We start from the raw sequence: 72089 nt of genomic DNA on the forward strand, positions 1-72089 counted from the left end.
CAACCTACGCCAAGGAGGACGCACCGTAGGCCAGTATGTGGAGGAATTCAGTAAGTTAGCACGTTATGCACCAGATGACGTTGCTACAGATGCAGCCAAGCAGGAGAAGTTTTTGGAAGGACTGAATGATGAACTGAGTATGCAGTTGATGGTAGCAACCTTCAACAACTACCAGGAGCTGGTAGATAGAGCTCTCATGATTGAAGGGAAGCAACAGCAGATTGAAAACCGTAAGAGGAAGTATGAACAAGGGAAGTATAACTCAGGAGCTCAGCAGAAGCCTCGATTTACCCCGAAGCCGGGAGGACAGTTTCAGCATACCCATGGAGGAGGTAGTTCGCACAACCATAATGCCACCAAAAATGGTAATGGGAATGGAGGAGGCAATGGACAGAACCGCACCAACCCATCTACCCCAGCCAAGAGGGACCTGAGCCAAGTCACTTGTTTCAAGTGCCAGAAGAAGGGACATTATGCCAATGAATGTCCTGAAGCCCAAAATGGAAATGGCAATGGAAGCTCTAGGAAGAAGCTGAACCCGTTCAACAAAGGACACGTGAACCACGTGAGCGTGGAGGAGGTTGAAGCTCAACCTGATGCAGTAATAGGTAAGTTCTTGGTTAAGTCATTTACTGCAACCGTTCTTTTCGATACTGGTGCATCGCATTCATACATATCAAGGGGATTTGTGAATAAGTTTAAGATGTCCACCAAAGTTCTCAGAAACCCTATGTTAGTAACCTCGCCAGGAGCAGAGTATATGGCCACCCAAGGATGTTTTCAGATACCATTGGCCATTGGTAGGCATGTTTTCCCCTCAGACCTCATAGTTTTGGAATCGCAAGGTTTGGATGTGATTTTGGGAATGGATTGGCTATCGTTGTATGGAGGAAACATCGATTGTGCTAGCAAGACAATTATGCTTACCACCCCGGAAGGGAAAAGGAACAAGTATGTATCCCGGCATATGCCGAAGAGGACTCAAGTAAATTCCTTATCAGGAGTTGTACAGGAGGAAGTACCAGTGGTGAAGGATTATCCGGATGTATTTCCAGAAGAGTTGCCAGGCATGCCACCAGATAGAGACATTGAGTTCTTGATTGAACTTTTGCCAGGCACAGGGCCAATATCTAAGAGACCGTACAGGATGCCCGCAAAGGATTTGGAGGAAATTAAGAAGCAGATCAAGGAGTTACTGGATAAAGGCTATATTCGCCCAAGTTCATCACCTTGGGGATCACCAGTACTTCTAGTGGAGAAGAAAGATGGATCGCTGAGGATGGTTGTTGATTACCGAGGATTGAATGAAGTGACCATCAAAAACAAGTACCCACTGCCGATGATCAATGATTTGTTTGACCGTTTACAAGGAGCTAAGTATTTTCCAAGATCGATCTACGATCAGGATACCATCAGTTAAAGATTCGAGAGCAGGATATACCCAAGACGGCATTTACCACCAGATATGGATTGTATGAGTATACCGTTATGTCATTTGGTCTGACTAACGCACCTGCCTATTTCATGAACCTGATGAACAAAGTGTTTATGGAGTTTTTGGATAAGTTCGTCGTGGTGTTCATTGATGATATTTTAATCTTTTCCAAGGATGAGGAAGAGCATGAGGAGCATTTACGATTGGTACTTGAGAAGCTCAGAGAACACCAGTTATATGCCAAGTTCAGCAAGTGTGAATTTTGGCTGAAGGAAGTTGGATTCCTTGGACATGTTATTTCTGGAGAAGGAATAGCAGTTGACCCTGCCAAGGTTGACACAGTGACAAGTTGGGAATCACCCACGACAGTTGGAGAAATCCGGAGTTTTCTTGGACTTGCAGGATACTACCGGAGATTCATCGAGAATTTCTCGAAGATTGCTAAGCCCATGACTGAGCTATTGAAGAAGGACACCAAATTCAATTGGACTGAGGAATGTGAAGCTAGTTTCCAGGAGTTGAAGAAACGATTGGTTACCTCACCAGTGTTGATTCTGCCAGATCAACGCAAGGATTATGAAGTTTATTGCGACGCTTCTCGACGAGGACTTGGAGCAGTGCTTATGCAGGAAGGAAGAGTTGTGTCATATGCTTCACGACAACTTAAACCCCATGAGAAGAATTATGCTACGCATGATTTGGAATTAGCAGCCGTGGTGCATGCATTGAAGACATGGAGACATTTTCTCATCGGAAACCATTGTGAGGTGTACACGGATCACAAGAGTTTGAAGTATGTTTTCACGCAGGAGTTAAATCTCAGACAGAGGAGATGGCTGGAGCTCATTAAAGATTATGATATGAGATTGCATTATCACCCTGGAAAGGCTAACGTAGTAGCAGACGCGTTGAGCCACAAGAGTCATGTCAACACCCTTGTGACAGGAGAGATACCTCAGGAGTTAGCCGAGGACCTTCGCGAGCTATGTTTGGAGATAGTCCCAAGAGGCTATTTAGCAACATTGGAGATTCAATCTACCTTGATGGAAAGGATCAGAGAAGCTCAGAAGACAGACAAGGAGATTGAAGAGATAAAGGAGAAGATGAGCAAAGGAAAAGCCAAGGGATTTCGTGAGGATGAGCACGATACCTTATGGTTTGAGGACCGAGTATATGTACCAAATGATCCGGAGATCAGGAAGTTGATTTTGCAAGAAGCTCATGATTCACCGTACTCGATTCACCCAGGGAATACCAAGATGTATTTGGATTTCAAGAATACTTTCTGGTGGACCAGAATGAAGAAGGATATTGCAGAGTATGTAGCAGTTTGTGATGTGTGTCAGAGAGTGAAGGCAGAGCATCAGAAGCCAGCATGATTGCTACAACCATTGCCGATACCCTAATGGAAGTGGGATAAAATAGGCATGGATTTTATCACAGGATTACCCAGGACTCGTTCAGGCTATGACTCGATATGGGTTGTAGTCGACCGTTTGACGAAAGTGGCTCATTTCATTCCAGTGAAGACCACTTACACCAGTGCTAAGTTGGCAAAGATATACATGACCAGGATCGTATGTTTGCATGGAGTTCCGAGGACCATTGTATCAGACAGAGGAACCCAATTTACCTCGAAGTTTTGGAAGCAGTTACATGAAACATTGGGAACCAGGCTGGAATTTAGTTCGGCTTTCCACCCACAGACAGATGGACAGACCGAGAGAGTCAACCAGATTTTGGAGGACATGTTGAGAGCATGTGCACTAAATTACGGATCCAGTTGGGACGACAATTTGCCATATGCAGAGTTTTCTTATAACAACAGTTATCAAACCAGTTTGAAGATGGCCCCTTTCGAAGCTTTGTACGGAAGGAGGTGTAGAACACCGTTGTTATGGGACGAAGTTGGAGACCGTCAGTTGTTTGGACCAGATTTGATTAAGGAGTCTGAACAGAAAGTAAGGTTGATTCGCGATAGGCTCAAGGTAGCCCAGTCCAGACAGAAGAGTTATGCTGATTCTAAACGAAAGGAGACAGTTCACGAAGTCGGAGACAGAGTGTATCTTCGAGTATCACCACTTCGAGGAGTGAAGCGCTTTGGAGTTAAGGGAAAGTTAGCGCCCCGTTTTATCGGACCATACAGAGTTGTGGAACGTATGGGAGAGGTTGCTTACAAGCTGGAATTGCCCGAAGGATTGTCTGGAGTACATGATGTATTTCATGTTTCTCAGCTGAAGAAGTGCAACGCAGAGATGGCTGAGATACCGCTGAGAGATACTGTGCCACTGGAAGCGATTCAGCTGGAAAGTGATTTGACCTATGAGGAGAAACCAGTTAAGATTCTCGAGTATGCCAGCCGAGTTACCCGCAGCAAGGTTATCAAGTTTTGCAAAGTTCAGTGGAGTCACCACACGGAGGATGAAGCCACCTGGGAGCGAGAGGAAGATCTACGGAAGGACCACTCCCACCTGTTTTCTAGCCAACCCGAATCTCGAGGGCGAGATTCATCTTAAGGGGGGTAGGTTTGTAACATCCCAAATTTTCAATTTGGAATGTTATACATAGATCATCATTGCATATCATGTTTTATTGCATTTTGACAAATCCTCGATAAATCCTAAGCAACTCAAGGACCCTCGGAGAGAGTTGGGGATTTTCTCGAATTTTTATATTTGATTTTCGTCAAATTATAAAACGAGGATTTTGGTTTTAATTATTTTCTCTCCGGAAAAATATTTCATTTTAAAAATAAACGAGAGGAGAAAATATGACTTCTCCAAAACAATTGAAATACTGGAGGAAAAATGTTAAAATCATTTATTGGAATTATTTGGATTTTATTTGCTATTTTTATTGCATTAAAAATATTGCATGTTTTTCAAAATATTTATTTTGTGTTAAAAAATGTTCACCCTATTCTAGATTTTCTAACTAGACGGGGAAAATTTATTTTATATTTTTCTGATTTTTATTTATTTTTCTGTGAATTATTTTCCGCGAAACTTATAAAAAAAAAGGACGCGCGCGCCCGCTGGGCCGAGCCCAGGCCGCCGGCCCACCCCCGCGCCCCTCTCCTCTCCCCGCACGACGCCGCCGTCGCCGTGTCCATGGCGGACACGGGAAGCCCCGCCGCCGCACCTTGCCCCCTCCCCCAAGCTGCTGCCCCCCCCTCCTATTATACCCCCCCCCCCTCTCTCTCCTCTCATCAAGTCGCCGCCGCCGCCGGAAGCCCGCGTCGCCGGAGCCGCCGCCTCGCGCCCCCCCCCCCCCCGAGCCCCCTCGCCGCCCCTTGCACCCCCCGAGCCCCGAGCGCCGGAGCCCCGCGGGAGCACTGCCCGACGAGGTACTGCCTCGTTGCCCCGTTCGTCGTTGCCGGTTTTTGTTATAAAAAAAACCCTAGATCGGTTTTTTCGGTTTTGTTATTTTGCGAGCGTTCACCGAACCGTTCGTTTCGACGAACGCGTTCGTCGGTTTTTCTCTGTTAACGAACGTCCGTTCTTTAACCGTTCATCCTTTTTCTTTTTCGTCGGATTTTCCGCTATTTTTTCTCAGATTCGATTTCTGATCGAATCTTCGTTTCTGTTTAACTTTTCGCTCGTTTATCGGAATCAGGCGATTCAAGCTCCTAGAGTTTCGTCTCGAAATTCTCTTTCCGTTTAACCTACTCAAACAAGTTTTTGCTACAGTAAAATTTGACCTAGATCCAGATTAGTAAACGAAGCTTCTTTCTTTCGCCGTTTGACTTTCGTTGCTTCGTTCGAGTTGATTCTTTTTGTAAACCGGAGTTCTTAAGATGAACTTTCTGGTTGGATCTTTCATTCGAGTTTTACCTGTGCATTAGATGAGTACTGATTGTATGCTTGTTTGTTTGCGATAGAGTACCCGGAGTGTGCCGCTTGTTACTTCGAATCGCTAGGTTTTGCGGATCATCAGCAAGGCAAGTAACACTTTGATCATATTCTTTCCATACCCAGTTTTACTGCATTAGATCTATTCCTCAAACATTGCATGACTAGGATCTAATTAAATTGTGGGTATTGGGAAGTAGTTGAGGTAGAACCTATTACCTGTTTTATTATCAAACCCTTGGGAGTTACTTCTACGTTTGCTATTATTATTGCCATGCTATGCTCGTAGACGTGGATTGGGTTTGAGAGATTTTCATGACAGATGTGAGATTGTTAATTAATGGTTTACTTAAGGTGGCAACTAAAACTCACATCTGGGTGGATTGAGGTACCTGGGTATTCCAGGATTGCCTGTTTTTCTTTTGGACCGCCACCCAGGTTCAAAGGGATCATAAGATTATTCATGCTAGAAACTTCCGTGTGCAGCCGCAAGCTATTATGGGCTCTAGCATAGTTGATTAAGTTGTGTGAACTCTTACAGTGGTAGACTAGCAGATGTAGGGGAAAGTAGGTGTAACTGTCTACCCATACGTAAGGTGTAAACACTTCTGAAAGACTGTGTGTTGGTCATCCGTTACTCAAACACCATGTAGTGCGAGTAATCCAACGGAGGAGATCAAGTCTTGTGGGGAAAAGTACACAAACCTCTGCAGACTGTATAAACTAATCATGGTTAGCGGTGTCCCCGGTTATGGACAACTTGAGTATCTAGTACCTGGATTATCATGTGAATCTCATCACTATGTTACTTCTAATTAATTTTGTTGGGTTATTGATGACATTTAATTGGGATTGGATGCTGTCAACCATCTCAATGTTTCACAACCACCATGATAGTTAAATAAAATTTATTCCTTTGAAGTAGGATAAAATTGGCTTTTCGCAAAACTGTAACCATAGAGCTTTCCATCAGCCATATATGCATGTAGTATAGCATTGTTATTGTTCATTATTCTCTATGTGTTACATTGCCAGCATATCCTATGTGCTGACCCGTTTTCGGGCTGCAACGTTTCATGTTGCAGACTTTTCAGACGACGAGTAAAGTGCCTTAGGTCGTGGTCTTATACTCAGTGATGCCGCTGGAGTTGATGGACTCACTTATCTTCCAAGTCTTCCCCTGTTATCGTTGTTAGATGGCCTTAAGCCATGTTTATCATACTTATTCTCTTTGGAGATATTCGATGTAATAAGTGTGTGATTGCTACTCTGTTATAAATCCTCCATTTGTACTGTGCGTGTCAGCATTACTGATCCAGGGATGACACTGGTGCACAGCAGCACAGACCATTTGAGGTCTGGTCGCTACACGCTGGTCGGTGAGGAGTTGGATGAGATTCATCATGTAATCGAGTTAGTTTTGTTAGGGCTTGATCCCTAGTATCCACTATGTTCTAAGATTGATGTTGCTATGACTTTGCTTGTCACTTTGGGCCCGGGTGCCATGAACTCAGATCTGAACCGTTTATGTTATCATCATTATATCCATGTTCTAGATCCGATCTTGCAAGTTATAGTCACCTACTACATGTTATGATCCGGCAACCCCGGAGTGACAATAGTCGGGACCACCCCCGGTGATGACCGTAGTTTGAGGAGTTCATGTATTCACTATGTGTTAATGCTTTGTTACGGTTCTCTATTAAAAGGAGGCCTTAATATCCCTTAGTTTCCAATATGGACCCCGCTGCCACGAGAGGGTAGGACAAAAGATGGCATGCAAGTTCTTTCCATAAGCACGTATGACTATTTACGGAATACATGCCTACATTATATTGATGAACTGGAGCTAGTGCCGTATCGCCCTAGGTTATAACTGTCTCATGATGAATATCCTCCAACAAGTCATCGATCCAATGCCTACGAATTTATCTTATACTGTTCTTGCCAAGTTACTATTGCTATCTTTACCGTTGCACTTGCTACAAAAATATTGCTATCACTGTTACTGTTACCGTTGTTGCTGTTACTGCTATCAAAACTATCATATTACTTTGCTACTGATTACTTGATGTAGATAATTAATCTCCAGGTGTGGTTGAATTGACAACTCAGCTGCTAATACCTTCAAATATTCTTTGGCTCCCCTTATGTCGAATCTATAAATTTGGGTTGAATACTCTACCCTCGAAAACTGTTGCGATCCCCTATACTTGTGGGTTATCAGGCATCCCCAAGCTTAGGTTCTTGTCACTCCTTATTCTCCTCATATCGATATCTCACCCAAAATTTGAAAACTTCAATCACACAAAACTTAACGGAACTTCATGAGATAGGCTAGTATGATAAAGAGCAAACGTTTCACTTTGGTACTATCAAAGACAATATTCATAATTGTTCTCACACAATGGATACTATCATATCATTTCCACAATTTATATTGAGCAATATAAGCCATACAAACTAGGAAACAAGCAAACTATGCATTGAAAATAGAATCTGTCAAAAACAGAACAGTCTGTAGTAATCTGTACTCCAGCCATACTTCTGCTACTCCAAAAATTCTGAAAAATTAGGACAAGGTAGGGAATTTGTATATCTATCACCTGTAAACAATTCAAATCAAAATCACGTTCCAGTGAATTTTCAAAATTCCTAGACTGAGCGCAAAAGGTTCTATTTTTTGACAGAATCAAGTCAACTATCATCCACACTATCCCAAAGGCTTTACTTGGAACTTTATTGAAACAAAAGCTATAAAACATGATTACTATAGTAGCTCAATCATGTGAACACACAAAAACAGTAGGTAAAAGTGTTGGTTTGTCTCCCAACAAGAGCTTTTCTTTAATGCCTTTTAGCTAGGCATGATGATTTCAATGATGCTTACGTAAAAGATAAGAATTGAAACATAATAAGAGCATCATGAATCACATGGCAAGCACATTTAAGTCTAACTCACTTCCTATGCATAGGTATTTTGTGAGCAAACAACTTTTGGGTGGAAGAATCAACTAGCATAGGAAGGCAAAACAAGTGCAACTTTAAGATTTTCAACACATAGAGAGAAAACTTGATATTATTGCAATACCTACAAGCATATGTTCCTCTCTCATAATAATTTTCAGTAGCATCATGAATGAATTCAACAATACAACTATCGCATAAAGCATTCTTTTCATGATCCAAAAGCATAGAAGATTTATTACTCTCTCCACATAAGCAAATTTATTCTCATTCATAGTAGTGGGAGCAAACTCAACAAAATAACTATCATGGGATTGAAAATTGAAATCATGATGACAAGTTTCATGGTTATCATTATTCTCTATAGCATACATGTCATCACCGTAATCATCATAGATAGCAACTTTGTTATCATAGTCAATTGAAACCTCATCCAAAATGGTGATTCATCACTAAATAAGGTCATGACCTCTCCAAATCCACTTTCATCATTATAATCATCATAAATAGGAGGCATGCAATCATTATAACAAATTTGCACATCAAATCTTGGGGGCCTAAAAATATCATCTTCATCAAACATAGCATCCCCAAGATTATGGCTTTGCATATCATTAGTATCATGGATATTCAAAGAATTCATACTAACAACATTGCAATCATGCTCATTATTCAAATATTTTGTGCCAAAAATTTTATTGACTTCTTCTTCTAACAATTGAGCACAATTTTCCAATCCATCATTTTCAAGAAAGATATTATAAAGATGATCAATAATATGATGCAACCTCAATTCCATTTTTATGTAGTTTTTTTATAAACCAAACAAGTGATAAAACAAGAAACTAAAAGATTCAATTGCAAGATCTAAAGATATACCTTCATGCACTCACCTCCCCAGCAACGGCGCCAGAAAAGAGCTTGATGTCTACTACGCAACTTTATTCTTGTAGACACGGGTTGGGCCTCCAAGCGCAGACTTCTGTAGGACAGTAGCAATTTTCCTTCAAGTGGATGACCTAAGATTTATCAATCCATGGGAGGCGTAGGATGAAGATAGTCTCTCTCAAACGACCCTGCAACCAAATACAAGAAATCTCTTGTGTCCCCAACACACTCGATACAATGGCAAATTGTATAGGTGCACTAGTTCGGCGAAGAGATGGTGATAAAAGTGTAATATAGATGGTAGAAATATATTTTTATAATCTGAATAAATAAAAACAGCAAGGTAAAAAATAGTAAACGGGCACAAAAACGGTATTGCAATGCTTGAAAATGAGGCCTAGGGTCCGTACTTTCACTAGTGCAACCTCTCAACAATGCTAATATAATTGGATCATATAACCATCCCTCAAAGTGCGATGAAGAATCACTCCAAAGTTCCTATCTAGCGGAGAACATAAGAATAAATTGTTTGTAGGGTACGAAACCACCTCAAAGCTATTCTTTCTGTTCGATCTATTCAAGAGTTCGTACTAAAATAACACAAAGCTATTATTTCCGTTCGATCTATCCTAGAGTTTGTACTAAAATAACATCAAAGCAAATTCATATTCATAATACTCAATCCAACACAAAGAACTTCAAAGAGTGCCCCAAGATTTCTACCGGAGAAACAAAGACAAGAACGTGCATCAACCCCTATGCATAGATTACCCCAATGTCACCTCGAGAATCCGCGAGTTGAGTGCCAAAACATATATCAAGTGAATCAATACAACACCCCATTGTCACCACGAGTATTCAATTGCAAGACATATATCAAGTGTTCTCAAATCCATAAAAGTATTCAATCCGTTAACAACGAAATCTCAAAGGGAAAAACTCAATTCATCACAACCAGATAGAGAGGGGAAAACACCATATGATCCGACTATATTAACAAAGCCCATGATACATCAAGATCGTGACATCTCAAGAACACGAGAGAGAGAGAGAGAGATTAAACACATAGCTACTGGTACAATCCCTCAGCTCCGAGGGTGGACTACTCCCTCCTCATCGTGGTGGCCGCCGAGATGATGAAGATGGCCACCGGTGATGATCTCCCCCTCCGGCAGGGTGCCGGAACGGGGTCTAGATCGGATCTCGTGGATACAGAGGCCTTGCGGCGGCGGAACTTCTGATCTAGGGCTACCCCTAGGGTTTTTGGAATATTTGGTGATGTATAGTGCAAAGAGGGGGTGCGGGAGGCCACCGAGGTGGGCACAACCCACCAGGGCGTGCCAGGGGGCCCAGGCACGCCCTGGTGGGTTGTGCCCCCCTCGGGGCACCCCCCAGGTGCAACTCTGGCCCATTGGGTGTCTTCTGGTCCATCAAAAATCCACAAAAAGTTTTGCGGTGTTTGGACTGCGTTTGATATTGATTTCCTGCGATCTAAAAAACATGCAAAAAATAGCAACTGGCACTTGACACTATGTGAAAGATCGTGGATGTCGCCTAGAGGGGGGGTGAATAGGCGATTTAAAATAATTACGGTTTAGGCTTGAACAAATGCGGAATAAACCTAGCGGTTAATTTGACAAGCACAAAACCTACAACAACTAGACTCACCTATGTGCACCAACAACTTATGCTAAGCAAGATAAACAACTAAGTGATAGCAAGATATATGACAAGAAACAATATGGCTATCACAAAGTAAAGTGCATAAGTAAAGGGTTCGGGTAAGAGATAACCGAGGCACGTGGAGACGACGATGTATCCCGAAGTTCACACCCTTGCGGATGCTAATCTCCGTTTGGAGCAGTGTGGAGGCACAATGCTCCCCAAGAAGCCACTAGGGCCACCGTAATCTCCTCACGCCCTCGCACAATGCAAGATGCCGTGATTCCACTAAGGGACCCTTGAGGGCGGTCACCAAACCCGTACAAATGGCAACCCTTGGGGGCGGTCACCGAACCCGTACACTTTGGCAACCCTTGGGGGCGGTCACCGATACCCGTCAAATTGCTCGGGGCGATCTCCACAAGCTAATTGGAGACCCCGACGCTTGCCCGGAGCTTTACACCACAATGATTGAGCTCCGAACACCACCAACCGTCTAGGGCGCCCAAGTACCCAAGAGGAACAAGCTCAAGGGCACCAAGCACCCAAGAGTAATAAGCTTCTCAACTTGTAACTTCCACGTATCACCGTGGAGAACTCAAACCGATGCACGAAATGCAATGGCAAGGGCACACGGAGTGCCCAAGTCCTTCTCTCTCAAATCCCACCGAAGCAACTAATGCTAGGGAGGAAAAAGAGAGGAAGAACAAGAAGGAGAACACCAAGAACTCCAAGATCTAGATCCAATGGGTTCCCCTCACATAGAGGAGAAAGTGATTGGTGGAAATGTGGATCTAGATCTCCTCTCTCTTTTCCCTCAAAAACTAGCAAGAATCCATGGAGGGATTGAGAGTTCGCAAGCTCGAAGAAGGTCAACAATGGGGGAAGAACACGAGCTCAAAGGATAAGGTTCATTGGGGAAGAAGACCCCCTTTTATAGGAGGGGGAAAATCCAACCGTTACCCCCCAAAACAGCCCCGCAGAGGGCGGTACTACCACAGGAGGCAGCGGTACTACCGCTCCCCCGGGCGGTACTACCGTGGAGTCTGGAGGGCAGGAGAGAGACAGACCCGAGCGGTACTGCTGCAGTGGTTGGGCGGTACTACCGCTCGTGAGCGGTACTGCCGCCCTACTGCCGCTGCGAAGTACCACACTATCCGACACGAAAAATGACCCCTCGAGTCGACGCGGTAGGGGCCTGGTACCGTAGCGGTACTACTGCTGAGGACCCACCAGCGGTACTACCGCTGCGGAGCGGTACTACTGCTTGTGACCCCTAAGCAGTACTACCGCTGGGTACCGCGGTACTACCGCTAGGACCATCCTAAAGCCACTTCCACGAAAACAAGTATACTCCTCGGGAAACCAAAACTGCCGTAACTTCTGCATATGAGCTCCGAATTGAGCAAACTCAAGCTTGTTGGATACAAGACGACGAGTAGCATCAAAACAGCGACTGGTTATAGTAAGAAGAGGCAGGGAAGGTATGCCAACAAAATAGAGGAGTGAAACCTCCAACCGAGAAGAACCGGCATAACCTTCCAACATCGAAAACATCATAGAAGATGCGAGTGAACTCCGCTTTCGATGAACTCGAGCTTGTCATCAATATGACCATAAGCTCCAAAACTCACAAAGAGAAAACCCAAACAAGAACCAAGAAAGATGATGCAAGGATGCAATGGTTTGAGCTCTCTACGAATGATACGATCAAGCTACTCATCGAGAGCCCCCCTTGATAGTACGGCAATCGATCCTATAACCCGGTCTCCCAACTACCATCATGAGACCGGTAAAATAGAAAACCTATCAAGGGCAAACCTTTGCCTTGCACATGGTCCACTTGAGCTAGATGATGACGATCTTGACTCCCTCAAGTTGGACCACCTTTCTTGGTTGCGTTGGCTCGATGAAGACTAGTTGATTGCTCCCCCATACTCCACTATGGGTGAGCCACTCTTCCGCACATCTTCACAAGTCCATTGTCACCACAATGGACGGCAAGCTTCAAGCATTTGATCTCTTCATGATGCTTCACTTGAACTTGCACACCGCAACATCTTCACAAGTCCATTGCCACCACAATGGACGGCAAGCTTCAAGCATTTGATCTCTTCATGATGCTTCACTTGAACTTGCACACCGCAACCTAACACCACAAAGAACTCTCACGAAGATCATGGGTTAATACACAAAGCGTAATTGACAATGCTTACCACACCATGGGATCGCTTGATCCCTCTCGGTACATCTTCTACGCTTTGTGAGTTGATCAAGTTGATTCACTCTTGACTTAGTCTTGATCAACCTTGAATCTTTTCAACTCTCTTCATTTGGATGATGTCTTGAAGATATACATGAATGATCACACAATCTTCTTCTCCAAGACATGCTTGCAATAAGCTCAACTCTCACATGACCAATCTTTGGATAATTCCTGAATAACACCTTGGTCACCACATAAACTCCTTAAAACCAACACATGAACTTCAAGAAATGCCTATGGACAAATCCTTTAAATATAACTCAAGGCAACCATTAGTCCATAGAGATTGTCATCAATTACCAAAACCAAACATGGGGGCACCGCATGTTCTTTCACTATGTCAATAGGTTAGTACCAAAAAATAATATAAAATGACTATAAAATAATTATAAAACATCCAAGAATGATAATATAACTGCATGGAACAATAAAAAATTATAGATACGTTGGAGACCTATCAGTGTGTAACTCCCCTAGGAGACCGAAATATTGATTAGGGTATGATCACAATTTATTTGATTCAAAGGATTTTCATAGGAATTTAGGATTATAATCCTTAGGATTTTTTCCCTATATTGATTGTTTGATTCATAGGATTGAGTCCTATTGAATTTTTTCCTAAGGATTTCTTTGTACTACTTTCCATAGGATTTCTAGCATCCACTCAAACCTTTTTGAAAAAATCCTTTGTTTTTCCTATGATGCAATTAAACAACTAAAATCTTGTAGGATTGAGATGACCATGCCATTCCAATCATATGTTTGTTCTATTCCCGCATTTTAGAATCCTGTGAAACAAAGAGGGCATTAGGCAATTGATTAGGTGCAACACACAGTTAGGTTGTTATAAAAATAACACACACGGATCATGTCATGCTTGTTAACACGTACGGTGGGTAGAATGCTAGCTACCGAAGGCAACACTACAACCTGTCTTCAACATGCTTAACACATCACCTATTCTTTTTCTTCTTCTTCTTTTCAGAGTGTATATATATAGAATCTTAACATGTGTTCCTCTGAGCTCCAAACTACTACTCACCACAGTCCGCATCCAACGGACGACACAATACAAAATGAGGGGAAATAAAATAAAAATATCTAGAAAATTTGGAGAATAAGCTCCTTGCATCTTCTAACTAGTGAAATTTTATAAGTAAACATATGTGTGGTGATCTCAGCAAAAATAAATAAAGATATGTGCTAAAAAGGGCCTTTTAGAACACTGTTTATTTCTTTGCCTAGATTGCCACACATGTATTTTCATTGCCAAAATTAGAGTGCAATTAGAACATGAACATGTTTGCTGCGAAAAACAATTAGATTTTTTGTTAGTTTACTATATTTCTTCAATTCACTGTTCATACGGGTGTATATGAGTCTAAGCTCAAAATTTAATTTCTGACTGTAGTCTCATTTTACCGCTCCAACTATCTCAAAACCAATGAACAATAATAGACTGTAGGCACATTTCTTCACATAAATAACCCCCTTCTCGGAATTAACCGTAGATACACACATTTCAGCTACAATTAATTCCAAACGGAGGTTATATTGCATTTTTTGCCGCAACAAGATAAATCAACTGACCTCACAGCTACATGCACATAAGCACAAAACCATATAGTACTCTTTAAGTCACCTTACAAAAATCAAATAATCTCAAAACACTTAGGGACGGTGCATTAACTCTCACTTCGTTTATTGTTTCTTGATATATCAACCAATAAGAGATATGGGTCATGCATGCTTTCAATGACATATCAACCAAACATGACATGCAGTGGTTAGTTCATTACATGCAATTTTATTAATTAGCAAATAAACATTAAATTCTCGCGTTTTCTCCTTATTCTTGGTCACGGTGCACAACCTAAGATGACGGAGGGAGTACTACGAATTATTGTGAAGTATTGCAAACACCATTAAAGCGACTTTAGTCGGACACTGAGGCCCCTTCCAATGCATTGATGCTAAGGTGGGAGTGCTAAATGCATTAAAAAGCTTAGCAACTACTTTCCCCAATGCGTTGGTGCTTAACTTTTGTAGCTAAGCCTTCCTCATTTAATGTTTGAACACCAAAACACCTTCATGCATGGGCACTAATCTGCGCCGGCGCACCGGCCCAACCGTTCGGCCGGTCGCGTCAGGGCCGTTGGATTTGACCCACGTGGGCCATTGGATCTGGTGGAAAAAAAGGGTTTGCCCCGCAGCTTCTTTTTCCTCTCGCTGGAATCACATCTCCCGCTCGGTGCGCGTATCCTCTCCCCTCCGGTGACTGACCTCGTCGCCAATCCCCACCCCCGTCGGCCGTCCTCTTCGCCGGTCCCCATCCTCGCCGGCCGTCCTCGTCCGCCGCCGAGCTCGCTCGAGTTTTGCAGCACCTCCCCGCTTGCATCTTGCGTGCTTCCTTCGGTTCCAGCTCCGGACACAATCATTGCAGTCCCCCGACAAAGCTGGTTCCAGCATCTCAGCGCCGCCGCCGGCGGCGGCCAATACCACCCCCTTCTCGCTGGATGCAGCTCCAAAACACGCCCTGGCCAGTTGCAGGTCCTGCCGATGCCGGTTCCAGCATTGCAACCGCTGCTTCCAACAAAACAAATCCCACAAATCACAGACTCTCCATCAAATTTGATTGTAGCAAAAGAAACAGCCGGTTCCAGCAACAAATTACTCCGGTTCCAGCAAAAATCCCACAAACATCAAAATCTAACAAATTTGATTGTAGCAAAAGAAACACCCGGCTCCAGCAAAAATTCCACTAACATCAAACTCCAACAAATTTGATTGTAGCAAAAGAAACAGCCGGTTCCAGCAACAAATTACTTTGGTTCCAGCAAAATTCCCACAAATCATAAACTCTAACAAATTTGATTGTAGCAAAAGAAACACCCGGTTCCAGCAACAAATTACTCTGGTTCCAGCAAAAAAATCCACAAACATCAAAATCCAACAAATTTGATTGTAGCAAAAGAAACAGCCGGTTCCAGCAACAATTTAGTCTGGTTCCAGCATAAATCCCACAAACATCAGATCCAACAAAAATTGATTGTAGCAAAAAGAACAGGAGGTTCCAGCAACAAAAAAGTCCCGTTCCAGCAAAAAACAACACGTTGCCGGAGAGCTCGCTGCCCACGCTCGCAGCACCCCCCGCATCGCCTCTCGTCGGCACCGCACGCACGCACAGCTGTCGTCGCCCGTCGCTCCATCACCTCGGGCATCCAGCCCCCTCTACTGACACGCGAAGCGGGAGAGTGGGTTGGGCACGGCTTGTAACGAGAGAAAAAGGATGAGTTCGCCGAAGAAAGCCGCCGACAGGATTGGTTGGGAAGCGCCTAGAAGCTTCGCGCGGGCGGGGCGCGGAGGTGGTGGTCATCGGTGGTGCCGCTAGCCGGAGGTGCGGTTTGAGGAGAAGAGAGATGCTCAGCTCACGAAGAAATGAATGGCGGGGAAACTTCGCGTGCGTACAGAGGATAGCGCTTCGCGTCCAAAAGGATAAGGCAGCGCGTGTCCAGCGTGCATGTGAGTCGCACGATCGAGAACGATCATGCGGCGCACGTCGGACCGGCCGAGTCGTTAGCCGGTCGACCGGCCGCAAACATTACCCTTCATGCATTGGTTGATAGTCATTTTGCATAGGTCCACGCGTTTAGCATCGTTTCCTTCTGGGGTCATCATAATGCTCTCTCTCCTCTTTAGTTATTCTGCCACATCACTTTTTTGTCTATGTGGCATCTTTAGCATCGGTACACCTTGAAGCATTGGGAGGGGCATGAAGTAGCTGAAAGGGAAAAGTCTAAAATAAACCTTGAACTTATAGACGAAAGTTAAATTGAACCCTGAACTCTCAATGCCTGAAATCAGCACACTGAACTCTCTGATCCCGGTCTATTTTGAACCTTGAGAGGATTTAGCTGGTATTCGCTGAATTGGGCCGGCCTATTAGTAGTTGCTCGCGCTGCTCTGGTTTTCTTTATTTTTTAATTTTGTTTCTGTTTGTTTTTTCTTTCTTTTTTCATTCGTTTTATTTTGTATTTTCTTTAATGTACTTTGTTCTTTTTCTATTTTTCTTTATTCATTATACTTTTCTTTTTTTCTTCATATTGTTTTTCGCTTTTATTCTGTTTCTTTATTGGTAACTGGTTTTCTTTTTTATACAAGTCTAATTATTATCAGTACCCTATGCACATTTTTAGCGCAGACATAAAATGTCTTTTGGTACACTTTCGACATTTTCCAAATACATTACGTACATTTTTTAAAATACATGTTTTCCATTATTTTTTGAATACACAGTAATATTTTTCCAGATACACGTTATACATTTTCTTAACGACAATAAATTCATAAACTACATGGACATTTTAAAATTTGTATGCATTTTTTCAAACATTTTTAAAATTGTATGCATTTTTTTCAAACACATGTCACATATAGTCTTTTAAGGGTATGACACATTTTTCTACATCATGCAAACATTTATTTTACATTGTATATACTTTTTTAAAAATGTCGCAAGCACAGTTTTTGAATCACACGAATATTATTTTATGTTGTACATTTTTTATTGAAATGCCACATACATTTATCTAAACTCGTGATATTTTTTAGATGTCACAAACATTTTCTTTACACATTTGTTCAGGTTTCAATTTTTGTTCCCAGTTTTACAATTTTCAAAAAGTGTTCGCACTTTCAAATTTTCTTCAGGTTTCAAAAATATTTATGTTTCAAAAAGTGTTTGCTTTTTAAAAAAATTGTTGTTTTCTTAAAGTATTCAGGATTTTCAAAAAGTGCTCCCACTTTATAAAATGTCCGGACATTTCCAAAATTGTTTATGTTTTCTTAAATACATCGGGCCTTTATTATATTAGTTGTGCGTATTTTTGGCTAGCGGTATGAGCTCAATTCAGCCAGGTCCCAAGTTCGATTCAGCCCGAGACGTTTTTGTTACTTGGCGCTTTAATGAACAGAAGACTTTTTACGTCGCGCGCCTTAAGGAAAATAAAAAAAAACTCCCTTCGTGCCTGATGGGCCGGCCCAGTTGAGTGCACATCCAACAATCCCGGGATTTAACATGCCACGTCGACAATCCCTGTTTGGAAACTCACTCAAAGTTGGAAATGGACCGGGATCTGAGAGTTCGGTGTGCTGATTTCCGGGATTTGAAGTTTGGGGTTCGATTTAGCTTTCGTCTACAAGTTCAAGGCTTATTTTAGACTTTTTCCTAGCTGAAATAAAGCAAATGTCAGGCAGCTTGAGGAAGTGCACGGTCACGAGGCTACAGAATTAATGGAGGAGTACGCGGCATATCACACAACAGAATACGCACTTGCACCTCGGTGCACAACCGCACATACACAGGAGCTGAAGTTATTTCCGCAATCATGCGCGTCCGTATCGTCCCGTCACCGCCAATTGATTTGATTACGAGTGATCCTTGATGACGTCACAGTAGGTCCCCTGCAGCTCAACCACCAGCTTCAGCAACGCGACACGTGAGGTGCCACCGTCGCTCACCGCTGACCTCGCCGCCTTCTGAGCCCAGGCCGCTTTCGCTCGCATTTTCTGCCCGTCCGCGTCGCCGGCGTCCATCAGCCTCCTTACCTTGCGCTCCACCTCCGCCCTGTCCACCACGGCTCCCACGCCTCCGGCGGCCGTTATCCTGACCCCGGCGCCGATGATGTGCGTGACGTGGTGCGCGTTCAGGTGCTGCTCGGCCATCTGTGGCCACGCCAGGACGGGCTTCCCCGCCGCCAGGCTCTCCATCACCGAGTTCCACCCGCAGTGGCTCACGAACCCTCCCACCGCGGGGTGAGCTAGCACACTCCTCTGGGGGATCCACCCGCGGACGATCCTTCCGTGCGGCCCCGCGTCCACCGGCGGCGACCACGTGCCGGACCGGACGGCCCAGAGGAAGGGGTGGCCGGACTGCACCAGCCCGCGCGCCAGCTCGTCGAGCTGCTCGTCGGAGACATGGGCCTGCGTGCCGAACGACACGTAGATCACCGACTCCGACCGCTCCGCCATCTCGTCGAGCCAGGCGAGGCACCCCTCGGGGTCCTGCTCCCCCACGCGCTCCGGCACGTCGCCGGCGGCGAGAAACAGAGGGCCTACCAGCCAGGCTCGCGCGTCCGGCTGGTAGAACGAGATGAAGGCCGATACGTAGTCCTCATCCAACATGGCGAAGCTGTTGACCAGGACGCCCCAGCTGCGCGCGTCGGACTCGCCGATGTCATCGATAAGGAACCGAGTCACTGGATCCTCGGCGTCCCTGATCTTGGCGATCGTGTCCGGGACATCCGCCGCCGTGATCCTTACGTGTTCCGGCATACGGGACAAGTGGAAACTGGCGCCGGACGGCGGCGGGCTCGTGATGAGCGACTTGCAGGCTGCCATCGAGAAGCAGGACATGCCGTGGAACACGATGCGGCGGACGCCTGCGTCGGCCGCGACGCGGTGCGTGAACCCGAGGAAGAAGTCGGAGACGAGCACGAGCGGCGGGGCCGGGAGCGACGCCATGAGCTCCGCGAAGGGCTCCCGCAGGAGCGCCGTGGCGCGCAGGAACGTCGGGTAGAGGTCCGGGCCAGGCAGGGTGTCCGTGGACTCCACGCCGGATGGTAGCGGCGGCAGCGACGGGAACGGGAGAACGGCGAGGCGCACCGACGCCGGGAGGCGGCTGCGGGCGAAGGCGAGGTTGGCGGGCGTGACGACCACGGTGATGCGGAGGTTCTTTTGGTGCTCGGTGAGCGCCGTGGCGAAGTGAAGCAGTGGGAGGGTGTGGCCCTTGGCCATGAACGGGAACACGACCACGTGGTCGCGGCCGGCCTGGTTGCCCGTGCCGTTCGCGGCATGGGTGGGCGCAGCGGCACCGTCGGTGGTGGCGGTGATGGCCATGGCAGGGCGTTGCCGCGTATGGTTTGGTTCTGACTTGTGAAGGGTGAAGTCTATGGTGAGGTGTTGAGCTCCTATATATAAGAGAAACACAATGCTCGGATCGTCTGTATCCTTTTGTGCTATACTACTATATATTTTTAGATATGCGGAATCAATGCTCTTCTGGAAATGATATCTGTATTATTGCAGACACTTTATTTTTCCAAGTTCAGTTTCGGTGCATACACTTGTCAGGTGGTCTGAATTCAATTATACAATCTTGTCAATATACAGCGTCTTAGAGGTCGGAAAGTTAAGGTTGAGCGCACCTGTCTATCCAGCTATCTCAAATTTTCAGAAATCGCGTAACAGCAACGGTTCATTGCCAGAGTGCTACCGGTTCGTTATGGCAATAGCAACGTCGTTATCGAATAGCAATGCTTCATTACCAGAGTACTAGTGTTGCAATAGAGTCAATTTCAGTTCGCATGGGGCCAGTTTCTTCCTGCCACCCTACTCATTGCTTCTTTTCATGGCTCTGTGCAAGTGTGCATGATGAGACAATGCACTTCTCTTTGCGTACACCTTTCACGTAGGAGTTAATTATACACCTACAATACATGAATTTGCGTGGTGGGTACAGATTCATACACAAAGTTGAAAAATGATACAAACGGACCACTGAAGTATAATTTGGGGTATATGCAACTGAACGGCCATCTTCGCGAGAATCAAAATGCTTCAACTGGCTCTATTGTCCAAAGCTGAGCAAAGATCATCGCCTGGCACCTCATGAGAGACAGACACCTAGGCCAGGATGATCGATGTCTGCTCACGCTGCCAAACTCACACCAATTCTTGAGTGCATATGTTTGCAATACACCCAATTTCTCGATTTGGACTGACGCCTATAATAAATGTTAAAAATATAGTTAGTAACTTGACTCTTTGGGCCTATCGGCTGCTAAAACCCCGATTGTAAGGTGGTCACCACGTCTTCGTGTGACTATTTCTTCTTGTGTTTAACCTCGCCTATATAATCTTTTTGCAGTTTGGCTAATGATATTTAAGTAGCAAAACTCCCACTTCAAAAAATACTGCCCCCTTTCAAGTAAGCACAACATAGTATATTTCAGAAACATATATATACTTGGGGGATGCTAACACTTTTCATTATTTTTTGCCATAAACATGTATATGTAGCAAATTATTTTTCCAAAATGTCTCCATTTTGGATCCGTAAAAATAATGGCAAAGACTAGTAGTCTTATCCTATACACCTAAATAGTTTATCCCCAGTACTTCTATTATCTTAACATGCACCGATGCCGCATCATCAAAGGCCCATCACAACATGCATGAGAATTATTTTTTCATTATTAGTAGATCTTCACTAATTCTATTTTATTTTAACATGCACACATGTCACTTCATCAAAGACCCACCCAACATGCATGGGAAAAATTTCAATGATTATACTACTATCTATATTCAATAAATATTTTCAACTACACAAAAATCCAATGCAATATATAATATGTATTTTTTGTTTTTTCATATATTATTAATTCAGGTGTTTCATATAACCAAATCTTATTGAAATATATTGCAACATATTCCCGCCGCAACACGCGGGGTATCATCTACTATACCCAAATAGTTCATCTCCACTACCTCTATTATCTTAACATGCACACATGTCACCTAATCAAAGGCCCACCATAACATGCATGAGAAAAAAGTTTTCATTATTAGTTGATCCCGTGCACACATCTAATCTCAACACACATGCCACCTTATCAAAGGTCCACTCAACATGCATGCACAAAAGTTTTTCATTATATTATGTCACTTATGTACAAATATTTTTTGACTACACAATAATCAAATATAATATATAATATTTAGTTTTAGTTCATATATTGTTAATTCAACTATGCATGTTTCATGCAATCAAATCAATGAAATATATTGCGGTAGATTGCTGCAGCAATGCGTGGGGTATTCTCTAGTTAGCATAACAAGTATGCAAGGGGGGAAGTTGTACAATTCACGGAGGAAATCTTGGCACAGATTTTTCATGGTAGTTATAGATAGAACAATCTTTATGTTGCTTGACAAATTTCCTAAAAATTCACACGTGCACGTGACCAAGTATTGTATGTAAACTTCATTTGTGGTGCAAAAGACGTGCATTCCATTCCCCTATCTAAAAATGTCCACCAAAAGGGACTTGGACTTTTGGAACATGGTTCTATGGGAACCCCTTATGACTAGCAAATTAAAAAGAACTACGGAAAATTAAGAAAATCTGTTTTTTTGGTAACATATGTAATCCATCGGTATACTCGCATATGAAGTTTCACGAAAAATGGCGTCCACGGTATTCTGGAAAAAATGACAACATTGAAGCTAAAAAAGCACGGTTTGAATGAATAGTAAGATCCCAGTTGTATTTTCTTTACTAAGAATACCACGAGTGTCATTCCGTCACGAAACATCACACGCGAGTAGAATGGTTGACCAAGTTTGGTACCCCCAAAATTCAGATTTTTTTTAATTTTTCTATTAGTTTCCCTGATTTTCCTATTCACGTGGGTATGTGTGGTGATTCACTTTTGTATTTTCAACAAAAAATTTATTATTCTATCTAAGTAATAGTCTTTTATTGTGAAGAACGCATACAAATACTACCTTCATCCCAAAATAAGTGACTCAACTTTGTGCCAAGTTAGTACAAAGTTGAGTCACTTATTTTGGGACGGAGGAAATATATTTTTCCACAGAAATTTGGAGGCACATACTATAGGACCATAGGTACATGACTGCAAATTTTCATTATTTTTTGAAGCTTACCCGAACACCTTTTAAATTTTCTTAAAGTAAAAGGTGGAAGCGAGCTGGTAGCGCAAAATCCACTATTTTAATTACAAACTCATCTTACATAAGTATGTTGGCAAAAAAAAATACAGGACTGTGAAATATCTTACGAAAGGGTTACTTATGTTGTTCAACATTCAACTAACAGTTTAAGAAGCGACATGGCACACTGATTTTTTTTTTCTAATGCCACACCAGGACAAAACAACACGAATGTCAACGAACAAGTTGCTCAATGGATAGAGGAGATACGTGTGGTTACATCCAAAACCGAGCCGGGAGCATCCGGACATGAAAAGAAAAACCAACTGTATTTGTGCACACAGCCTATTGATTAAGGGCGCTGCTAGGCATAAGACCACTGATTTCAGGAGAAAATCAGTCGGCTCGTCAGCCGTTCGATCCCCACAGACGTTGGATTGGTCTTTCTTACACAGCGCATGCCGCAGCTTCGTCCTCCTCCTGTGGCAAAAATTCCCCACGCTCTTGATCCTCTTCCACACACACGGGAGCCCTGGCTACGGCGGCGAGCTCCGGCAAGACATCCCAACCAGGCTCGCAGTGCCATGTTCAGCCTTGTAGCAACGCCGCTACCGCCGGCACCAGAACCGCCGCCGCGGGCGGCCGGGGAGCCGGCCCCTTGCAACACCCTCGGTGCCTCCCCTGCAGCACCGCCACCGCTCATGGCAGCACCGCCACCGGCGAAACTCCATTGTAGCACTGGTGACCCTCCGGCGAAGCTCCATTGAAGCATTCGACGGCCTCGACGGAGCTTCATTGCAACGCCGACGACCGACCGGCGAAGCTCCATTGGCAGCGACGGGTGCTGCGACGTAGCGCATGGTGAAGATGGCGGAAGTTGAGAATCTAATATGCAGCGCCGGCCATGGCGGATGCTGCGGTGCAACGTTGGCAGCGATGGGTGCTGCGACGCAGCACGACGTCCATGGCAGAAACTCCCAGACAGCGCGCGACGACGGCGAAAGCTGCGATGCAGCACTGGCGGCCATGGAGGATGCTCCGAAGAAACGTTGCCGGAGACAGGTGGTGCGACGCAGCGCGAGATGCAGCACGGGATGTGCGGTGCAGCGCCGTCGCCTACGGCGGGTGCTGCGATGCAGCTCGACGGCGACGGGAGCTGCGGTGCAAGGCAACAGCGGATTGCAACGGCAATGGGTGACGAAGGGAATGAGATGCGTGTGTGGTCGAGATGTTTCGACCAGAGGAAGCAGGAAGAGGCTAAGAGCAACGTGGGTCCCATAAAGGACACGTGGAAGGCGCATGAGGCGGCTTGAAGGAGACGTGGGATCAGTCGATTTAAAAGGAGTGTTTTCCATTGATTAATTGCATCTGTGTTGTGACATCAAATCCCTGTAGGCTATGGCGACTCTTTAGCCCCCCTGTGTGGCTGTCTCTGCTCAATTTAGCTACTTTTCAGTCAGCTGAGTTTTCACTTTTGCGTCAGTCAATTTCTTGTCCGTTGGATAGTGCTATGGGATGCGTCATATTTCAGTTTATTCCCGTTTTAGATTTGGGCCAAGTAGTATCGACTAACCCGTCAGTCAAATCGATTTCTGCTCGGCTCGTGCTCCTCGCGGGGCGCCCGTTAAGCTGCCCGGCCCGTTTGGATGGAACGCAGACCGTCGCTGTTCTTCTCGTCTTACCCCTTCCTCCTTGGTTTCTGTCAGTCACTTCCCCCTCCCCCTCTCCGCCCCAGTCTCTCTTGGTCTCTGTCTTCTCCTCTTCCTGCCCCAAGCTAGGGTTCGTGGAGTTTCTTGCTAGATCTGCTCCCTCTGTGAATACTTCTTCTTTTGCTTTTTGTTTTTGCTGGATCTGCTCCCTCTGCGAATACTACTTCTTTTGCTTTTTGTTTCTGCTAGATCTGCTCATTTTCACTTTGTTTGTGCTTACTAAGGTGCTTCTCTATGGTTCACTATGGTGTTTGCAGGATTTACCAATCGGGGGAGTTTCGTTGATGACGGATTGCCGTTGCTCCATCTCCTCTTTTTCAGGTATTCTTCCTTATTGAATCTTATTATTGTATTGTTTCTTGTACTAGTTAGAGGAGTCCTGTTAGTTTTTTTGTTTTTTATGCTTTACTTAGGGTTTTCTTGTTTTTTGTGTTTGATGTGCAGTGATTTGTTTTACTGTTTGGTTTTAGGGTTTGAACAGGTTGATTCAGTGAGTCTTGTATGTCTCTAAAGATTCAATCCTTTTTGTGCATATTGTTATTCTGATGCGGATTCTAGGTCATCTGCTTTCTAATAAATCTGCTTTCTAATAAACCTTTTAGGTTTGATTCTATTTACTTTATGCCTATTTTATGTTTGATAGTCAGTTTATTATGTTTTATGTTATATTAAGTGTGTGTCTGGTCACTATTGAGTCCAATTGATGTTTTTAGGTGTATTGCATTTTTCGTATATGTCCATGGTGTTGATACACTTTTGCTTTTTTGAGGTATCTGTGCAAGTTTAGATACATAGAGATGCAATTTGTTCAGATTTAGTCAAGATTATGGAGGTTCTTTATGTAATTTATCTTCTTTTAAGTTACCCATCTAGACTAGGAATTCATTTCTTTGAGATAGTTAGATTGTAAGCTTTTATATTTTTATAGTTAATGTAGGTTGTTCAACTTGTTTTATGCCCTGCTGGGTAATTACATAAAAAATCCTTTTTATTTACCATGTGTTTCTTTTTTATTGTGTAGGCATGGTTTGCCCTGTTTGTCGTTGTCCAGGTGCTCCTTGCGTACCATTTCTGCGAGCGGATGAAGTCCCTGAAGTTTTCGATGTTGTCGTTGACGAGGATTGCTTCAGAAGGATGGTGAGTTGTCTTTATCTTTTCTTATATTTATCTCTTCTTTTTATTTATCAGTATGTGTGTATGTGTTTACTTAGGTATTGCTTTCCTTGATTGCTGATATGAAACCTATGTACCTTTTCATGTTGTCCCTGTGTGCTATGATCAACTCATGCAAGTATCGCTGTGTGCATGTTTTCATGTCTCATACAGTGAGGTAGTCTGCATTTTAATCTTTGATTTTTCTTGTATATATCATGAAGGTTCATATGAAAGTTGATGTTATGAACTGTGCGCAAGTTTAGTATCATGAACATGCAACTTTTTAATAACAGTCTTTGAATTGTACGAATTAGGTTTATGAACTAGGTTCCAGTTGATATTGATGATTGCATGTTAGTACAGTTAAAATTTTGCGTAGGTTGAAATACTTTGCACATATTTATCTTTGTTCTCTATTAAATATTAATGTTGCTGTTGTAAAATGTGTGCAGGCTTAGTATCATGAACCTGCAATTATTTATTTATTTTTTGAATTTTTGAAGTATGTGTTTGTTGTAGTTATAGCTGTACTGTTTTTTAAAATTCACTATTGATCAATTCATTCAAGATTAGTTATGCTTATAACAAATTTGTTGATTTGTTCTTGTTTTTATCCAGTGCATGCCCTGCAATGTGAGAGATTTCCCCATCTTTTTGTTGCTCTGTTTCAAACTCTGATTCATCACTCCTACTTGTGCCATTTGAATCTGTTGTTTCTGCATGATCAGGTCCTTGCAGTTCTCCCCGATTGCTTTGTGCTAATTCTTATTTTTGAGTGGTCAACAAGTCTTGCTCAACAACTGTATCAAAATTGTTCCAACTCTGCTCTAATAGCTGCAATTCTGAACGCTCATGATTTCCACCGAAATGACCACAACTCACTGTATTTTGTTCCAGGTAATCTTCCTCTGCATCACTTTCATTCTGTTCACTACTGAATTCTAGGTAATCTTCGTTTGGATCAGTTTCATTTTCATCACTGTTGCATTCAGAATTATAGTCATGTGCTTCATCTCCTTCATCATCTTCTTCTTCTTCAACCCGTTGGGTGCTTGTAATTGGATTTTGATGCTACAAATTAATTCATGTCATGAAGTTGTACTATAATATTTAACTTATTGCAACTTGTACAATATAGGTTTTAGCAATAGCACATACCTAAGCATTTATGCTTGTTGTCAATAGCGAAGTGAAACTTGTTATAGGGATTGCCATGTTGTCACTCTGAGGATGACTCACCACAGTCATCTGTTGCATGAGTTCTGTGTACGATTGTACGGCTCCTTGAGGTGCTAGAAGCTCACTAATCATTTGAGAACTTTGCTTTCCATACTGAACGTCTAATAATTCCTGCATGAATAATTCAGAAATGTTTCAATACCGTGTATCCATTTTTGTTTGATTTTGTGCATTTTGGTTTACTATACTTCACCTCTTTACTTAATTCTTGGAGTTTTCTTGTGTAGTGTTGCTGTTCTTGTACCCCATAGCTTTGTCCAAGTAGTGCGCCCTATAATGAAAGTTTCAACAGAGGTTAGTTTTTTCGGTTCATATAATTATATAAAAATTTGAAATATAATAAACTAACCTCATGAGTTACATTAATTTAATTTCTAACCAACTGTACATGTTCATCCACTTCATCTGAATTTTTCAGCACCTGCACATTTTTTTAAACAAATTTATTTGTATTCTTTTTTTGCTTGAAAATGCCAGATTGGAAAGAAATGCCAGCTAGTAAATTTTTAACCTTTTATTTTGCTTACCGTGTTATCTTGTTGTATATCCATATTGTCTGTCTTTGTTGTCGATTATCTTGTGCAAATTTACGTGCCTGAAAATGCAAATTCAATATTGTTCATGAGCATGTTCCTAGAGCTGTCAAAAATAAGTTCAACCTCTATTGCTTGCTCGTAAATTATGAGAACTTTCATATACATATGTTTCATATGCAGATGTTTCATATCTAAAGTATGACAACTTCTTTTAGGCTTCCATGTTGTAGCATGATACCATAGTTTTACCAATGCTCTTTTATGTTGCTTCTAATTCCTAGGTTTAAAATGCTAGGTTCTAAATGTGTACTTTCTGATTTCTGGGAGGTGTTCTGCATAAACTGTAGTTCAACCACCTGGTGAAAATGCTAGGTTCTAAATGTGTACTTTCTGATTTCTGGGAGGTGTTCTGCATAAACTCTAGTTGAACCACCTGGTGAAAATGCTAGGTTCTAATTGTGTAGTTTCTGATTTCTGTGAGGTATTTCGCATAAACTGTAGTTCAACCACCTAGTGAAAATGCTAGATTATAATTGTGCTACTTTCTGATATCTGGGAGCTGTTTTGCATAAACTGTAGTTCAAACTGCTTCTAGTTCCTAGGTCGAAATGTAATGTTGCTTTATATGTATCTGTGCAAATTTTCCTTTATGTCCTTGCAAGTTCAGTTTGTTTTTCAAGTACATTCCAGTAAGTTCTTTCTTCATGAAACATTATAATGCATCTGATTATTTCAGTGAACTTAATGTTGTGGTTTCATGGTATTGTCAGGTCAACACATGAGATACAACAGGAATATGGACCCTATAATTAAAGGAAAAGGGGGTGTGTGGTCAGATTAAATTTTACCTTGCAATTACCAGAAGCAGCTTGTTCTCCAGGTTTCTTTCTCTTTTTTGCTTTTCCTTTAGACAGATCTGCGATTTGGGAATGCGATGAACACTCATCCATTTTTTATTGTTCTGGTGTTGTAGAAATAAGGGCGATCGGAGAAGAATCTGTTTCTAAGGAGGAAATTTTAGGACAAGATCTACATAGAGGTGACACGAATGCAACAAAAACTGAGGTCACCAGCAGCGTCCGTGGCGGCGGCTGGGAGGTAGGAGGTCGGGGAAGAAATAGGATGGAAGAAGACCTAGTGATCTCAGTGTTAGGTGGATCGTTTTGTTTTGAGCAGAGTGGGTTGCTTAGCGGGTCCAGGCCGGTTTTGCGTTTGGGCTTAACAAAAGGCAGAAACAGATAACATAATTTTCTTCAATCACACCTAAAAAAATCTTCAATCTGTTTGCCTGTTGGGCTGATTTCGACTGACCTTAATTCTGGTTCAGTCAGTTTTCATTTGTTTCCTTTTGCATCGTTTGTTTCGTACCAATCAACTGACCACTTTTCTGGGTTAGTCGATTGATCTGTAGCCGCTCCCGTCTCTGCTCGTTGCCTTCTTTGAAGCATAGAGGATCGCAGCTACTCTCTTCATTTGGAAATACTTGTCGGAGAAATGAATGTATCTAGATGTATTTTAATTCTAGACACATCCATTTTCATCCATTTATGCGACAAGTAATTTCGGACGGAAGGAGTACTAGATAAGAAGCTAGCACACATTATATCATTTTTTTGGTACAGAGATTCATTACCTCAAAATCAGATGTGTAATATAATGGGATGATAACATAATTAAAGATGTCAATATCGGCTTTGCTAAATCTTGCATACGCATCAGATATATTTTTCTATAACACACTGAATGTGCAAATTTTTGTAATCATGTCAATCTGAAAAGAAAAAAAATCCATTCTGCCGTGTACCGCTCACAGTCTCCATTGCTTGAAGTGTTGTGTGGAAATACACAGAAAGCGGAATATACACTGCTAAATCTGCATACTTGGCCTAATTTTTTTTGCATCATCCGCTCACCCATGAAGCTTGTGGTGTGGAAGGCCTGGCCCCCTTCCAAGGTCAATTTTTTCGCGTGATTGGCCATGAAAAAAAGGGTATGGACTGTTGACCGTTTGGCTAACCAGGGGTGGCCTAATTGTGGGTTTTGTTCTCTTTGCAAGTGTGTGCAAGATTCCATCGACCACCTCCTCTTCAGATGCCGGTACACTACTAGACTTTGGAAAATGATAAAACATTGGCTCCAGCTCGAAAGCATCAACACTTCCACTTGGCACTTGGCATGATCAACCAAAGAGTGGTGGCAGGGGCGAATCTACGTGCATGCTTGTGGGGGCGAATGCCCCCACTCGTTTTTCGAGCCGACTAATACTAGGCCTAGTATATGGGGCGTTGCCCCTACTAAGCCCAAGGTATTTGCCCCCACTTCTTTATTTTCTGCTGTATGTTCAAAGCCCAGCAGCCCGTCTAGAGAGAATACAATCAGGCCTCGTGCATACAATTCGGTCAGGTGGTTCTTAATTCGCCTAAGAAAAGGTGGTTCTCAATCGCTGGAATAGAAACGTACAGCATTCAGATCTACGGGAGTTTCACACGCGTTTATGGCCTGTGTGACCGCCTTGACCAGCCGAAGCCGCCGCGCCGCCGACTGCGGCTGTAGGCTGCGCATACGTGACATCCCCCCGGCGATCAGCCTCGATCCGCGCTGCACACGCCGGCCGGCCGGCTCGCCATCCCCACTGAAGAAGCTGTACTGATTAATCATTCAATCAAGGTAAGCCCTAAGTTTAGTTCTCTTACTAGTATATCCTGATTTCCATGTTAAAAAAGGTAACGAACTGTATCAAATATCCATGTGTATAAATTATAGTGTACAAATTATTAATTAGATTGATTGAATCTAGCTTTCTACCAATAAGTTTGAGCATCTGGGAGTAGAATAAAATCTATAGTAAAATTTGGTCTTTTAACGTTCAACTATTTGATATTGACAGGCAAGCTAATGTACCAATTTTTCGCAAAATCCATGGAAATAGTTGATCTGAACAAGCTTACTCAGGATCCATCGAAAAGGAAGATACTTACAGATTTTAGTGTCAAATAGCATGAGGAGATTTGGAAAAATCGTCGCTGGATGAAACGGAAGGAGGTAATGTGCTCAAGCTTATTTTTTTATCTATCAATGTTTACATTCCTTCTATATTTAAACATGTTTCCTTTCCCCGCAAATTGAAGGCTAAAAAGGAACGTAGGAACAAAAGAAATCGACATATTCATGTTTCACAATTTATTCTTTCGTAAGTGGTGGTTTACTTTTACTTTTGGCAATCAACTTGTCATAATTATGTGTGTGCTGACATTATCTTATAAAGAAATATATGATTTTGATTCTTATGGACTATATGTATGCTTGTGCGCTTGATTTTTAAAAGATTTAGGCACTAGTTTGTATACATGTTTCTGGAAAAAAATTGTGTACATCTTTGCCCCCTCTCGGTTTTCATCCTGGCTCCGCCCCTGAGTGGTGGATCGGGCTCTCCGACTCTACCATATCGAATATGAAGGCCATGGCTACCCTCTCCATGCTCACCTCTTGGACAATCTGGAATAAAAGGAACACTCACATCTCCCAACTCAAGAGTGCCCCACCGACGGTTCTACTAGCTAACATCAAGATTGAGGCTTAAACTTGGGTCACCGCGGGTGCAAAGAAGTTGAGATCCATCATGCCACGAGAGTAGGCCTTTTATAGCAGTGTCGTAACACGATGGGCGTTGTAACACAAACATTGAACTTCTTCTTTCCCTCTTAATTAATAAATGACGCGAGACTTTCAAAAAAATTGCTTGGAGTGGCATGTGCAGATTTATTTGTACTTTCTCTATAAAATAATAAAATAATATAAGACCATTTAGATCACTAAAATAGTGATCTGAAAATACGAACTAGTGGCTTACCAAGTTGACCGGTTTGGGATGTTTCTCAAAAAGTGAAAATTTAAGAGAATACGCAGAGAATGTGAGAAGAGCGCTGCTACACGCGACAAATTCTGGACGACTTTGGCGTGATGCAGCACATAGCACCGTTTAATCCTTCATCGTGCGGAGTTCGGCCGGCAACTGTCATGCTCACAGTAGTTTCGATGTGAGAATTCCCGCTAACCTGTTGTCGAGTTCTCTCTTTTTTTTTTTTGCGGGGACCTGTTGTCGAGTTCGACAGCTCCAAGAACGAACTGGAACGCATCTCATGGAAAAGATAGTAAAAAAGAAAAGACGAACGCATTGGAAGAGGTTGATGTAACTGATTTAAGTAATGCTTGTCAGGAACTCGAGATGCTAGCTCGAGAGTTGACATGCCGTCGCTCGTGGGCGGCTATGATAAGACAAATACTATGTTCAACAGTGGAAGGGTGAGCAAGATGTAACTAGGACAAACTAATCACAAGAGTCAGCAGAAATATAACATCTGTTGTACACAGTACGATGCTTGTGAGCAAGATGCAATTTGCACAAATTAATCAGGGGAGTCAACGGGAGTATGTGCTAATCTGTTGTACTCCCTCCGTTCCGAATTATTTGTCGCACGTATGAATGTATTTAGATGTATTTTAGTTCTAGATACATTCATTCCAGCGACGAGTAATTTAAAACGGAGGGAGTACATATGATGCTCCATCACGGACATCGTGTGAATTATTAGCAACCACTGGACATCATCTCTCTATCATTTTAATACAGTACTCCCACTGTAACCTTTTATAAGATGTTTCTAGAGTCCCTGTCAGTGTTAAAACTGTCTTACATTACGTCACCGAAGGGGTACTTATCATTTTTGTTATTGTTCAGTGCCTGTTTTTCTTTTTTCTTCTGTCGGTTTTCTTTCTGCTGGTTTGACCTTGATGTTAAACCGGGGAGAGGACACGCGCCGGGCGGCCGGAGGCAGGTAGTTAACAAATCCTGAGTTCACTGATTAATTACAGCCTCCTTTCTTTAGGCGACTGATTAATTACAGCTAGTTCAATCTGTGTGCGTTTGTGTGTGCACGGGCCACGTGCGTGTGTATGCGTGTGTGTATGGACATGGGAATGCAATTTACTTTAAAGCTTACAAATCTTATATACTTCCTCTGTAAATAAATATAAAATCTTTCTCAAAAGATAAATGCCACATATGTGGCACGAAGCACGCTGACCCTGACTTTTTTAAACTAAAGTTGTCATTAAAAAAAACAAACACACAAAAAAACTGGAACTTGTCATCCAAAAAGAATTGCACAACTAAAATTGTCATCCTCACGTCACTAAATTTGCCATTAAAAATATTCAGAGTTGCATATATTCGTGTAATGCGTGTGACACTAGTGTTCAAATTTTTTAGATCACTAAAGCAGTTGGTCATCACTATCTTAGTTATCTCAACATGCACACATATCATCTCACCAAACATGCCACATCATCATCCCATTAATTGTTTCTTTTAACATGTATGAAAAATGTTACTCCCTCCGTTCCTAAATATAAATCTTTTTAGAAACTTCAATAAAGACTACATACAGATTTATATAGACATATTTTAGAGTGAAGATCCATTCATTTTACTTCGTATGTAGTCCTCATTGGAATCTCTAAAAAGACTTATATTTACGAATGAAGGTGTATTTATATTTTCTCTCAACATACACACGTCTTAACTCTCCACACATGCCACATCATCAGTCACACTAATTATATTTCTCTCGACATGCATGAGAAATACTACTTATATTCTACATATATTCACAACTACTCCCTCCGTCGTAAAATATGTGTCGTTGATTTAGTACTAAATCAACGACATTTATTTTGGAACGAAGGGAGTATGTACTAATTAAATACAATTTATCATATCTGTTTTAAATTTCATCAAAAAATATTGCAAGAAATCTCCGCAACAACGCGCGGGGTAATTATCTACTCCCTCCGTTCCTAAATATTTGTTTTTCTAGAGATTTCAACAAATTACTACATACGGAGCAAAATGAATGAATCTACACTCTAAAATATATCTATATACATTCGTATGTGGTAGTCCATTTGAAATCTTAAAAAAAACAAATATTTAAGAACAGAAGGAGTAGTTAAAAGTAAATAACGTGCTACCAGGAAGAAGATAGCCACGGTTCTGGACGCAGTCACGCAGCAGCATTGCCCAATGCACATTACCTAGTGCTGCTAGGTAATAATAGCTAGTTCAATCCTACGGCCGTGCTGGGCTGCTATAGCTATCGCGCTGACGCATTACATAGTGCAAAGGTATGCACATTGTATCGATATTCTCTGATTCCAATATACTACATGCTGATGCATACCAAGGGTTTACGAAATTGCTTTACAAACGACACTTCCCGCACGATCAGCGAACGACGCGTGGACTGGACACTCGCTGTCGATGACACGCGCTATCCAAACCTCGCCGTCGTCCTGATCCACACGTGATCACTGATTTGACTTCGTGTCTTCATCCTACAGCATATGACCATCACAGTCCGTTCCGGCAGTCCCTTGATCAGCGTGCCCATCCAAAAACATCATTTTAATGTATATGCTTACTAAAGTAGTGATCTAAAACTTTATGAAGGACAAACCAACCATTTGGCTGCCACCTAGGCTAAAATGCTAACATTTTCTGAGAAAAGGCCAACATGTCAATTGGGCCGCTACCATGCTATAGTAATAAAAAATTAATATTTGTTAAATGCATGGTCAACATTTTTATACACATTTTAAACATTTTGTAATTGCTTGATTAACATTTTTCAAATACAAGATTAATATTTTTGAAATACATGATCAATATTTTCTCTATACACATTTTAGCATTTTCAAATTCTTGATTAACATTTTTCAAATATAAGATTAACATTTTTTAATACATGGTCAATAATTTTTCAATATGCATTTAACTTTTTCAAATGCTTGATTAAGATTTTTCAAATACTATTTTAACATTTTTTTTCAAATGCTTGATTATCATTTTCTAAGACATGATCAACTTTTTCACACACATTATATGCAAGATTTTTTTTGTTTTTCTTTGGTTCCTTATCAGTTTTCACTGTTTTCCATTCTTTTTGCACTTCTTTCTCCGGTTTCTTTTTTGTTTTCTATTTTATTTGGTTTCTTTTCCTTCTGTTTCAGTTTCCATTGTTTCTTTTTTATTTCTTTGTTCCTTTTGGGTCTCATTCTACATTTTTTGTATACATCAAGAACATTTTTGTAAATTCGCCTATATTGTCTCAACATATCCGGTCCCAAGCCCGGATAAAGGAGAAGGGTTGTGATAGGCTTGGCGAGCCAACGTAAAAACTCAACCACTCTTATGGAGATGACACCCAAAAGATTTTCGTTGGGGCACCACATAGGAACCCGGGTGTGGTGTCAAATGGGCAAGGGCCGGTCCGTCACCCTCCCGGTGGCGCGCCGTATCTTGATATGGATACGGTGTCAAATGAGCGAGGATCTGGTCGTCGCATCCTTAGTGGCGCGCTACATCGGCGCCCGGATGTAGTGGAAAATGAGCAAGGGTCTTCGCATTTGATTTGACGAGTGCGAAGGGTAAGGAAGCTAGCCAAGCCTAGGAGGATTCTCTTAGGTAGCTGGAACGTAGGGTCTCTGACAGGGAAGCTTCGTAAACTAGTTGATGCAGCGGTGAGAAGAGGTGTTGATATCCTTTGCGTCCAAGAAAACAAATTGAGGGGTCAAAAAGCGAAGGAGGTGGAGGATACCGGCTTCAAGCTGTGGTACACGGGGACGGCTACAAACAGAAATGACGTAGGCATCTTGATCAACCAGAGCCTTAAGTATGGAGTGGTAGACGTCAAGAGATGTGGGGACTGGATTATCCTGGTCAAGCTGGTAGTTGGGGACTTAGTTGTCAATGTTGTCAGCGCGTATGCACCGCAAGTAGGCCACAATGAGAACACTAAGAGGGAGTTCTAGGAAGGCCCGGAGGACATGGTTAGAGCAACTCTAGCAGACCCCACAAAAATACGACCCGCAAAACGCGTTTGCGGGTTCACGAAGATCGCTTTTGCGGGTCAAAAACATACGCGGCCGAGCAGAACCCGTATCTAAACCTGCATAATTTGAAAAAATACTTTCGCGGGAGAAATTGCACAAACATAGTTCATCACATACTACATTGTTCATCGCATACTACATAGTTCATCACAAACTACAAGCATAGTTATACTACATACTACGTTAAACTAGTACTAGGGGGTCGGATCTGACGGCGGCGAGGTCGCGGAAACTGGACGACACCGTGGAGGAGCCGGACGCTCAATCCTCCTCGCCGGAGCTGCAGAGATCGACGTACTTCTTCGCCTGCTAAGCGTGGATGCGGCGCCACTCGTCAGCCTTCTCGTTGGCGGCGACGTTGTTGGCGACCGCCTGCCGCCACTCGAGGGCTTCGAGCTCCTCGGCGTGGCGCCGGAGCTCCTCCTCCTCGCGCACGCTCCACTCGGCGATGACGGCAGCGACGGCGTCGAACTCCGCGGCATTGTCCTCGGGCCCGACGACTCCGCGGCGGCCGAGCGGAGCGGGCTCTTCGGGCTCCTCCTTCACCGGCCGAGCGAACGGCGCCGGCGGCTCCGGCTCCTCCTCCTCGTCTGACCACTCGCTCTTCACGGGGAGGAAGCCCGCGGCGGAGGAGGAGGATCCGGCGTACGAAGAACGCGCGGAGGAGAACGACGCGCGCCGGCGGTCGTACTCCACCGTCTCGCGGCGGTCGAAGCTCGCCGGCGGCGAAAGCCCGCGGTTGGTCCACTTCCGAGCGCCGCGCTTCCTCGCGCCGTCGGACCGGACGCGCCGCTCGCACTCCGGGTCCCTCTCACGGCCGGATCTGCTGCCGGAGCCGCATCCGGAGCTCCACATTCAGCCCCACATGGCGGCTGGAGGCGGGGCGGAGGGTCGCCGACGGCGAGAAATTGGGAGAGGAGAAAGGGGAATCAGGTGGCTCGCGGCGGCGGGGGGATAGGGTTTGGACCCGCACTTATAGTGCTCGGGGCGTGCGGTTTGCGGGCTGCGGTAAAAAAAATTGCGGGCCGGGCGAGTATGCGGGCTCTGTTCTGGCCGGAAAATTGGCCCGAGCCCGCATACTCGCCGGAATTTTTGCGGGCCGGGCATTTTGCGCGGTCTGCTAGAGTTGCTCTTAGGAGTGTACCGATTGGCGAGAATCTCTTCATAGGAGGAGACCTCAATGGCCACGTGGGTACATCTAACACATGTTTTGAAGCGCTGCATGGGGGCTTTGGCTATGGCATCAGGAATCAAGAAGGAGAAGATATCTTAAGCTTTGCTCTAGCCTAAGACATGATCGTAGCTGACATCCTCTTTAAAAAGAGAGAATCAAATTTGGTGACTTTTAGTAGTAGCCAACACTCTAGCCAGATTAATTTCATCCTCTCGAGAAGAGAAGATAGGCGTGTGTGCCTAGATTGTAAGGTGATACCTAGAGAGAGTGTTGTCCCTCAACATAAGCTGATGGTTGATGACTTCCGCTTTCAGATTCATGTCCAGCGGGATAAGCATGTCAAAGTCACTAGAACGAAGTGGTGGAAACTCAAGGGGGAGGTAGCTCAGGCGTTTAAGGAGAGGGTCATTAAGGAGGGCCCTTAGGAGGAAGGAGGGAATGTGGACAATGTGTGGATGAAGATGGTGACTTGCATTCGTAAGGTGGCCTTGGAGGAGTTTGCAGTGTATAGGGGAAGGAGAAGCGAAGTTAAGGATACCTGGTGGAGGAATGATGATGTCCAGAAGGCGATTAAGGCGAAGAAAGATTGTTTCAGACGCCTATACCTGGATAGGAGTGCAGACAACATAGAGAAGTACAAGATGGAGAAGAAGGCCGCAAAGTGAGCTGTCAGTGAAACAAGGGGTCGGGCATATGAGGACCTCTACCAACAGTCAGGCACAAAGAAAGGCGAAAGGGACATCTATAAGATGGCCAATATCCGCAAGAGGAAGGCGAGGAATGTTGTCCAAGTCAAATCCATCAAGGACGGAGCAGACCAACTCCTAATGAAGGACAAGGAGATTAAGCATAGATGGCGATAGTACTTCGACAAGCTGTTCAATGGGGAGAATGAGAGTTCTACCATTGAATTGGACGACTCCTTTGATGATACCAGCATGCGTTTTGTGTGGCGAATCCAGGAGTCCGAGGTCAAGGAGGCTTTAAAAAGGATGAAATGAGGCAAGGTAATGGGCCCTGATTGTATCCCCATTGAGGTGCGGAAAGGCCTCAGGGACATAGCGATAGTATGGCTAACCAAGCTTTTTAACCTCATTTTTTGGGGAAACAAGATGCCAGAAGAATGGAGACAGAGTATATTAGTACCAATTCTCAAGAACAAGGGGGATGTTCAAAGTTGTACTAATTTCCGTGGAATTAAGCTGATGAGCCATACAATGAAGCTATGGGAGAGAGTCATTGAGCACCGCTTAAGAAGAATGACAAGCGTGACCAAAAATCAGTTTTTCATGCCTGGGAGGTCGACTGTGGAAGCCATTTTCTTGGTACGATAAATTATGGAGAGATACAAGTAGCAAAAGAAGGACTTGCATATGGTGTTCATTGACTTGGAGAAGGCCTATGATAAGATACCGCGGAATGTCATGTGGTGCGCCTTGGAGAAACACAAAGTCCCAGCAAAGTACGTTACCCTCATCAAGGATATGTACGATAATGTTGTGACAAGTGTTCGAACAAGTGATGTCGACACTGATGACTTTCCGATTAAGATAGGACTGCATCAGGGGTCAGCTTTGAGCCCTTATCTTCTTCCCTTGGTGATGGATGAGGTCACAAGGGATATACAAGAAGATATCCCATGGTGTATGCTCTTTGCGGATGATGTGGTGCTAGTTGACGATAGTCGGACGGGGTTAAATAGGAAGTTAGAGTTATGGAGATAAATCTTGTAATCGAAAGGGTTTAGGCTTACTAGAACTAAAACTGAGTACATGATGTGCGGTTTCAGTACTACTAGGCGCGAGGAGGAGGAGGTTAAGCTTGATGGGTGATACGTCTCCGCCGTATCTACTTTTCCAAACTCTTTTGCCCTTGTTTGGACTCTAACTTGCATGATTTGAATGGAACTAACCCGACCTAACGCTGTTTTCAGCAGAATTGCCATGGTGTTATTTTTGTGCAGAGTAAAAAGTTCTCGGAATGATCTGAAACTTCACGGAGATAACTTTTGGAATTAATAAAAATTATTGGCGAAAGAATCAACCGAAGGGGGCCTGTCGTGGTTCTAAGACTGACAGTAGAATGGGGGTAGGTATGAAGAGGCAAGATCCCAGCTATGGTGAGATTGTACACACAAGGTTTACGAGTTCAGGCCCTTCACGGTGGAAGTAATAGCCCTACGTCTCGGTGCTCGGGAGCTCGATCGATTGGAATATGCGTGAAAGTTACAGGGGGTGTGAACCCCTATGCCAGAGGAGGGGGGTGGCTTATATAGAGTGCGCCATGGACCCCTCCAGCCCTCTGTTACACAGGGTTTAAGGTACATAAAGATAGGGCTTTACTGATAACGCCAGTAATAAAGATACATGAATGGCCATTAAGTCTATAGGGTAACGCCCGACCGTTGCCATACAGAGTGGCTTTAGATCTTCTATCCATCGAGTGATTCTTGTTACGGTCGAGTGATTCTTGTTCTGGTCTTCCGAGTGGAGTGATTCTTGGTCGAGTGGATGATGATATCCCTTGAATGCTTCTGACTTTAGAGTGATGTCCTTGGGGAGGGTGTCTAGGTCAGGCCTATGACCCTACCCTAGGTACATATCGTCATCAGTAGCCCCCGAATGGTTCAGGGTTTGAGTGGAAAAAGAAGTGAAAGTTGGTCCCGACTCAGTTATACGCTGCGAAAGCGTTTTCCTTAGACTGATGAGCCACGTGACAACTTTGGCCGAGTGACAACTTTGATTTCATTTTCAGTCGCCTTGATCCATTCTAAAGTAGTCAAGTGAACTTTCGCTGAAAAGCTTCGAGTGTTGGTATGGAAAAAATCTTCAGTCTGACAGATTGCTCTGCTGCTCCTGGATCTTGCGGGATTCGAAATTTTGGGAAGCGCGCGGGACGGAGGAGGCCGTAGTAATCGGGATGGATTAGGCAGGGATGCCTCGATCTCCGCGCCACCTTTTTCGCCACGTACCGAGCGAGCGACAGTTGCGGGATTTGACAGGATTGCCCGGGCCTAGCCGTCAGTCACTCGGAAATGACTCCATATAAGACGCTGGGTTGGGGAATTTTGTATAGTGCGCCCCAATTTCTCCTTCTTCCTCCTCTGCTTCTCCACCGCTACCGCTTCCGCTCTCGACGCCGCCACCCGCCCGTGCGCCTCTTGTTGCGATGTTGAAGGACAAGACGGTGGCGCTGGAGTGTGCAAAGAGGGGGCCGGCGAAGGGGAAAGGGAAGAAGACCGGCAGGAGCGGGTCATCGTCGAGATCCGGCTTGCCGCGCGGCTGGGTTCAGGGCGACTGGATCCAGTCCACCATCGAGCTAGACGACTTGCAAGATCTGGCCAAGAGCGGGCTGATCGAGCATGGTTCCTGGAGGCTCCCGGGGGATGAAACCGAGCCGCAGCCTCAGGAGGGTGAGTGCGTCTTACTCGCCACTCACATTGACCGTGGATTTTCTCTGCCTCCGCATCCTTTTTTCCGTGCCTTTCTGAACTTCTTCGGAGCTCAACCCCACCATTTCTCCCCCAACACTATCACGTACCTTGCTGCCTTCGTCTCTTTGTGTGAGAATTTCTTGGGCTGCCGACCGCACTGGGGTCTGTTCAAGCACATCTTCACATGTCGCTCGCAGACTGTGAAAAAAGCTAGCCCGAGTGATGAGAAAACCCAGGTGATCCAAATGTGTGGGGGTTTAGGTATCCAGATGAGGGGGAAGAGCGCTTTTCCCGCAATGACTCTCCATGACTCGGTTAGGGTGGCAGTCGACTTGGTTTTATTGCAAAGACAAGTCGACCCCTGGTCATTCGACTGGTCTCCCTCCCTTTTCCTTAGAGCGAGTCCAGAAACCCACTACCTTGAAAGTGACTCCAGGAGAGAAGGTGGAGGTGGCCATGTTGATGGAACGAGTAGTTCAGCAGATCCATGAGGGTGTGACTGGTATGGATCTGCTCGAGGTATTCCTCAGTCGACGTATCCAGCCTCTCCAAGCTCATGACCACTCCATGTGGATGTACTCGGGAATTGAAGATTCCACTTGGATCCATCCGGAGGACGTTGATGATAAGACGGTGGCACAATGGGTGCAAGGCATCACAGGAAACAAGGATAACCCCAGGGGGGTCCCGAAGAGTTTTACCATTCGACACCAATAACCAACCAGACCAGGTCTATTCTTTATTTCCGAGTGTTTTTCATTCTGACTTGTAGTTGTTTATTGAGTTGACCATCCTTTGTTTACCTCTTTTGCTTCGCAGATCTACACAGAGACATACTTGATGCCGAACGGGGAGCAAGAGCAGTACCAGGAAGGAGAAGAAAGCGGAGGCGAAAGCATGGATTGGCAGTCTGATGGAGGAGAAGAGGAGGAGGAAAGCGAGGACTCGAGCAGTGGCGAAGAAGTCGAGTCACCACCTCGCAATGAAAGGCGTTCCAAGAATAAGAATGACCCAGCAAGTGTCTGTGGCAAAGTAGCTCCACCGACTGGACAGACTTCCAAGCGCACTCGGACCTCTTCCCCTGCGCCAAGTGAGAAGGCTTCAAAACAGCCCAAAGTTGTAGCATCGAAGTCTCGGAAGACCCTGCCCAAGATCAAGATCGATGTTCCCATCGCTTCTGCGTAAGTGTCTTGTCCTCATTTTTTGCTGAAGGGCCTGTGCTATCGACTCTCTTCTTGATTTAACCGAGTGAATCTTGAAACTTTGCAGTGCTGCTACCTCTGGGACTTCTGCTTACAGAGACGGTGACAGAGAAATGGGACACGCGGTCACTTCCAACCCAAGTATGACTTTTGCAATCTTGTCTTTGTTTTCTCACCCGTTTTGCCGGTCGACTGAATTCCGGCAACTGATTCTTTTGCAGCTCCTCCCAATGTCATTGATCTTCCAGACGACAACGAGGATGTGCTGTTGAGGCCCATGGGGAGGAGAAGCAGGAAGGCATCAACTGGCAAGGCGCCTCAGTTGATGCTAGTGATGGAGCCGGTGCTGCAGGAGACCGGCGATGCCAACTGAGCTTCTGTGACTTTTGCCGTACCATTGTCGAGTGCCCAGCCTTCATCGTTGACTGCACAGATTCCAGCCGATCCTTCTTCACTCTTCACTGCGCATCACGTCCCAGAGGACCAAGTCGGTGCTGCCAGGGAGGCTATACGCCAGGCCGGCATCATGATGGAGCAGATGAAGGTGGTTCGGGAGGCTAGTCAAGCTGCTTACGACGCCAGCTCAGCTCTCCAGAGCAACGTCCAGGTTGGTTGATTGTCGACTGATCTTTTAGCTTGTCGCTTGTTCTGTTAGGATATGCTACCTAAAAACTTTCCTTGTACATCTTTTCGTCAGTCTGCATTTTGCATTTGTACACCCACTGGGTGTTTTAACTTACTGCTAAATAGTTTTGCTTCTTGGGTCGACTAGGTTGTGTCGACCGAGTCTTTGAACTAGTGGGGGAACGCTGAGTGCACCCACTGGGTGTAGTCCCCGAGAGTGTAGTCGACTACGGGCAGTCGGCTATGGTCTGAAAATCAGAACTTTCTCACTCAGCCTGAGCGGAGCACGTCGAGTAGAAACTGGACCAGTGGGGGGATGCTGAGTGCACCCACTGGGTGTAGTCCTCGAGACTACTGTTGGATGTTTGATTCGACAGTAGTCTTAGAACTTGTGGAATTTATCACTCTATTGTTCTGAAGTAACCAATCTTTTCATCTGTCGACTGGCTGTCCTTTGATTACAGAAATCCTGTGAACTTGGAGCTCGCTTTGCTGACCTGGAGCAGAAGCAGATTCAGCTCAATCTCGATCTGGAGCTAGCCAATACAAACTTGCAGAAGGCCAAGGACGAAGCCGCTGGTACGAAAAACTTGTCGACTGATTCATTTCTGAATCGGGTGTTATTTGCTTTTTCTGAATCAAGCGTTATTTCTTTCAGAAACAATGAACCAGGCTCTGGCGAAGAAGGATCCGGACCTTGCAGCCGGGCAGAAAGCAGCCGAAGAGAAAACTGCACTCGCCGACCAGAAGCTGGCTTCAGTCGGCAAACTGGAGGAAGAGAACGCCATGCTGAAAACTGCCCTTGATGAAGCAAACAAGGAAGCGACTCGTCTAAAGAAGGACAAGAGGGCCATGACCGACAAGGTGGAAGACATCGTCCGCAAGAGAGATGACTTGGAGAACTATCTGGGAGGACTTGCCAAGAAGTTATTCGTTATGCTTGAAGGTGCCTTCCTTTGTCCGACTGACTTGTTGATGTTGATTCGATATATAGCCGTTGACTCATCGTTGTGTTGTGTGTGCAGAATTTTGCCAGAACTTCGAGGAAGAGACTGGCCGGATTGAGATGGGCTTGGACCCCATCCTCTCTCCTGTTAAGGACGAAGCTGCCATGAACGTGCTTCGACTGGAATCTCGTGTTGCTGGTGTTGTCGACTACCTTGCTCGGCTGAAAGTTGCGGTGTCGCAAATGGACACAACGCTCTTGCCAGGGGAGACTCTCCAAAATGACCTCGAGTCTCTGATGACTCGACTCAATGAGGTCCCTGGTCGAGTGCAGGAATGGAAGAAGTCTTCTGCTCGATGCGGTGCTGACGTGGCTCTGTCTCTGGTTCGTGTCCACTGCAAGGAAGCGCGAGAACAGAAACTAGCGGCGATCAAGGTTGCCAATACCAAAGAGCACGACTTCCGATCCTTCATGGAAACCTTCATTGCTGCTGCCACTCGGATTGCTGACGGAATTGACCTGGACGAGTTCGTCGAGCCTGCTAGCCCTCCTCCTACGGAGTGAACAAACTTTATGCCTTGCCTTAAATTTGCCTCGGAATGCCGAGTGATTTTGTAACCGTTAAAATCCTTCGGGCCTGACACCCGAGTACTTTAATCCATGGTCTGGAATCTTAGGATTTATCTGAACTTGGCTTATCTCTGAATATGCTCGTGTCTGCCTTCGAGTGGAACTTGTTCCTTCACTCGGAATAGTCTTTGTACTTGTGATGCAGCTCCGAGGAGAAGGTAACAGTCGACCTGCACCTCATCGTCCTTGCGGATCAGGATGGAGCGCACATTGTACTTATGGCGCAGCTCTGAGGAGAAGGTCGCAGTCGACCTGCACCTCGTCGTCCTTGCGGATCAGGATGGAGCGCACATTGTACTTGTGGCGCAGCTCTGAGGAGAAGGTCTCAGTCGACCTACACCTCATCGTCTTTGCGGATCGGGATGGAGCACACATTGTACTTATGCCGCAGCTCTGAGGAGAAGATCGGTCCTCACTCGAAACGTGTTTTAGACTTAGGCGAATACTAGACTGCAGCTAAGCCCCCTAGGGAGAGGGTTGCTCTTCACTCGGTGGGATTTTTTAAACTTAGGCGAGTACTGGACTGCAGCTAAGCCCCCGAGTTAGAGGCGTGCTCACCACTCGGTAGGATTTTTTAAACTTAGGCGAGTACTGGACTACAGCAAAGCCCTCGAGCGAGAGGGTTGCTCACCACTCGGTGGGATTTTTTAAACTTAGGCGAGTACTGGACTGCAGCTAAGCCCCCGAGTGAGAGGCTTGCTCACCACTCGGTAGGATTTTCTAAACTTAGGCGAGTACTGGACTGCAGCTAAGCCCCCGAGTGAGAGGCTTGCTCACCACCCGGTAGGATTTTTTAAACTTAGGCGAGTACTGGATTGCAGCTAAGCCCCCGAGTGAGAGGCTTGCTCACCACTCGGTAGGATTTTTTAAACTTAGGCGAGTACTGGACTGCAGCTAAGCCCCCGAGTGAGAGGGTTGCTCACCACTCGGTGGGATTTTTTAGACTTAGGCGAGTACTGGACTGTAGCTAAGCCCCCGAGCAAGAGGGTTGCTCACCACTCAGTGGGATTTTTAAAACTTAGGCGAGTACTGGACTGCAGCTAAGCCCCCGAGTGAGAGGCTTGCTCACCACTCGGTAGGATTTTTTAAACTTATGCGAGTACTGGACTGCAGCTAAGCCCCCAAGTGAGAGGCTTGATCACCACTCGGTGGGATTTTTTAGACTTAGGCGAGTACTAGACTGCAGCTAAGCCCCCGAGTGAGAGGCTTGCTCACCACTCGGTAGGATTTTTTAAACTTAGGCGAGTACTGGACTGCAACTAAGCCCCCGAGTGAGAGGCTTTCTCACCACTCAGTAGGAGTTTTTAAACTTAGGCGAGTACTGGACTGCAGCTAAGCCCCCGAGTGAGAGGCTTGCTCACCACTCGGTAGGATTTTTTAAACTTAGGCGAGTACTGGACTGCAGCTAAGCCCCCGAGTGAGAGGCTTGCTCACCACTCGGTGGGATTTTTTAGACTTAGGCGAGTACTGGACTGTAGCTAAGCCCCCGAGCAAGAGGGTTGCTCACCACTCAGTGGGATTTTTAAAACTTAGGCGAGTACTGGACTGCAGCTAAGCCCCAGAGTGAGAGGCTTGCTCACCACTCGGTAGGATTTTTTAAACTTAGGCGAGTACTGGACTGCAGCTAAGCCCCCGAGTGAGAGGCTTGCTCACCACTTGGTGGGATTTTTTAGACTTAGGCGAGTACTGGACTGTAGCTAAGCCCCCGAGCGAGAGGGTTGCTCACCACTCGGTGGGATTTTTTAAACTTAGGCGAGTACTGGACTACAGCTAAGCCCCCGAGTGAGAGGCTTGCTCACCACTCGATAGGATTTTTAAACTTAGGCGAGTACTGGACTGCAGCTAAGCCCCCGAGTGAGAGGCTTGCTCACCACTCGGTAGGATTTTTAAACTTAGGCGAGTACTGGACTGCAGCTAAGCCCCCGAGTGAGAGGCTTGCTCACCACTCGGTAGGATTTTTTAAACTTAGGCGAGTACTGGACTGCAGCTAAGCCCCCGAGTGAGAGGCTTGCTCACCACTCGATAGGATTTTTCAAACTTAGGCAAAACGGGTTCGCAGCTAAGCCCCCGAGTGAGAGGCTTGCTCACCACTCGGCAGGATTTTCTTTTTTGGAACTTAGGCGAAGCGGATTCACAGCTAAGACACCCACTAGGGGATTTAGAACACATAAAAAGGAAACACCAATCATTTAAGAGACTGAAAAACTGTGTCTTTGATAATCAAACTAGGAGGTATTTCTTATTAGATCTCAACAGTCTGAATGCTTAAGTATAAAAGGGGCGGAGCAGCTCCACATTCCAAGCGCGTGGCTCGTCTTTATTGTGCTTGACATTGTAGAGGCGATATGCTCCACTGTGGAGCACTTTGGTGATGATGAAGGGGCCTTCCCAAGCAGGAGCGAGCTTGTGTGGTCGCTGCTGATCCACTCGAAGAACCAAGTCTCCCTCTTGAAGTGCTCGACCTCTCACGTTTCTGGCGTGGAACCGACGCAAGTCTTGCTGATAAATGGTCGACCGGGTCAACCATCTCTCTTTCCTCTTCCAGGAGATCAACTGCATCTTGCCGAGCCTGTTCTGCTTCATCTTCTGAGAAAAGTTCGACTCGGGGTGCATTGTGAAGCAAGTCACTCGGAAGCACAGCTTCAGCCCCATAGACTAAGAAGAATGGAGTTCGACCAGTCGACTGATTAGGAGTTGTCCTCAATCCCCAAAGTACTGATGGAAGTTCATCGACCCAAGCGCCTGCTGCATGCTTGAGGTCACGCATCAATAGGGGTTTCAGTCCTTTGAGAATCAATCTGTTTGCTCTTTCGGCTTGCCCATTTGACTGGGGATGGGCGACTGAAGCATAGTCGACCCGATTGCCTTGGGAAGCGCAGAAGGCTCTGAACTCATCAGAATCGAAGTTCGACCCATTATCAATGATGATGATATGCAGAACACCATATCTGAATGTTAACTCTCTGATGAAGCTGACAGCTGTACTGGCTTCGAGGTTTTTGATAGGCTTGGCTTCAATCCATTTGGTGAACTTGTCGACTGCTACGAGCACATGGGTGAAGCCGCTCCTGCCAGTCCTCAGAGGTCCAACCATATCTAATCCCCAGACAGCAAAGGGCCAGACGAGTGGAATGGTCTTCAGGGCTGATGAGGCTTGTGAGACATGTTGGAGTAGAACTGGCAACCTTCACATTTGTCGACTATGTCTTTTGCCATTTCATTCGCTCGTGGCCAATAAAATCCTGCTCGGTATGCTTTGGCCACAATGGTCCGAGAGGACGCATGGTGACCACAGGTCCCCGAGTGGATGTCGTTGAGGATCACTCGACCTTCTTCCGGTGTTATGCACTTTTAAGCGACTCCGGTAACACTTTCTCTGTAAAGTTGTCCTCCCATTACTGTGAAAGCTTTAGATCGAAGGACAGTCTGACGGGCCTCTTCTTCATCCTTTGGGAGTTCTTTCCTGAGAATATATGCAATGTACGACACTATCCAGTCAGGTACAACGACCAAAACTCCCATGATCAAGTCGACCACGGCTGGGATTTCAACTTCAGTCGGATCACTAGGGCTTTTAGGTTGTGGGGGCTCTTCCGTGAAGGGATCGTCTTGGACAGACGGCGTGTGAGGATGCTCCAAGAACACATTACTGGGAATAGGCTCACGCTTGGAACCTATCTTTGCCAAATCATCAGCTGCTTGATTTTTCAGTCGGGGTATATGATGAAGCTCTAACCCCTCAAACTTCTTTTCTAACTTTCTCACTGCATTGCAATAGCCAGTCATAGCCGGGCTCCTGACGTCCCACTCCTTCATTACTTGATTAACCACCAAATCTGAGTCGCCGTAGACCATTAGGCGACGGACGCCGAGTGAAATGGCCATACGCAACCCGTATAGAAGTGCTTCATATTCAGCTTCATTGTTGGAGGAATCAAAATGAATCTGAAGAACATAGCTGAGCCTGTCACCTCGGGGGGATACCAAAACCACCCCCGCACCAGAACCATTCAACATCTTGGATCCATCAAAGAACATGGTCCAATGCTCCGAGTGAATCTGAGTCGGTTGTTGCTGCTCAACCCACTCGGCGAGGAAATCTGCTATTGCTTGGGACTTGATAGCTTTCTTTGCCTCAAACTTGATATCCAAGGGAAGGAGTTCAATCGCCCACTTTGCCACTCGACCAGTTGCATCTCTGTTGTTCAGAATTTCTTACAATGGTGCATCGCTGACGACTGTAATGGAGTGATCAGAGAAATAATGTGCAACCTTCTTCGTGGTCATGTAAATTCCATAAACAAGCTTATGATAATGCGGATATCTCTGCTTGGACGGAGTCAAGACTTCAGAAATATAGTACACAGGGCGCTAAACTTTATAGGCTTTTCCTTCTTCTTCCCGTTCAACCGTGAGTACTGTACTGACAACTTGTCCAGTGGCTGCAATATAAAGCAGTAAAGGTTCTTTACTGATTGGGGCAGCGAGCACCGGCTGGGTGGAAAGCAGGGCTTTGAGCTCCGCAAACGCTGCGTCAGCTTTAGGAGTCCACTCGAATTTATCAGATTTCTTCATCAGTCGGTAAAGAGGCAATGCCTTTTCACCGAGGCGAGAGATGAATCGACTCAAGGTGGCCAAACAACCAGTAAGCTTCTGAACGTCATGCACATGCACAGGGCGTTTCATCCGGAGTATGGCCCCAACTTTCTATGGGTTCGCGTCGATCCCTCGTTCGGAAACGAGGAAACCGAGTAAATTTCCTCCTGGAACTCTGAATGTGCACTTCGACAGATTAAGCTTGATATCATACCTTCTCAGGTTGGCAAAGGTTTCAGCGAGGTCAGTCAGCAGGTCGGAACCTTTACGTGACTTGACTACAATGTCATCCATATATGCTTCCACATTCCGACTGATTTGAGTGAGCAGGCACTTCTGAATCATCCTCATAAATGTGGCACCAGCGTTCTTGAGACCGAATGGCATGGTGACATAGCAAAAGCACCCGAATGGGGTGATAAAAGTTGTTTTTATCTCATCGGGTCCATACAGTCGGATCTGATGATACCCGGAATATGCGTCCAGGAAAGACAAACGCTCACACCCCGCAGTTGAGTCGACAAATTGGTCGGGAGAGGAAAATGATCTTTCGGGCAGGCCCGATTGATATGCTTGAAGTCAATACACATACGAAGTGAGTCGTCCTTCTTGGGGACCATGACAACATTGGCGAGCCACTCGGAGTGGTAAATCTCTCGGATGAACTCAGCTGCCAGAAGCCGAGCCACTTCCTCGCCAATTGCCTTTCTCTTCTGTACGGCGGACCGCCGAAGATGCTCTTTGACTGGTTTCACTTTCGGGTCGACTCACAAACGGTGCTCAGCCAGTCCCCTGGGTACACCCGGCATGTCAGAAGGTTTCCATGCAAAGATGTCCCAGTTCTCACGGAGGAACTGGATGAGCGCTTCTTCCTATTTGCTGTCGAGTGATGTTGAGATATGAGTTGGAGCAGCATTAGGATTGGTCGGATGAATATGAACCAGCTTTGTTTCACCGGACGACTGAAATGCAGAATCTGTGGCAGGCTTCTTGGCTCGCAACAAATCACTCGGATCTGCATTCTTCTGGTATTCTTGCATTTCAACTGCTGCCATTTGTGCATCGGCAATTTTTGAACCCTTCTGCCTTCTGCCGATTGCCAGTGACCGTGATCACTCCTCTGGGACCGGGCATTTTCAATTTGAGGTACACGTAACATGGTCGAGGCATAAAACGTGCATATGCAGGCCTACCCAAAATAGCATGATAAGCACTCTGGAAATCCACTACTTCAAATGTCAACTTTTCCTTACGGTAATTCTTTGAATCACCGAAAACCACATCAAGAGATATCTGGCCGAGTGATTCGGCTTTCTTTCCAGGGATAACGCCATGGAAACTCATGTTGCTCTCGCTAAGCTTGGACATCGGAATGCCTATCCCCTTCAAGGTCTCAGCGTAAAGAATATTAAGGCCGCTACCACCATCCATCAATACTTTGGTCAGTCGAGTGCCTCCAACAACTGGATCGACTACCATCGCTTGCCTCCCTGGAGTGGCAACGCGTGCAGGATGATCAGATTGGTCGAATGTGATAGCTGTTTGTGACCACTTTAGGTATGTTGTCATTGCCGGAGCAACCATATTCACTTCCCGGTTTATCACTTTCAGTCGACTTTTGCTCTCAACATCTGCAAAAATCACCAGAGTGGAATTGACATTGGGAAAACCATCATCACCTTCTTCCTTGTCCTCGTCCTTGTCTGACTCCTTTTCCTTTTCACTGGGATGCTTCTCTCGGAATTGCTGGATCAGGAGTCGACACTGCCGAGTGGTGTGTTTAGGATAAATCAGATTACCCTCTTCATCCTTCTTGGTGTGAATGTGACATGGCAAATCCAACACATCATTTCCTGCTTGATCTTTGACCTTCTTGGGGGTTTAGGGCCCCTTGGGTTTCCCCTTAAACTTTCCTTGAATCACTGCCGTAGTTTCACCAGGTCCTGCAGGCTCAGCTTTACGTTTCTGTTTCCGATTGAAATTACCTCCACCGGTGTCCTGACCGACTGGTTTGCTCTTTCCACTGCGGAGTCGATCCTCTTCTTCTCCATTAGCATACCGAGTGGCTATTTCCATCATCCAAGTCAGAGACATATCTCCTGTCCGACCAAATTTCAGGTTAAGCTGTCGGTACCGAACGCCTTCCTTGAAGGCACAAACTGCTTGATGCTGGGATACATTTTCCACTTTGTGATGCAAAGTGGTCCTCCTCTGAATGTAATCCCTCAGAGTCTCATTCGGTTTTTGCACGCAATGTTGCAATTCCGTCAATCCTGCAGGCCGCTTGCAAGTACCCTCAAAAGTTCTGACAAATACTCGGGCAAGCTCCTCCCAACTGAATATACTGCCTGGGGTTAATTGATTCAGCCATGCTCTGGCCGAACCTTCCAACATCAGAGGAAGATGCTTCATGGCCACTTCATCATTGCCGCCACCAATCTGCACAGCCACTCGGTAATCCTCAAGCCAAATGTCGGGCTTGGACTCACCAGTGAACTTGCTGACTCCAGTCACCAACCTGAAGTTGGGAGGAATCTCTGCAGCCCTGATGGCTCTGCTGAAACACTCTGGACCTGAAACATGAACTCTGCTGCCAGTCGGGCGATCTCTGTCAAGGCCCTCTCTATGTGCTCTGTTCCTGTCGACCAGGCCTTGAACGAGAATAGATCTTGCATCAAAGCCTGGCTCTCTTGAGTCGACTGGTCTTCTTCACTCGCCACTGTGTGGGTGTCTGTCATCATATTGCCGAGGCACATGAGACCCACTCCTCGGAGGAGGTGTGGGCACTCGACGACGGTCATCACGGCCGAGTCGGCGAACATATTGCTCGTGGTTCCGTCCCACGTACTGATCCTGCCGGTGTCCACGTCCCTCACGCCGTGGGGGTGATCTTGGGTTGTGGGCCGACTGAACTGTATCTGCCATCACAGATCTGCTATGAATCCTATTCCGCGACTGGGACACCGCTGTGTTCTGATCTCCTTCTGCCCGGAGTAAGGCCCGGATCTGCATCAAACCTCTACCAGCCTCCGACTGGGAAGGCTGAATTGACTCTGCTATACGGGCCGCGGCTGTGAGATTTTGAATCGGAGTGTGGTATACCTGAGGCTGAGGAGGGAAAAGTTGTTGCTGTCGTCGATTGGACTCGGGGATCCGCTGCCGAGCACGCTTGTCGAGTGCATGCTGAAGGTTCTCCAGTCGAGTGCGCTCTGCCAAATTGGCCAGGCGCACCTCCTGCAAGGCCCGAGCCTCAGAGGTTTCCCCAACGATGGGTGTGTGCAGCGCCTCCATGTTGCGGCGGTGAAGCTCTTCTCCCTGCTGCGAAGAAAGTGTTTCAGGGTGGTACTCCTCGTGAACGCGCGACGGATAGCCGCCACCATCACCGCCACCATCACGGTGGAAACCAGGCGGACTGCGTGGTTCGTCAACCATCAAGACTTTAGCCGCTGGATCGCTGCTATCGCATTCGGATGCAGTCTCGACGGAGCAAGTCGACAGGTCGAACAGGCCGTAGAGAGTTTCGTCGGGCTCGATTGCCGCGAGTTGTGGGGTGGCCGACTGATGAGCCACCGCGTGTTTCACCCACCACTGAAGCCGCGACTGACCGGATCACTTGCGCCGGCGAATAGCGGGGAGCGGGGACACAACGGGAGCCGGCCGATACTGGGTCGACGGCTGCCGGAGAAGGATGCCGTGAACGCATGCGCGAAAGTGCGTCACCCCGCGGACGGGGAGCGTCTCGATGTCGAGGGGAGCTTCCTGAAGCCAGGCGTAGTCGTCGGTGACGAAGACGAGCGCGTCGAGACGGATCTCGTGGCCCTCAGCCAATCCACCGCCGGAAACCATGATGATGGGAATCGGAAAAATCGCAACCTCACCAAAAAGTCGCTAAGACACCTGCCCCACGGTGGGCGCCAACTGTCATGGTTCTAAGACTAACAGTAGAATGGGGGGTAGGTATGAAGAGGCAAGATCTTAGCTATGGTGAGATTGTACACACAAGGTTTACGAGTTCAGCCCTTCATGGTGGAAGTAATAGCCCTACGTCTCGGTGCTCGGGAGCTCGGTCGATTGGAATATGCGTGAGAGTTACAGGGGGTGCGAACCCCTGTGCCAGAGGAGGGGGTGACTTATATAGAGTGCGCCATGGACCCCTCCAGCCCTCCGTTACACAGGGTTTAAGGTACATAAAGATAGGGCGTTACTGATAACGTCAGTAATAAAGATACATGAATGACCATTAAGTCTATCGGGTAACGCCCGACCGTTGCCATACAAAGTGGCTTTAGATCTTCTATCCATCGAGTGATTCTTGTTACGGTCGAGTGATTCTTGTTCTGGTCTTCCGAGTGGACTGATTCTTGGTCGAGTGGATGATGATATCCCTTGAATGCTTCTGACTTTAGAGTGATGTCCTTGGGGAGGGTGTCTAGGTCATGCCTATGACCCTACCCTAGGTACATATGGTCAACAGGGCCCACACCCTGGCCACAAGGGTGGGGCGCGCCCTCCGACCTTGTGGGCCCCTGGACCTCCACCGACCTCAACTCCAACTCCATATATTCACTTTCGGGGAGAAAAAATCGGAGAGAAGGATTCATCGCATTTTACGATACGGAGCCGCCGCCAAGCCCTATTATTCCTCGAGAGGGCAGATCTGGAGTCCATTCGGGGCTCCAGAGAGGGGAATCCATCGCCATCATCATCACCAACCATCCTCCATCACCAATTTCATGAAGCTCACCGCCGTGCATGAGTAATTCCATCGTAGGCTTGCTGGACCGTGATGGGTTGGATGAGATTTACCATGTAATCGAGTTAGTTTTGTTAGGGTTTGATCCCTAGTATCCACTATGTTCTAAGATTGATGTTGCTATGACTTTGCTACGCTTAATGCTTGTTACTAGGGCCCGAGTGCCATGATTTCAGATCTGAACCTATTATGTTTTCATGAATATATTTGTGTTCTTGATCCTATCTTGCAATTCAATGGTCACCTACTACGTGTTATGATCCGGCAACCCCGGAGTGACAATAGTCGGGACCACTCCCGGTGATGACCATAGTTTGAGGAGTTCATGTATTCACTAAGTGCTAATGCTTTGGTCCGGTACTCTATTAAAAGGAGGCCTTAATATCCCTTAGTTTCCAATAGGACCCCGCTGCCACGGGAGGGTAGGACAAAAGATGTCATGCAAGTTCTTTTCCATAAGCACGTATGACTATATTCAGAATACATGCCTACATTATATTGATGAATTGGAGCTAGTTCTGTGTCACCCTATGTTATAACCGTTGCATGATGAATGCCATCCAACATAATTATCAGTCAGTGATCCATTGTGTTGAGGATATAGACCTTAGAGTCACCCGCCAGGAGGGGCCGGGTTATTCATATGGTCATTACCAGAAGCCTGGCGCTAAGCTTGAAGACGGTGGGCCAAAGATGAGCTTAAGACCCGGATATGGCTTAAGGCCCGTAGTTGCAATCATTGTTATGGTAGAACTTGTAGTGTAAGGCAAGAATAGTTGAGAGGCCGAGCCGGACACTCTTATGAGCCGGCTGGGACTCTGAGAGCTGCAGGGCGTCAGCCTCCCTATATAAAGGGACGACCCGGCAGCGGTTTAAGGCAGAGAACAATCTCATCGAGAGCCGGACATAGCAGTTTAGCTCCCTGGTGACCGTAACCTTAATCAATACCACCTCAAACTGGACGTAGGCCTTTACCTTCACCGTAAGGGGCCGAACCAGTATAAACCCTCGTGTTCCTTGTCCCGCATTAACCCCTTCAAGCTTCCTAGCTGCGATGGCTCCACGACTAAGTCCTAGCTCGAGGACATCTGCCGTGACAATTCCACGACAGTTGGCGCCCACCGTGGGGCCAGCGCACGGTGGATTTGAGTTCTTGAAGGGCAGCTTCGAAGGGCTCAAGGGATACGCTGTGGGCCGGATGACCAAGAGTCGTCGCGGCAAGCTCTATATCGACGATGCAAACTGGGGCCCCGACGCCGGCTCAATTGAGTACGGGTACCGGGTCCCCTTCGGCGGAATTCATGTTTTCATTGGCAAGATTGGTGAGCCGGGCCCTGAGCCGGATCTCTGCGCCGATCTCATCGAGACGGCTCAGCGTGCACGACCCGCCCGGGCCCAGCCTGCCTTACGGCACGCTTTTGTAGGATGTATCCATGGAGGGCCCTCTGATCAATCTGGATCTGGTGATGAGGCGGCCGCCGGCTCTGACGGCGAGTCGTCCACCGATGAGTCAAACTCGTTGTATCAATTCCAAGATGGCAGGCTCATGGGTTGTTCCGATGGTGACAGTATTCCGGACCAGTTTGAGCCGCCAAGTCAGGTTGGAGTCTTTATGGCCGGTGCGCAGCCTGTTCAGAACCCCGCTGCTGGAGCGGGAAACCCGGTGCCTTCTCCGGCTCAGGTACTAATGGATCTCACGGACAAGATGACGGTGCTGTTAACCGCTACGGTTGACCTGGCAGATCAAGCTTAGCATGATGCGGAGGTGGCGCAGTTAAAATTGGATCTAGTGAAAGCCAAGGAGGATCTGGCAGTAGAGGGGATCAGGATGGCTGTGGAAAGGGCGGCTCTCGACGCCCAAACCCAGTTGATTCAAGCGCAGTCCTTCCGGCTAACGATGGATCAAAACGCGTCCAATGAGGTCCTGAGAAGGAGGCATCAAAAGGCCCAATCTCGACTCCCTCCGGTTTACGATCCACGAAACCTCTTCAACACGCCAGGTGCAGGGTCTAGTAACCCGCCAGGGGTCATAGTGCCCGGGTCTGGGACCCCTATTCAGCCACAAGTGATGGGGCCTCCCCAGGTGCCCCCTGCCCCGCCTCAGTACGTACCAACACCCCTGGGTCATTATAATAACCCGCTGGAGAACATGGTCGCCGCGGCAGCACGGCTGGCGGCTCTCCCAGTTGACGGTGACTCTCCGACGGCTATTGAAACCCGTCGGGTCAGGGAACTTTTTCAGACAGCACTGGCGCAGCAAGAGGCGTATTCCTACAGCCGAGACAGGATCCACTCGACCCCTCGTCCAGGCCGGAGCCCGAGTTACAGCAGACACATGGTTTCAGCGACCGGTTCAAGTAACGCCCGACGCCATGACCCGCCCCCTGGCCACGGCCCGGTTCATAACGGAGCCTTTCACGCAGCAGACCAGGACAGAGCGCGGCAAGAGGTGGAGCAGGTGCCTCAATTGACGGCTTACCAGACCCCCCTGGCTTATCCGACGACTTCCGTCGACGTGGGTATCCCTACCAGGACTGGGGGTGTCCCTTGTTTAGTACCAGCTATCCGCAATGAGCGTCTACCCAAGGACTTCAAAGGCCCTAGGAAGGTGCCTAATTACACAGTAGACTTACAGCCTGCAGCCTGGATCAAGAGTTATGAGATGGCTATGGAGCTGCTGGAGGTCAGTGAGGCGGCCATGGCTAAGTATTTCACCATGATGTTAGATGGGACTGCCCGCACTTGGTTGAAAGGGCTACCACCGAATTCCATTGGGTCTTGGGCTGAGCTGAAAGCCCGATTCATCCAAAAATTCAAAGATACCTGTAGGCAATCTATGTCAATTGTGGATTTAACTAACTGCAAGCAGCAGGAGGGTGAGTCTACGACGCATTGGGTTCGCCGGGTTAAGGAGATAATACATTCCTCGGATAAGATGGACGCCGGCTCTGCAGTCCTAATGTTGGAGCAGAATTGTCGTTTTGTGCCCCTGAAGATGAAACTCGGGCGGCTTAAGCGCGACTGCAATGATATGGGTACACTGATGGCGGCTCTTGTCAAGTACGCCGATTCTGATGGTACCAAGGACCCCGCTTCAGATGATGAAAGGACAGGGAAGGGAAAGAAGAACGACAATGGCAAGGGTCCTCAGCATAACCCGGGGAACCAAGGAGGAGGCAAGCGCAAGGCCGACGGCAGCCTAGAGTTTGTGGCCAACGCCAGCTCACAAAGGAATAACCAGCGACGTAAGGGGAGGCCCCCTCCCCGAGGCGGCGGGTCAGGCCCGACGCTGGAGTAGCTGTTGAATGAGCCTTGTCCAAGGCATGGCTTTAGAGAGAAGCCAGCGACTCATCTATGGAAGGACTGTGCAATCATGAAGGCCTTTAAGAATTACAATGGCCCGGGCGGCGGCTCAGGCGCCGGCGGTTTTCATGGCCCGGGCGGCGGCTCAAATTCCAATCCTCCAAACGGTCAAGGGGGCTTTAATCAGCAGTCTGGCCAGGGTCACCAACAGCAGCAGGGGGTTATCAGACCAATCCCAAGCAGCTTAGCGGTGGACAGTACCATGTATTCACCACCAGTCTGTGTAAGCGAGACCAAAAGCTTCATAAGAGGGCCGTGAATGCTGTCGAGCCGGCGGTTCCACGCTACTTGCGGTGGTCTGAGCAGCCTATAGTGTGGAGTAGAGAGGATCACCCACCCCGGGTAGACAATCTGGGTCACCTGGCCTTAGTGGTGGCTCCTCAGGTGGGAGGATATAAGTTCACTAAGGTGCTCATGGATGGAGGCAGCAGCATCAACATCCTCTATTATGAGACTTTTCGCCGTATGGGATTGGTTGATAAGAACCTCAGCCAGTCAAACACTATCTTCCATGGTGTGGTACCTGGTAAGTCGGCTTATCCAGTCGGCAAGATCGAGTTGGAAGTGGCCTTCGGAGATGAAAACAACTACAGGGTGGAAAAATTGACCTTTGAGGTGGTCAAGATAAGAACTCCGTACCATGCTATATTTGGGCGGCCGGCTTACGCCAAATTCATGGCACGGCCGTGTTATGTTTACTTACAGCTCAAGATGCCGGGTCATAATGGGACCATCACGGTTCACGGCAGCCGGAAGGTGGCCTTGGAATGTGAGGAAGGTGATGCAGCTTATGCAGAATCTGTTTGCGCAACAGAGGAGTTGAAGTTTTACAAGGACAATGTTGGCCCCACTGATATGACCTCTTTGAAAAAGCCGACTACGGAGCATGAGCCGGCAATGAAATTTAAGTCGGCTGATGAGACTAAACTCGTTGATTTCACTCCAGGAGATTCATCTCAGCAGTTTAGCATCAGTGCCAACCTGGATCCAAAATAGGAAAGCACGCTCATCGAGTTCATCCGTGAGAATAGGGACATCTTCGCATGGAAACCTTCGGACATGCCAGGTGTACCTAGAGAACTCGCTGAGCACACTCTCAATGTTGATCCGAAATTTAAGCCGGTCAGGCAGTTCCTTCGGCGGTTCAATGAGGAGCGGCGGAAAGCTATTGGTGAAGAGGTGGCCCGGCTCTTGGCGGCCGGGTTTATTGTTGAAGTCTTTCACCCAGAGTGGTTGGCTAACCCGGTGCTCGTGCTCAAGAAGAACGGCACTTGGCGGATGTGTGTGGATTATACGGACTTAAACAAGGCGTGTCCGGCTGATCCTTTTGCCCTCCCCCGTATTGATCAAATTATTGATGCTACGGCAGGTTGTGCGCGCTTAAGTTTCTTGGATGCTTATTCCGGATATCATCAGATTAAAATGGCAGTTAAGGACCAGGAGAAGACGGCGTTTATCACTCCCTTTGGAGCCTTCTGCTATGTGTCTATGCCCTTTGGACTCAAGTGTGCACAGGCGACTTACCAGCGTTGTGTACAGAACTGTCTTCATAAACAGATCGGGCGCAATGTTCACGCTTATGTGGACGATATTGTGGTTAAGTCCATAAAGGAGGAAACCCTGATAGATGATTTAAGGGAAACCTTTGATAATCTCTGGGTCTACAAGATGATGCTTAACCCGGCCAAGTGTGTTTTTGGTGTTCCTGCAGGCAAACTCTTGGGTTTCTTGGTTTCTGACAGAGGCATTGAAGCTAACCCGGAGAAGATCAAGGCCATCACCTCCCTAGCTAAGCCGGCGTGTATAAATGATGTTCAACGTTTGGCGGGTCGCATTGCTGCTTTAAGCCGGTTTATAAGCCGTTTGGGTGAGAAGGCCATGCCATTATATCAGTTGATGAAGAAAACTGATAACTTTGTCTGGAATGATGCAGCTAATACTGCCTTTGAGGATTTGAAGAAGCAGCTGGCAGAGCCCCCAGTCCTTGCTGCTTCGGTTGATAGGGAGCCCTTATTGTTGTATGTGGCTGCTAACGCACGAGCCGTCAGTGTGGCCATGGTGGTGGAACGCAAGGAAGAGGGTAAGGAGCATCCGGTTCAGCGGCCGGTTTATCATGTCAGCGAAGTGCTCATTGAGTCCAAGCAGCGGTATCCGCATTGGCAGAAGCTTGCTTACGGTGTGTTCATGGTAAGCCGGAAACTTAAGCATTATTTTCAGGGTCATCCCATCACTGTGGTCAGTTCTACCCCTCTTGGTGATATCATTCAAAACAGAGAGGCCACAGGGAGAGTGGCTAAGTGGGCTATAGAGCTTGTACCTCATGGTCTCAAGTACGTGCCACGCACTGCTGTTAAATCTCAGGCCCTGGTGGATTTCATCAATGACTGGACAGAGTCACAAGTGCCCGAGCAAAAGCCGGATAACACATATTGGACTATTCACTTCGATGGGTCCAGGCAGTTGGAGGGCTCGGGGGCTGGAGTTGTATTGGCTTCCCCTCAAGGTGACAAGTTCCATTATGTGCTACAATTGATGTTTCCTTGCACTAACAATGCGGCTGAGTACGAGGCCTTGCTCCACGGTCTTCGGATGGCTAAGGAGATGAGCTTGAGCCGGGTCAGGTGTTTCGGTGACTCAGACTTGGTGGCTCAACAAGTATCAGGCAAGTGGGACTCTAAGGACCCTCTCATGGCGGCTTATCGCCGCGAAGTTGATGCCATTGCTGGGCACTTTCAGGGCTACCAAGTAGAGCACATTGATCGCAGGAGGAACGAGGCGGCTGATGCTTTAAGCCGGCTAGGCTCTCAGCGAAAGCCGGTGCCGCCTAATACTTTCTTGGATGTCCTGTATAATCCTTCTGTTAAGCTGCCTACAGAGGAAAACTTGGCTGTCCCCGACCCGGAGGCACGACTGGTGGCGGCTCTCCATATCATACCAGACTGGACAATGCCCTATCTGGCATACATGACCCGGGGCGAGTTACCTGAGGATGAAACTTTGGCCAGGCAAATAACCCGGCGGGCTAAGTCAATGATCGTTATCAATGGTGAGTTGCACCACCGCAGTATTACGGGAGCGTTTCAGCGTTGTGTTTCCCCTGAGGAAGGTCAAGAGATCTTGCGTGAGATCCATGAAGGGGATTGCGGCCATCACGCCGGCTCAAAGTCTCTTGTGGCCAAGGCTTTTCGTCATGGTTTTTATTGGTTGACGGCTCATGATGATGCAGAGGACTTGGTCAGTAAGTGTGACGGTTGCCAAAGGTTCTCGCGACGAGCTCATGTACAGGCTCAAGAACTGAGGATGATCCCAATTACTTGGCCCTTTGCGGTCTGGGGGCTTGATATGGTTGGGCCTTTCAAAAGGTCCAAGGATAAGAAGACCCACCTTTTGGTGGCAGTTGACAAGTTTACCAAGTGGGTTGAAGCGGAGCCAGTTAGCAAGTGCGATGCAGCCACGACGGTTCAGTTTATGAAAAAGGTGATCTTTCGCTTTGGTTTTCCGCACAACATTATCACTGACAATGGCACCAATCTCTCCAAAGGCGCCATGGACGAGTTTTGTCAACGAGAGCATATCCGACTTGATGTTTCCTCAGTGGCTCATCCTCAATCCAATGGTCAAGCTGAGAGAGCTAATCAGGAGATTCTGAAGGGTATCAAGCCCCGGCTTTTGGTCCCTTTGCAACGGATGCCGGGTTGTTGGGTGGAGGAGTTGCCCTCCGTGTTATGGAGCATCAACACTACTCCTAACAGGTCTACAGGTTTTACGCCTTTCTTCATGGTTTATGGGGCAGAGGCAGTCCTCCCAAGTGACATCCGTCATGACTCACCTCGAGTGGCGTCTTATGTTGAGACGGATAATGAACAGGCGCGCCAAGATGCTCTTGACTTGTTGGACGAACAGCGTGATGTGGCAGCAGCCCGTTCAGCAATTTACCAACAAGACCTGCGCCGTTATCACAGCCACCGGGTTAAGTCCCGGGTCTTCCAGGAAGGTGACCTGGTGCTCCGGCTCATCCAAGATCAAACAGATGTACACAAGCTGTCCCCGCCTTGGGAAGGGCCCTTTGTGGTCAGCAAGAACTTGCACAACGGGTCATATTACCTCATTGACATACGAGAGCGCAAAGATTCACGTAAGTCGGAGGAAGAGACCCGTCGGCCGTGGAACATAGCTCAGCTTCGGCCTTACTACACTTGAGCCACCGGCTCTCGTAATGTACATATTTCTCTCTGTCATGTATATATTATGATAAGCAATAAAGCAGGACTTCTGTCCTTTTTCCTCCTCCAAAGATGAACGTGTTGTTTTTCATTACTAGCTTACATGATAACTTAAAGGAGGATCCAGCTTATGATCGTGTTCGAATCTAGCTATAAGCAATAAGGTCACTTGGGGGCTTCCTGTTCACACATGGGTCGTATTCGAACCAAAGAGAACATAGCTGTCGATACCCATTTGATTGGCAAGGTGCCGAGCTCATTGGGAGGTTTCCTTTGGTCATATTTGAATCATAGTTTAACCCCTCTGAGAACCGACGTGGATCGTATTCGAATCAGCGTCGTTAAACAATTCTTAAAATCACTTGGGGGCTTCCTGTTCAAACATGGGTCGTATTCGAACCGAAGAGAACATAGCTGTCGGTACCCTCTTGATTGGCATCGCCACACCCACTGGGGGCTATATGATCGCATTCGAATCCTAGCATAACCCCTTTGGGCCGGGTCTCTGGTCGTATTCGAACCGGAAGCCCCTAAGTTCCTCTGCTTTATAGCAAGTTCCGTCTGTTTATTTCCAAGTGTGTACGGCCGGGTCTCACTTTGCCGGCTTAACTTTGGTTTACAGTATTAGCTGTACACAATGGGTGTTATTACAACAGGTAAACCGGAATTGCGGTACCAACCTTTCTACCCAGGTTACCTAAGCCGGAAGTATGCTTGCAGGCCGCTAAGTATGTTATTACGGCTGTATTTAGGATATTATTGAAGACCAGTCCTTTTTTGATTCATATTCCGGGTTATTTAAAACCTATGATTCTCAGGGCGGTAAGCCGCCTCAAGGCTTGTGATTTGTCTTTCTCTGCAGGATAGTTACATGTAACTATTTTGAGAGTAAGGAAAACAAATGATTACTTATGGCCCGGAGAAACATAAAAGAGACAATTTCCGCAGACTTCAGCATTCAAGGCGTGCTCGATGGCATGACATAGATAAAGTATTGGTCCTACTCTATTACAAGACTCATTGAGTCCAAAAGGATGAGGCATTGTTTGCTAAGCCGCCAGCCGAGTTATGACGCTTGTTGAGTTGAAGTCTCCGGCTCGTTCCTATCTTCTCCTCCGGCTGATCCCAAGACCTGGAAAGTTGATGACTTCCAGTCGATGCCGCTGAGAGCTTCGAATTGGGCTTCCTCGTCAATTAACCCGGCCGGGTCAATCTCCGGGGCGAAGGTGTGCTGACGAGCCGGCGGGATCAAGTTGAGGGCTTCATAGCGCGGAGTAGGGATCCTCTGATTTTCTGCATTGTAGCCTGGTTGATACTTAGTCAGATCTGTATCGTTGCCAATCAGAGTGGCCACCGGGCGTACGGCCTTCACGCAAGCTGCGAAGTCCTTCTGGTCGAAAGCGGAGCCGTCTTCCTTCAGGCTTGGATAGCCAAGGGCGATGTCCGCCGGGTCTAACTCCGGCAGGAACGCCTTGGCCTGGCTCAGCGCGGCGAGCGCTCCGGCTCTTGCAGAGGCCCGTCGCAGCTCTTGGATCCGTTGAGGCAAAACGGCGAGCCGGCGAAGGACTTCTGCCAGGTGAGTCGGCACCTCGTTGGATAGGGCCACCACGGCCAAGGCACGCTGGGACCCGGTGTAGAGCTGCTCCACCAGGGTATACACGGCCTTCAGCTTGGTTACCATGCTCTGGTTGAGGTTGGTACTTCTGGGACCTGTTTAACAGAATCAGATAAGCCACCGACAAGGATGAATTATGAGATATAAAAATTCTAAACTTGATGAAAGCCGGTGAGGCGACTTACCGAAGATTGCGGCCACCATCTGGGACACCTGGCGCTTTAGGCCGGAGAGCTCGGCGGTCTTCTCGGAGAGAGTCTTCTCCGCCTGTTCAGCCCGGTTCACCAATGCGGCCTTCTCTTCGGCCCACGCCTTTCGCTCAGCGTCAAACTCCGTCTTCAGCTTCTCTTGAGCGGCGATGCTAGACACAAATTTGGCATTTGCCTTCCGGGTCTCCATCTCTTGCATCTTAAGCCGATTCTTGAGATCAGCCATGTCAGCCTCTAGCTTCTTGCCAGCAGCCTGCATACATTTCCGGGGTATGACATGAACAGTTACTAATAAATTTCAAGTCCCAAGCGTTTTCCAAGCAAAGACACTTGGCACTTGGGGGCTAATGCATATTGAACGTTTCTATCTACAAATGGCTGGTTCAATTGGGTAAGCCGGAACCTAAGTCTACAACATATTCAATCATAAGTCGTCGACTTGGGGGCTAGCATGGTAAAGGTAACTATGCAGTAAGTACGAGGACAGCAGAATGATACCTCAGATTTCTGCTGGATCTGGTTCACCATGGCAACCTCTGCGTCCCGGCTCTTGTGCACTTGGCTGATGTAGCTAGAGATGAGCTCTCCAATGCTCAGGTTGGTGTGGTCGGAGAGGTCCAGGTTCACCCAGTGGGGCTGCAGCAACTCCCCCTTAGCGGAGCACTTAGCCAGTGCGGTAGGTCTCCCCGGCTCAAAAAATTCTGTCCAGGTGATTACCACGTCCGGATCATTTGCTGGTTGAGCTGAGCCGGAGGCCTCCGGGTTAGCAGACGCTTCGGCAGCTACCTTGTTAGTTGGAGCGGCGGCTTCGGGAGCGGAGGCAGCTGGCGGTTCTTGATCTGCTGCCTCCGGCTCAGGCAACTCCGGCTCTTCGATTGGCTTGGTTTTCTTCGCCCTCTTGGTGAGTTTGGCTTGGGCACTGAAAGGACAGAAACGTTAAGCACAAAAAGGGTAAGTAAAGACAAGTATAACATGAGATGGTTGTCATTACCCGGGCGCGGTCTTGAAGGCCGGAAGACTCGACTGCATAGAGTCGCCCGAAGAGGGGGAGGTCTCCTGATAATTTGAGTCAGAAGAATTGAGTGGCTGACGGATAACACCCGCCAACGGATGAAAAGGGTACAAGTGGGAAATAACCTCAGTTCGGCGCTTCCTCGATGCGTCAGGTAGCCCGGAGGAGAGGTCGGTGTCCTTGTTGGTCCGGGTGTGACGCCGGCTCTCATGAACCTGTCGCTTCAAAATAAATTGAGGATCTTGATAAGCTAAAGGATGTGAAAAGCTTACTTTCCGGGTTACCCTTCGGACTTTCAGCCTTGGCAAGGGCTCCGAGTCGGAGGAAAGTGACATTACCTGTTCAACCCCCGCGTTACTGGCTCCGGTGTCATCCTGTTGATAAACAAGTGTTGGTAAGGCGGACAAGAAATAAACAATAAACGCAACAAAGAGTTTACAGGTTCAGGGGTTACCTCTGACTCGGAGCTGTCGCTTAATTGCATCAGCTCCGAAGCAGTTGGCCTACTCCCCTTCTTGCGGGGAGCGGCTTTCTTGGCGGCTTTCTTCGCCTTTCTGGCCTTCTTGGCCGCTTCGTGGTCATATTTGACCCGCCAGAACTTGTCATCAGCCTGAAAGAATACAATGAGGTTTTCTTACAATGATTCAGATGAAAGTTATGTACAGATAAGATGTTCAGATCAGCAGCTTACCGCTGGGGCTGGGTTGGTCTTTCAGAAGGGGGCTAACCCGGTCCTTCCGCAGTCTGCCAGGCTCTCGTTCAAGAGAGCCTTGGTCATCTCCTCTGCAACGTCTTCAGGAAGATCATGCGGCTGTGTCTCTGAGGGTCGTCCTTTCGGCCCGTGTACTCACACATTAAGCCGGGGCGGCGGCTCAATGGGATCACCCGCCATGAGATCCAGACCCGGACTAGATCGATTCCATTCAGACCATTGCCCAGGAGAGCCTTGATCTTGTTGATAGTGGGGAGCAGAGGTTGGCGCTCCGCTTGAGTCAGCTTGTCTGACAGTGGGTGAGTCGGCTCCAGATGTGAGGGGCGAAAGCCGGGCAACGGACTTTCATCAGCCGGCGACGTGTCTTGGCAGTAAAACCACGTCAGATTCCAGTCCTTGGGGTGGCTGGGCGGCTCTGCGTAAGGGAAAAGGCAGTCCCTTCGCCGCTGAATGGAGATGCCACCTAGCTCTAGACTTGGCCCATTGGCGCACTCATTCTGACGGTTCAAGTAAAAAAGCTCTCTGAAGAGCAGCAGACTAGGTTCTTCTCCAAGGTAAACCTCGCAGAACACTTGGAAGTTGCAGATATTGGACACTGAGTTGGGTCCTATGTCCTGCGGCCGCAGATCGAAGAAATTCAGAACGTCTCTGAAAAACTTTGAACCGGGAGGTGCGAAGCCTCGGCTCATATGATCCGCAAAAATCACTACCTCCCCGTCCTTTGGCTGTGGTCTCTCTTCTGATGGGTCAGGGGCACGGTAGGACATGATGTCCTTCTTGGGCAGATATCCAGACTTAACAAAATCCGCTAGGGTCTCATTGGTGACATTGGACCTCATCTAGTTGCAAGTAATGGAGGCTTTGGGAGCTTTGGGAGGCATGGTGAAAGTCGGCAGTCTATGATAAAAGGAAAAACGTCCGGGTTAATTATGAGCCGGAAGAAATCTATAGTTCAATGTCAAGGTGGCCGCTTATGAAGGGGACTAATGGTATACACTTAAGTGCGTCGGGCTGTTTAAGCCGCCGAGGGATTGAGAATAATTTGATTGACTACAGGCCTTATCACAGCTAAGCCGGAAATTTTATGGCACATGGTTGTCTTTAAGCCGGAAGGTTCTACGGCACGTGGTTTCTTTAAACCGGAAATGTAAACCGCCGAGACTCAATGATTGCAGTTTTTTACTAAGTATGGTAAAACAGGTTTCACACATCGCAGTAAATATTTTGGATCAAAATGGCCGGGCAAAAGAAAAGTTTCTAGACCTAGAAACAGACGCGAGGAGGTTCTTGAGCTTGAACAAGGCTCTTATGCAGTAAAAAGAGGGCTATTTGCATGTGAAATGGGTCTTCAACGTCTACCGCAGTAAGTCTATACAGAGCTAAGATCAAAAAGGGGCAGTAAAATTCAAATCTACTGAGGGCCGCGACGAACACGAAGAACGCGGACGAACCCTACGGCAGATCTATTCTACAGGACAAGCAGGACTTACAGGGGCTGGAGAGTCGCGGAGGTCGTCGTGTTTCTCTGGTCAGATCAGGGTGATGCAGCGGCCTGAGCTGGTGACGACGAGAAGACCCGCGGCGGCGACGGCGGCGGAGCTCGAGCAGCACGGGACAGTGAGAAGAAGGAGACGACAGAGGAAGGAGGGTGAGAAAGGCCCGTCGGGCCGGCCTATTTATAAGGGCGAGCTCATAAGTGGGTGCGAGAATCAAGGAGACCACGGCGAGGTTATCTCCCCATGAAACGCCTCGATTTTCGGGATGACAGTAAAGAAAAAGATCCGTTGCGAATCTGGTGGAGTAAAAAACGGGCGTAATGGAAGATGACGTCATGGCGGATTACCCGGAGTCCGGAGGATGATGTCATGCCGGGTTATGGCCTTCACACAATTGTAAGCCGGAGTTTTTCTGTCGACGGAATGGAAGATTGACATGAGCCGGCTCAAATCAGTCTGGGCCTAATGTTGAGGATATAGACCTTAGAGTAACCCGCCAGGAGGGGCCGGGTTATTCATATGGTCATTACCAGAAGCCTGGCGCTAAGCTTGAAGACGGTGGGCCAAAGATGAGCTTAAGACCCGGATATGGCTTAAGGCCCATAGTTGCAATCATTGTTATGGTAGAACTTGTAGTGTAAGGCAAGAATAGTTGAGAGGCCGAGCCGTACACTCTTATGAGCCGGCCGGGACTCTGAGAGCTGCAGGGCGTCAGCCTCCCTATATAAAGGGACGACCCGGCAGCGGTTTATGGCAGAGAACAATCTCATCGAGAGCCGGGCATAGCAGTTTAGCTCCCTGGTGATCGTAACCTTAATCAATACCACCTCAAACTAGACGTAGGCCTTTACCTTCACCGTAAGGGGCCGAACCAGTATAAACCCTCGTGTTCCTTGTCCCGCATTAACCCCTTCAAGCTTCCTAGCTGCGATGGCTCCACGACTAAGTCCTAGCTAGAGGACATCTGCCGTGACTAAGTCCTAGCTCGAGGACATCTGCCGTGACAATTCCACGACACATGGCCTATGAGCTTTTCACATATTGATCTTTGCTACTTTACTTTCCCGTTGCCACTGTTACGATTGCTACGAAACTACTACTGTTACTTTTGCCACAGTTACCGTTACTTCCATACTACTTTGCCACTAAATATTTTGCTGCAGATATTGAGTCTTTCAGGTGTGGTTGAATTGACAACTCAGCTGCTAATACTCAAGAATATTCTTTGGCTCCCCTTTTGTCGAATCAATAAATTTGGGTTGAATACTCTACCCTCGAAAACTGTTGCAATCCCCTGTACTTGTGGGTTATCAAGACCTTTTTCTGGCGCCGTTGCCGGGGAGCATAGCTCTATTCTCTGAGTCACTTGGGATTTATATCTGTTGATCACTATGAGGAATTTTAAAGATCAAAGAACTAAGATTTTTCCCTCAACTACGACGGGAGGTAAGGAACTGCAATCTAGCTCTTCACTTGATTCTCCTTCTATTTTGAGTAAACTTGCGACACCTATACCTGCTATTGATTCTGATATGTTACAGGTTATTGATGATGCCACTTCTGCTATGCATGATACTTATTGTTGGGGAATGTAGTATTTCAAAAAATTTCCTACGATCACGCAAGATCTATCAAGGAGAAGCATAGCAACGAGCGGGGAGAGTGTGTCCACGTACCCTCGTAGACCGAAAGCGGAAGCGTTTAGTAACACGATTGATGTAGTCGAACGTCTTCGCGATCCAACCGATCAAGTACCGAACGCACGGCACCTCCGCGATATGCACACGTTTAGCTTGATGACGTCTCTTGAACTCTTGATCCAGCTGAGGCCGAGGGAGAGTTATGTCAGCACGACGGCATGGTGACGGTGATGATGAAGTTACCGGCGCAGGGCTTCGCCTAAGCACTACGACGATATGACCGAGGTGTAAAACTGTGGAGGGGGGCACCGCACACGGCTAAAGATCAACTTGTGTGTCTATGGGGTGCCCCCTTCCACCGTATATAAAGGAGGGGGGGAGGAGGCCAGCCGGCCACAAGGGGCGCGCTAAGGGGGGAGGAATCCTACTCCTAGTAGGAGTAGGTTTCCCCCTTTCCTAGTCCAACTAGGAGGAGAAGGAAGGAGAGGGAGAGGGAGAGGGAAAGAGGGGCTGCGCCCCCCTCCCTTGCCCTATTCGGACTCCCCTTGGGGGGGGGGGCGCCACCTCCTGGCTGCTGCCCTCTCTCTCCCCTAAGGACCACTAAGGGCCCATGACTTCCCGGGGGGGTTCCGGTAACCCTCCGACACTCCGGTTTTATCCGAATCTTTTCGGAACACTTCCGGTGTCCGAACAACATGGTCCAATATATCAATCTTTATGTCTCGACCATTTCGAGACTCCTCGTCAGGTCCGTGATCTCATCCGGGACTCCGAACAACCTTTGGTACATCAAATCACATAAACTCATAATATTGATCGTCATCGAACGTTAAGTGTGCGGACCCTACGGGTTTGAGAACTATGTAGACATGACCGAGACACCTCTCCGGTCAATAACCAATAGAGGAACCTGGATGCTCATATTGGCTCCTACGTATTCTACGAAAATCTTTACCGGTCAAACTGCATAACAACATACGTTGTTCCCTTTCTCATCGGTATGTTACTTGTCCGAGATTTGATCGCCGGTATCATCATACCTAGTTCAATCTCGTTACCGGCAAGTCTCTTTACTCGTTCCGTAATGCATCATCCCGCAATTAACTCATTAGTCACATTGCTTGCAAGGCTTATAGTGATGTGCATTACCGAGAGGGCCCAGAGATACCTCTCCGACAATCAGAGTGACAAATCCTAATCTCGATCTATGCCAACTCAACAAACACCATTGGAGACACCTGTAGAGCATCTTTATAATCACCCAGTTACATTGTGACGTTTGATAGCACACTAAGTGTTCCTCCGGTATTCGGGAGTTGCATAATCTCATAGTCATAGGAACATGTATAAGTCATTAAGAAAGCAATAGCAATAAACTTAAACAATCATAGTGCTAAGCTAACGGATGGGTCATGTCAATCACATCATTCTCTAATGATGTGATCCTATTCATCAAATGACAACTCATGTCTATGGCTAGGAAACTTAACCATCTTTGATCAACGAGCTAGTCAAGTAGAGGCGTACTAGTGACACTCTGTTTGTCTATGTATTCACACATGCACTAAGTTTCCGGTTAATACAATTCTAGCATGAATAATAAACATTTATGATGATATAAGGAAATATAAATAACAACTTTATTATTGCCTCTAGGGCATATTTCCTTCAGTCTCCCACTTGCACTAGAGTCAATAATCTAGATCACACAGTAATGATTCTAACACCCATGGAGTCTTGGTGCTGATCATGTTTTGCTCGTGAGAGAGGCTTAGTCAACGGGTCTGCAACATTCAGATCCGTATGTATTTTGCAAATCTCTATGTCTCCCTCCTTGACTTGATCGCGGATGGAATTGAAGCGTCTCTTGATGTGCTTGGTTCTCTTGTGAAATCTGGATTCCTTTGCCAAGGCAATTGCACCAGTATTGTCACAAAAGATTTTCATTAGACCCGATGCACTAGGTATGACACCTAGATCGGATATGAACTCCTTCATCCAGACTCCTTCATTTGCTGCTTCCGAAGCAGCTATGTACTCCGCTTCACACGTAAATCCCACCATGACGCTTTGCTTAGAACTGCACCAACTGACAGCTCCACCGTTCAATATAAATACGTATCCGGTTTGTGACTTAGAGTCATCAGGATCAGTGTCAAAGCTTCCATCGATGTAACCATTTATGACGAGCTCTTTGTCACCTCCATAAACAAGAAACATATCCTTAGTCCTCTTCAGGTATTTCAGGATGTTCTTGACCTCTGTCCAGTGATCCACTCCTGGATTACTTTGGTACCTCCCTGCTAAACTAATAGCAAGGCACACATCAGGTCTGGTACACAGCATTGCATACATGATCGAACCTATGGATGAAGCATAGGGAATGACTTTCATTTTCTCTCTATCTTCTGCAGTGGTCGGGCATTGAGTCTGACTCAACTTCACACCTTGTAACACAGGCAAAACCCTTTCTTTGCTTGATCCACTTTGAACTTCTTCAAAACTTTATCAAGGTATGTGCTTTGTGAAAGTCCAACTAAGCGTCTTGGTCTATCTCTATTGATCTTGATGCCCAATATATAAGCATCTTCACCGAGGTCATTCATTGAAAAACTCTTATTCAAGTATCCTTTTATGCTATCCAGAGATTCTATATCATTTTCAATCAACAATATGTCATCGACATATAATGTTAGAAATGCTACAGAGCTCCCACTCACTTTCTTGTAAATACAGGCTTCTCCAAAAGTCTGTATAAAACCATATGATTTGATCACACTATCAAAACGTTTATTCCAACTCCGAGATGCTTGCACCAGTCCATATATGGATCGCTGGAGCTTGCACACTTTGTTAGCATCCTTTGGATCGATAAAACCTTCGGGTTGCGTCATATACAACTCTTCTTCCAGAAATCCATTCAGGAATGCAGTTTTGACCTCCATTTGCCAAATTTCATAATCATAAAATGCGGCAATTGCTAACATGATTCGGACGGACTTAAGCATCGCTACGGGTGAGAAGGTCTCATCGTAGTCAACTCTTGAACTTGTCGAAAACCTTCCGCAACAAGTTGAGCTTTGTAGACAGTAACATTACCATCAGTGTCAGTCTTCATCTTGAAGATCCATTTATTCTCTATGGCTTGCCGATCATCGGGCAAGTCAACCAAAGTCCACACTTTGTTCTCATACATGGGTCGTCCCATCTCAGATTTCATGGCCTCAAGCCATTTCGTGGAATCTGGGCTCATCATCGCTTCCTCATAGTTCGTAGGTTCGTCATGGTCAAGTAACATGACTTCCAGAACAGGATTACTGTACCACTCTGGTGTGGATCTTACTTTGGTTGACCTACGAGGTTCAGTAGTAACTTGATCAGAAGTTTCATGATCATTATCATTAGCTTCCTCACTAATTGGTGTAGGAATCACAAGAACTGATTTCTGTGATGAACTACTTTCCAATAAGGGAGCAGGTACAATTACCTCATCAAATTCTACTTTCCTCCCACTCACTTCTTTCGAGAGAAACTCTCTATCTAGAAAGGATCCATTATTAGCAATGAATATCTTGCCTTCGGATCTATGATAGAAGGTGTACCCAACAGTCTCCTTTGGGTATCCTATGAAGACACATTTCTCCGATTTGGGTTCAAGCTTATCAGGTTGAAGCTTTTTCACATAAGCATCGCAGCCCCAAACTTTAAGAAACGACAACTTGGGTATCTTGCCAAACCACAGTTCATATGGTGTCGTCTCAACGGATTTAGATGGTTCCCTATTTAACGTGCATGCATCCGTCTCTAAAGCATAACCCCAAAACGATAGTGGTAAATCAGTAAGAGACATCATAGATCGCACCATATCTAATAAAGTGCGGTTACGATGTTCGGACACACCATTACGTTGTGGTGTTCCGGGTGCTGTGAGTTGCAAAACTATTCCGCATTGTTTCAAATGAAGACCAAACTCGTAACTCAAATATTCTCCTCCACAATCAGATCGTAGAAACTTTATTTTCTTGTTACGATGATTTTCCACTTCACTCTGAAATTCTTTGAAATTTTCAAATGTTTCAGACTTATGTTTCATCAAGTAGATATACCCATATCTGCTCAAATCATTTGTGAAGGTAAGAAAATAACGATACCCGCCGCGAGCCTCAACACTCATCGGACCGCATGCATCAGTATGTATTATTTCCAACAAGTCTGTTGCTCGCTCCATTGTTCCAGAGAACGGAGTCTTAGTCATCTTGCCCATGAGGCATGGTTCGCAGGCATCAAGTGATTCATAATCAAGTGATACCAAAAGCCCATCAGCATGGAGTTTCTTCATGCGCTTTACACCAATATGACCTAAACGGCAGTGCCACAAATAAGTTGCACTATCATTATTAAACTTATATCTTTTGGCTTCAATACTACGAATGTGTGTGTCACTACTATCGAGATTTATTAAAAATAGACCACTCATCAAGGGTGCATGACCATAATAGATATTACTCATATAAATAGAACAACCATTATTCTTTGATTTAAATGAATAACCGTCTCGCATCAAACAAGATCCAGATATAATGTTCATGCTTAACGCTGGCACCAAATAACAATTATTCAGGTCTAAAACTACTCCCGAAGGTAGATGTAGAGGTAGCGTGCCGACGGCGATTGATAATCCCCAAGTGCAGGGAATCATCGTAGCAATTTCCAAAGGTGGAAGTGATAAGTATGGAGTGTCGAACCCACAAGGAGCTAAAGGTAAGATCAATATTCTCTCAAGTCCTATCTGCCACTGATACGACTCTACGTACTCCGAACATTTGCTTCCAACTAGAAACGAGAAATAAAACTACGTTGTGGGTATCAAGATGATAATTTTGCATAGTATCGGAGAGCTAAAATATAAAAGTAGGTGTTGTTATCATAAAGTTAGAATATATTACTAAATATTATAAATAGCGAGTGTGGAATAATGATGGATCGGTGTGCGGAATTGTCCTAGGCAATTGTTAACAAGACCGATAGTCGTCATTGCAATTTCATATGCGGGAGAGGCATAAGC

At 46.4% G+C, this 72089-nt stretch overlaps 1 protein-coding gene and 2 long non-coding RNA genes across 3 annotated transcripts; 1 reads left to right on the forward strand and 2 right to left on the reverse strand.

Moving 5' to 3' along the window:
* Nucleotides 1-18335: 18335 nt before the first annotated feature.
* On the reverse strand, nucleotides 18336-20157 carry LOC109741971 (scopoletin glucosyltransferase). The gene has a single exon (XM_020301059.4). It carries the CDS (start codon nucleotides 19964-19966, stop codon nucleotides 18497-18499), a length of 1470 nt encoding a protein of 489 aa, XP_020156648.1. The 5' UTR covers nucleotides 19967-20157; the 3' UTR covers nucleotides 18336-18496.
* Nucleotides 20158-24557: 4400 nt separating this feature from the next.
* On the forward strand, nucleotides 24558-25582 carry LOC123494674 (uncharacterized). The gene is made up of 2 exons (XR_006666065.2): nucleotides 24558-24837; nucleotides 25538-25582. It is a non-coding gene; the product is annotated as an uncharacterized lncRNA (long non-coding RNA).
* Nucleotides 25583-26363: 781 nt separating this feature from the next.
* LOC120969412 (uncharacterized) lies at nucleotides 26364-27507 on the reverse strand. The gene is made up of 5 exons (XR_005763602.3): nucleotides 27438-27507; nucleotides 27260-27331; nucleotides 27104-27181; nucleotides 26830-27021; nucleotides 26364-26742 (listed from the first exon to the last, which is right to left on the reverse strand). It is a non-coding gene; the product is annotated as an uncharacterized lncRNA (long non-coding RNA).
* Between the last annotated feature and the right edge of the window lie 44582 nt (nucleotides 27508-72089).

This window comes from Aegilops tauschii, chromosome 7 (assembly GCF_002575655.3).
Source record: "Aegilops tauschii subsp. strangulata cultivar AL8/78 chromosome 7, Aet v6.0, whole genome shotgun sequence".
In the NCBI taxonomy this organism is placed as follows: domain Eukaryota; kingdom Viridiplantae; phylum Streptophyta; class Magnoliopsida; order Poales; family Poaceae; genus Aegilops; species Aegilops tauschii.

Excerpts from the sequence above, each read along its gene's own strand:
- LOC109741971 (XM_020301059.4), bottom strand. The coding sequence starts at position 19,966 with ATGGCCATCACCGCCACCACCGACGGTGCCGCTGCGCCCACCCATGCC.